Source organism: Triturus cristatus, chromosome 2_1 (genome assembly GCF_964204655.1).
Source record: "Triturus cristatus chromosome 2_1, aTriCri1.1, whole genome shotgun sequence".
In the NCBI taxonomy this organism is placed as follows: Eukaryota; Metazoa; Chordata; class Amphibia; order Caudata; family Salamandridae; genus Triturus; species Triturus cristatus.
The window spans coordinates 372980765-373052853 of NC_140581.1; positions in this window are offsets into that span (position 1 = coordinate 372980765).

Here is a 72089-nt window from a genome sequence, read left to right on the forward strand (position 1 = left end):
TGTTTTAAACAACAAACATCACGTGGTTTACAAATTCATTGAAAGTGAAAAAATACTAGATGGTGGTTTACGGCATCACTCTGTTTTTCAACAAAAACTTTAAATTTACCAAATAATAACCGAAAAATGTGCTGCTTTGGCATACGAATAATTCACCGCAATTGGCGCATTTACGTTGAATAACAGAACTGACAGTCTGCCTGATGGCAAGTTTGATTAATACATACACTCAGACTGCCTCAGTCTTTTTTATGTGGAGTGCAAGCATCAAAGACACATGTAAAGTGCTTACTACGAAAATAAAGCTATAGTTATTTGAACTTGAAGACCTTGAAAAAATGATCCCTGAGATTAAATGATTCTTCCCCTAATGTAAGATAATTTTGTGCACTGGATCCCAAATTGTTCTATGATATGCTGGAGTCTGTATAGCATATTTAGCTCAGTCTCATTGTTGAAATCACTTTTCTCCAGTGTCTCCTTGTATGGCCCTTTTGTGGACCACATTTGTGCTGGTGCTAATGTATAGAATGCTCAATAGCAGCGCGCCCCCACATGAATTACTATGCGTAAGAAGTCTCCACTGGCACAAAATCTTTTTAAAATGAAGGTCATCAGCTCATCAATTCAGAATTTCCAACACAGCACAACTCTTAAACACTTTTAAATTTCAAATCTCATTCCCCATGAATTAAGGACAAAACGTTAACCCTTGAAGTCCGAAATATGTGCCCATCTAGTCATTCCGGCTGAATTGCATAGTGCAAAACAGTAGAATCATTCTGGGGATGAATCCCAGCTTTCCTGCTAAACCGAATTGTGTGATCTTAGGCAAAGAGAGAGACCATTGTCGGCGCTGGGTTCTTGCTGCTTATTTTTGTGCATGTGCTTGCGATAGACGTGGGTGAGATGCTGAAAGTCTGAGGAGCTTGCACGTGAGGCGAAGGCAAAGGAGAGACATACGGAAGCAGGTTCGAATCCATGGGCTCAGCTTTGAATTCTGGCAAATCTGGATGTGCCTGGTAAAAAAAGTGTTACGCAAACTGCGTCTGCCTGTTGTGAAGTGCTCCTTTGTCTGTCCATGTCAGGGTTCGCACCATGTAAACCTGCAAAAAATAAAATGTGGTTCGGCTTGTTCCCCCTGCGCTAATTGTATGTCCCCATAGATTAAGGACAAAGTGTTAACCTTTGATGTCAATGCAAAATACACATCTAATTATAATTGGTGAATTGCAGAGGTTGAAAGTGGAGAATCTGGCTTTAATGCTTGACCAAATGTAGTAACCATAGGCAAATACTTTACTTCATGGAGCAAAACACCTTTTTGTTCAGTTTCACTTTGAGCGCTCCTTCAAAAAACATGAGTTCAGGATGTGCGCTGCACAAACATTTCTCTTACCTTTGACTTGCCCTTATTAGCCTATGTTGCTCCATCAGTCAATATCTAGGCCACATTATGGGGTACATATCACTGGAGCCAATGGTGGAAGTGGGTGGAGCCAATGGTGGAAGTAGGTGGAGCCAATGGTGGATATGGGTGGAGCCCAGAAAGTGGGTGTTGGCCTCCTACGAAAACATTTGAGCACCTGCACTTCTTATTTGACAAATTAAGCACTGGACCTACCCCTCCCCATACTCCAATGCAGATCTCTCTATTCAACCTAGGTCTGAGTCAGCCTGCCCTGTCCCTCCAAAACCAGACAGCCAATACACATAACAGCAGAGCACACTGGAAGGCTTTGGCAAGAAAATACCTACTTTCTAAAAGTGGTATTTTCAAACACAGAATACAAAAATAAACTTCACTAAGAGATGTATTTTAATATTCTGAGCTCAGGCATACTAAATTCGTTTTTCTACCATGTTCTGTAGGTCAGTTAGGACTATAGAATATAATAGCCAAACCTCCCATTCTGGCCTATGGAGAACAGGTAGCGTTACAGTAGTGAAACACGAAATTGGGTGTAATTCACTACCAGGACATGCTACACACATCAGAGCATGTCCTACCTTACACACACAATGCACCCTACCATAGGGGTGGCTTACATGATGCCAAGGGAAGGTTCAGGTGATGGGAAGTGGGTGCACTTCACAGCCAAGATGGCAGTTCTAGACTGCACGCAGACACTGCAGTGGCAGGTCTGAGACACACTTTACAAGCTGCTTCTGTGGGTGGCGCAAACCAGCGCTGCAGGCCCACCAGCAGCATTTGGTTTACCAGCCCTGGGCACACACAGGCCACACTACTGGGGACTAACAGGTAAACTAAATAAGCCAATCATGGATATACCAATTCACATGTCATCTTTACACAGGGAGCATTCCCGCTGTGGCACTGAATAGCAGTGGCACATCGAACAGAGCATCTATCACCAGCAAAAACAGAGGAGACAACAGCAAAAAATGGAAGGGAGACCCACGTCAATGGTGCCAGGTCTAATATATATATATATATATATATATATATATATATATATATATATATATATATATGATAATGGCTCCAACTGCACCTGAGACCAGCGCACTCATGGACGGGTGCTTTGTAGCGCCGAGGTGCAACCGCGCTAAAATATTCGCTCACTCCTTTTTCACCATCCGGATTAAGGAAAGCACTCGCAGGGGTTATCTTTCGTATTCTTTATTTGGACTGCTTTAAAACATGACGCGTTTCGGCTTGCGCCTTAATCTGATGTTTTTAGATTTCGCGCCGAGAAACGAACAACTTTTTTAACAAAACGTAAAGGGTCACGTGATACATCCACGTATGGAGAGCAAAAAAGTACCACCATAAGTCCATAAACAAGCGCCATATTGGAGTAGATCGACCCCCATTGGAACATCATAAAGCAACAATACCGCTGAATAATTAACAGCATACAGTATATATGTTTACCACAAATGTGTGAACAATAGCAACAAGTTACAGTTGATGTTATTTTATACATAATATTGTTCACACACCGTGCGCACATTGAACGAACTGCGTTAACTGGCCGCGCACGCCACGAATGGCGTAAAGTAACTTAGCATTTAAAAAACCGTACAAATTCACTGAAAAAACCATAGGTTTCACACACGTTATAGTTAGGAATTAGCATTTAAAAAACCTTGCAAATTCACTGAAAAAACCATAGGTTTCACACAAGTTATAGTTAGTGCAGGCAACTATAACTCACGCGACCGCAATCCTCTGCTGATGACATATGTGTCTTTATGAAAAAAAAATATTTGTAATATATGTATAGCTAAAATTTAATGGAAGAAGACATGGGCAAATACGTGTCTAAATATAGTATTAGCATCAGCAGAGGATTGCGGTCGCGTGAGTTATAGTTGCCTGCACTAACTATAACGGGGGAATTTCATTGGTTTTTTACGAGTGAAATGTACAGCTAACTATAACTTGTGTGAAACCTATGGTTTTTTCAGTGAATATATATATATATATATATATATATTCAAGTTCCCAATTGCCCAAGCATAGGATGCACTCGTCCAACAGCAATAATATCAGGGTGCAGCACAAACGCAAACTCAGTGTTCAATCATTAATGCCTGACGCGTTTCAGACTTCCATCGTCCTTGTTCACAGGCAGAGTTCTCGCTAAAAAATGAAGCCAAACCACTGATTAGTAACACCTCTGTATTTATTGCCCCAGTGGGCCTCCTGATGAAGCACTATGCATTCTGGGATCGGTGGTTCAAAAATCGTTTCACAGTTCATAGTAAATACTGCTTACAATTCAAAATATCCAGTGCGATGCCTCTCACATATTTGAAATAATCCAGCCATTAGTGGGCTAACACTGAACTGTTGTTTGCGTGCAAATTCAATCTTACGCCATGCTGCTGGTCCGGAAAGAGCCTCGTACTCACAAGGCAGCCGGCCCACTGTTCAATCAAGCGATGGTGCAACCTCACGGCTGGACTGCCGTGTATAGATTCAAGTTCCCAATTGCCCAAGCATAGGATGCACTTGTCCAACAGCAATAATATCAGGCTGCAGCACAAACGCAAACTCAGTGTTCAATCATTAATGCCTGACGCGTTTCAGACTTCCATCGTCCTTGTTCACAGGCAGAGTTCTCGCTAAAAAACTGAAGCCAAACCACTGATTAGTAACACCTCTGTATTTATTGCCCCAGTGGGCCTCCTGATAAAGCACTATGCATTCTGGGATCGGTGGTTCAAAAATCGTTTCACAGTTCATAGTAAATACTGCTTACAATTCAAAATATCCAGTGCGATGCCTCTCACATATTTGAAATAATCCAGCCATTAGTGGGCTAACACTGAACTGTTGTTTGCGTGCAAATTCAATCTTACGCCATGCTGCTGGTCCGGAAAGAGCCTCGTACTCACAAGGCAGCCAGCCCGCTGTTCAATCAAGCGATGGTGCAACCTCACGGCTGGACTGCCGTGTATAGATTCAAGTTCCCAATTGCCCAAGAATAGGATGCACTCGTCCAACAGCAATAATATCAGGCTGCAGCACAAACGCAAACTCAGTGTTCAATCATTAATGCCTGACGCGTTTCAGACTTCCATCGTCCTTGTTCACAGGCAGAGTTCTCGCTCAAAAATGAAGCCAAACCACTGATTAGTAACACCTCTGTATTTATTGCCCCAGTGGGCCTCCTGATAAAGCACTATGCATTCTGGGATCGGTGGTTCAAAAATCGTTTCACAGTTCATAGTAAATACTGCTTACAATTCAAAATATCCAGTGCGATACCTCTCACATATTTGAAATAATCCAGCCATTAGTGGGCTAACACTGAACTGTTGTTTGCGTGCAAATTCAATCTTACGCCATGCTGCTGGTCCGGAAAGAGCCTCGTACTCACAAGGCAGCCAGCCCGCTGTTCAATCAAGCGATGGTGCAACCTCACGGCTGGACTGCCGTGTATAGATTCAAGTTCCCAATTGCCCAAGCATAGGATGCACTCGTCCAACAGCAATAATATCAGGCTGCAGCACAAACGCAAACTCAGTGTTCAATCATTAATGCCTGACGCGTTTCAGACTTCCATCGTCCTTGTTCACAGGCAGAGTTCTCGCTAAAAAATGAAGCCAAACCACTGATTAGTAACACCTCTATATTTATTGCCCCAGTGGGCCTCCTGATAAAGCACTATGCATTCTGGGATCGGTGGTTCAAAAATCGTTTCACAGTTCATAGTAAATACTGCTTACAATTCAAAATATCCAATGCGATGCCTCTCACATATTTGAAATAATCCAGCCATTAGTGGGCTAACACTGAACTGTTGTTTGCGTGCAAATTCAATCTTACGCCATGCTGCTGGTCCGGAAAGAGCCTCGTACTCACAAGGCAGCCGGCCCGCTGTTCAATCAAGCGATGGTGCAACCTCATGGCTGGACTGACGTGTATAGATTCAAGTTCCCAATTGCCCAAGCATAGGATGCACTCGTCCAACAGCAATAATATCAGGCTGCAGCACAAACGCAAACTCAGTGTTCAATCATTAATGCCTGACGCGTTTCAGACTTCCATCGTCCTTGTTCACAGGCAGAGTTCTCGCTAAAAAATGAAGCCAAACCACTGATTAGTAACACCTCTGTATTTATTGCCCCAGTGGGCCTCCTGATAAAGCACTATGCATTCTGGGATCGGTGGTTCAAAAATCGTTTCACAGTTCATAGTAAATACTGCTTACAATTCAAAATATCCAGTGCGATGCCTCTCACATATTTGAAATAATCCAGCCATTAGTGGGCTAACACTGAACTGTTGTTTGCGTGCAAATTCAATCTTACGCCATGCTGCTGGTCCGGAAAGAGCCTCGTACTCACAAGGCAGCCGGCCCACTGTTCAATCAAGCGATGGTGCAACCTCACGGCTGGACTGCCGTGTATAGATTCAAGTTCCCAATTGCCCAAGCATAGGATGCACTTGTCCACAGCAATAATATCAGGCTGCAGCACAAACGCAAACTCATTGTTCAATCATTAATGCCTGACGCGTTTCAGACTTCCATCGTCCTTGTTCACAGGCAGAGTTCTCGCTAAAAAACTGAAGCCAAACCACTGATTAGTAACACCTCTGTATTTATTGCCCCAGTGGGCCTCCTGATAAAGCACTATGCATTCTGGGATCGGTGGTTCAAAAATCGTTTCACAGTTCATAGTAAATACTGCTTACAATTCAAAATATCCAGTGCGATGCCTCTCACATATTTGAAATAATCCAGCCATTAGTGGGCTAACACTGAACTGTTGTTTGCGTGCAAATTCAATCTTACGCCATGCTGCTGGTCCGGAAAGAGCCTCGTACTCACAAGGCAGCCAGCCCGCTGTTCAATCAAGCGATGGTGCAACCTCACGGCTGGACTGCCGTGTATAGATTCAAGTTCCCAATTGCCCAAGAATAGGATGCACTCGTCCAACAGCAATAATATCAGGCTGCAGCACAAACGCAAACTCAGTGTTCAATCATTAATGCCTGACGCGTTTCAGACTTCCATCGTCCTTGTTCACAGGCAGAGTTCTCGCTAAAAAATGAAGCCAAACCACTGATTAGTAACACCTCTGTATTTATTGCCCCAGTGGGCCTCCTGATAAAGCACTATGCATTCTGGGATCGGTGGTTCAAAAATCGTTTCACAGTTCATAGTAAATTCTGCTTACAATTCAAAATATCCAGTGCGATGCCTCTCACATATTTGAAATAATCCAGCCATTAGTGGGCTAACACTGAACTGTTGTTTGCGTGCAAATTCAATCTTACGCCATGCTGCTGGTCCGGAAAGAGCCTCGTACTCACAAGGCAGCCAGCCCGCTGTTCAATCAAGCGATGGTGCAACCTCACGGCTGGACTGCCGTGTATAGATTCAAGTTCCCAATTGCCCAAGCATAGGATGCACTCGTCCAACAGCAATAATATCAGGCTGCAGCATAAACGCAAACTCAGTGTTCAATCATTAATGCCTGACGCGTTTCAGACTTCCATCGTCCTTGTTCACAGGCAGAGTTCTCGCTAAAAAATGAAGCCAAACCACTGATTAGTAACACCTCTGTATTTATTGCCCCAGTGGGCCTCCTGATAAAGCACTATGCATTCTGGGATCGGTGGTTCAAAAATCGTTTCACAGTTCATAGTAAATACTGCTTACAATTCAAAATATCCAATGCGATGCCTCTCACATATTTGAAATAATCCAGCCATTAGTGGGCTAACACTGAACTGTTGTTTGCGTGCAAATTCAATCTTACGCCATGCTGCTGGTCCGGAAAGAGCCTCGTACTCACAAGGCAGCCGGCCCGCTGTTCAATCAAGCGATGGTGCAACCTCACGGCTGGACTGACGTGTATAGATTCAAGTTCCCAATTGCCCAAGCATAGGATGCACTCGTCCAACAGCAATAATATCAGGCTGCAGCACAAACGCAAACTCAGTGTTCAATAATTAATGCCTGACGCGTTTCAGACTTCCATCGTCCTTGTTCACAGGCAGAGTTCTCGCTAAAAAATGAAGCCAAACCACTGATTAGTAACACCTCTGTATTTATTGCCCCAGTGGGCCTCCTGATAAAGCACTATGCATTCTGGGATCGGTGGTTCAAAAATCGTTTCACAGTTCATAGTAAATACTGCTTACAATTCAAAATATCCAATGCGATGCCTCTCACATATTTGAAATAATCCAGCCATTAGTGGGCTAACACTGAACTGTTGTTTGCGTGCAAATTCAATCTTACGCCATGCTGCTGGTCCGGAAAGAGCCTCGTACTCACAAGGCAGCCGGCCCGCTGTTCAATCAAGCGATGGTGCAACCTCACGGCTGGACTGACGTGTATAGATTCAAGTTCCCAATTGCCCAAGCATAGGATGCACTCGTCCAACAGCAATAATATCAGGCTGCAGCACAAACGCAAACTCAGTGTTCAATCATTAATGCCTGACGCGTTTCAGACTTCCATCGTCCTTGTTCACAGGCAGAGTTCTCGCTAAAAAATGAAGCCAAACCACTGATTAGTAACACCTCTGTATTTATTGCCCCAGTGGGCCTCCTGATAAAGCACTATGCATTCTGGGATCGGTGGTTCAAAAATCGTTTCACAGTTCATAGTAAATACTGCTTACAATTCAAAATATCCAGTGCGATGCCTCTCACATATTTGAAATAATCCAGCCATTAGTGGGCTAACACTGAACTGTTGTTTGCGTGCAAATTTAATCTTACGCCATGCTGCTGGTCCGGAAAGAGCCTCGTACTCACAAGGCAGCCAGCCCGCTGTTCAATCAAGCGATGGTGCAACCTCACGGCTGGACTGCCGTGTATAGATTCAAGTTCCCAATTGCCCAAGCATAGGATGCACTCGTCCAACAGCAATAATATCAGGCTGCAGCACAAACGCAAACTCAGTGTTCAATCATTAATGCCTGACGCGTTTCAGACTTCCATCGTCCTTGTTCACAGGCAGAGTTCTCGCTAAAAAATGAAGCCAAACCACTGATTAGTAACACCTCTGTATTTATTGCCCCAGTGGGCCTCCTGATAAAGCACTATGCATTCTGGGATCGGTGGTTCAAAAATCGTTTCACAGTTCATAGTAAATACTGCTTACAATTCAAAATATCCAGTGCGATGCCTCTCACATATTTGAAATAATCCAGCCATTAGTGGGCTAACACTGAACTGTTGTTTGCGTGCAAATTTAATCTTACGCCATGCTGCTGGTCCGGAAAGAGCCTCGTACTCACAAGGCAGCCAGCCCGCTGTTCAATCAAGCGATGGTGCAACCTCATGGCTGGACTGCCGTGTATAGATTCAAGTTCCCAATTGCCCAAGCATAGGATGCACTCGTCCAACAGCAATAATATCAGGCTGCAGCACAAACGCAAACTCAGTGTTCAATCATTAATGCCTGACGCGTTTCAGACTTCCATCGTCCTTGTTCACAGGCAGAGTTCTCGCTAAAAAATGAAGCCAAACCACTGATTAGTAACACCTCTGTATTTATTGCCCCAGTGGGCCTCCTGATAAAGCACTATGCATTCTGGGATCGGTGGTTCAAAAATCGTTTCACAGTTCATAGTAAATACTGCTTACAATTCAAAATATCCAGGGCGATGCCTCTCACATATTTGAAATAATCCAGCCATTAGTGGGCTAACACTGAACTGTTGTTTGCGTGCAAATTGAATCTTACGCCATGCTGCTGGTCCGGAAAGAGCCTCGTACTCACAAGGCAGCCGGCCCGCTGTTCAATCAAGCGGTGGTGCAACCTCACGGCTGGACTGCCGTGTATAGATTCAAGTTCCCAATTGCCCAAGCATAGGATGCACTCGTCCAACAGCAATAATATCAGGCTGCAGCACAAACGCAAACTCAGTGTTCAATCATTAATGCCTGACGCGTTTCAGACTTCCATCGTCCTTGTTCACAGGCAGAGTTCTCGCTAAAAAATGAAGCCAAACCACTGATTAGTAAGACCTCTGCATTTATTGCCCCAGTGGGCCTCCTGATAAAGCACTATGCATTCTGGGATCGGTGGTTCAAAAATTGTTTCACAGTTCATAGTAAATACTGCTTACAATTCAAAATATCCAGTGCGATGCCTCTCACATATTTGAAATAATCCAGCCATTAGTGGGCTAACACTGAACTGTTGTTTGCGTGCAAATTCAATCTTACGCCATGCTGCTGGTCCGGAAAGAGCCTCGTACTCACAAGGCAGCCGGCCCGCTGTTCAATCAAGCGATGGTGCAACCTCACGGCTGGACTGACGTGTATATATTCAAGTTCCCAATTGCCCAAGCATAGGATGCACTCGTCCAACAGCAATAATATCAGGCTGCAGCACAAACGCAAACTCAGTGTTCAATCATTAATGCCTGACGCGTTTCAGACTTCCATCGTCCTTGTTCACAGGCAGAGTTCTCGCTAAAAAATGAAGCCAAACCACTGATTAGTAACACCTCTGTATTTATTGCCCCAGTGGGCCTCCTGATAAAGCACTATGCATTCTGGGATCGGTGGTTCAAAAATTGTTTCACAGTTCATAGTAAATACTGCTTACAATTCAAAATATCCAGTGCGATGCCCCTCACATATTTGAAATAATCCAGCCATTAGTGGGCTAACACTGAACTGTTGTTTGCGTGCAAATTCAATCTTACGCCATGCTGCTGGTCCGGAAAGAGCCTCGTACTCACAAGGCAGCCGGCCCGCTGTTCAATCAAGCGATGGTGCAACCTCACGGCTGGACTGCCGTGTATAGATTCAAGTTCCCAATTACCCAAGCATAGGATGCACTCGTCCAACAGCAATAATATCAGGCTGCAGCACAAACGCAAACTCAGTGTTCAATCATTAATGCCTGACGCGTTTCAGACTTCCATCTTCCTTGTTCACAGGCAGAGTTCTCGCTAAAAAATGAAGCCAAACAACTGATTAGTAACACCTCTGTATTTATTGCCCCAGTGGGCCTCCTGATAAAGCACTATGCATTCTGGGATCGGTGGTTCAAAAATTGTTTCACAGTTCATAGTAAATACTGCTTACAATTCAAAATATCCAGTGCGATGCCTCTCACATATTTGAAATAATCCAGCCATTAGTGGGCTAACACTGAACTGTTGTTTGCGTGCAAATTCAATCTTACGCCATGCTGCTGGTCCGGAAAGAGCCTCGTACTCACAAGGCAGCCGGCCCGCTGTTCAATCAAGCGATGGTGCAACCTCACGGCTGGACTGCCGTGTATAGATTCAAGTTCCCAATTGCCCAAGCATAGGATGCACTCGTCCAACAGCAATAATATCAGGCTGCAGCACAAACGCAAACTCAGTGTTCAATCATTAATGCCTGACGCGTTTCAGACTTCCATCGTCCTTGTTCACAGGCAGAGTTCTCGCTAAAAAATGAAGCCAAACCACTGATTAGTAACACCTCTGTATTTATTGCCTCAGTGGGCCTCCTGATAAAGCACTATGCATTCTGGGATCGGTGGTTCAAAAATCGTTTCACAGTTCATAGTAAATACTGCTTACAATTCAAAATATCCAGTGCGATGCCTCTCACATATTTGAAATAACCCAGCCATTAGTGGGCTAACACTGAACTGTTGTTTGCGTGCAAATTCAATCTTACGCCATGCTGCTGGTCCAGAAAGAGCCTCGTACTCACAAGGCAGCCGGCCCGCTGTTCAATCAAGCGATGGTGCAACCTGACATGTGAGGTTGCTCTGCCTATGAATAAGGACGATTGATGTCTGAAACGCGTAAGGCAATTTATTTATCCAGGGAGCTGCAGATGGTGTTGTTGCCTTATTTTGACGATGGAAAGTGTGTCCTAAAAGCTTTGGCAAATGTGAAACTTTATGTAATGCACGGCAGCCTTGCCGTGGGGACTGCACTACCGCAAGAAAAGCGGGCCGACGGCTCTGTATGCATGGAGCCGATCCCGGTCCATCGTGTCGGCATATCATTGCTTGCAACACTGTCTGCTTTCTTTTGGATAGCCCACTAATGGCTGAATTTATGAGAAATATATTTGAGTGACTTTGTTGTTTATCATGAACTACGAGGCTAATCACAGAACTGCTGTTCCCAGAATGCTATTCTACTTTGATTGCAAGGCTCCACCTGTGGCTAATAAAAGGTATTTGTTTTACTCAACAGCATTCTGTGCCTGACATGTGAGGTTGCTCTGCCTATGAATAAGGACGATTGATGTCTGAAACGCGTAAGGCAATTTATTTATCCAGGGAGCTGCCGATGGTGTTGTTGCCTTATTTTGACGATGGAAAGTGCGTCCTAAAAGCTTTGGCAAATGTGAAACTTTATGTAATGCACGGCAGCCTTGCCGTGGGGACTGCACTACTGCAAGAAAAGCGGGCCGACGGCTCTGGATGCATGGAGCCGATCCCGGTCCATCGTGTCGGCATATCATTGTTTGCAACACTGTCTGCTTTCTTTTGGATAGCCCACTAATGGCTGGATTTATGAGAAATATATTTGAGTGACTTTGTTGTTTATCATGAACTACGAGGCTAATCACAGAACTGCTGTTCCCACAATGCTATTCTACTTTGATTGCAAGGCTCCACCTGTGGTAATAAAAGGTATTTGTTTTACTCAACAGCATTCTGTGCCTGACATGTGAGGTTGCTCTGCCTATGAATAAGGACGATTGATGTCTGAAACGCGTAAGGCAATTTATTTATACAGGGAGCTGCAGATGGTGTTGTTGCCTTATTTTGACGATGGAAAGTGCGTCCTAAAAGCTTTGGCAAATGTGAAACTTTATGTAATGCACGGCAGCCTTGCCGTGGGGACTGCACTACCGCAAGAAAAGCGGGCCGACGGCTCTGGATGCATGGAGCCGATCCCGGTCCATCGTGTCGGCATATCATTGTTTGCAACACTGTCTGCTTTCTTTTGGATAGCCCACTAATGGCTGGATTTATGAGAAATATATTTGAGTGACTTTGTTGTTTATCATGAACTACGAGGCTAATCACAGAACTGCTGTTCCCAGAATGCTATTCTACTTTGATTGCAAGGCTCCACCTGTGGCTAATAAAAGGTATTTGTTTTACTCAACAGCATTCTGTGCCTGACATGTGAGGTTGCTCTACCTATGAATAAGGACGATTGATGTCTGAAACGCGTAAGGCAATTTATTTATCCAGGGAGCTGCAGATGGTGTTGTTGCCTTATTTTGACGATGGAAAGTGCGTCCTAAAAGCTTTGGCAAATGTGAAACTTTATATATATATATATATATATATATATATATATATCTATATTCACTGAAAAAACCATAGGTTTCAGGCAGTGCTTAATTTGTGCTGGTGCTTGCCGGTGCTTAGCACCGGCACTTAATTATCAGGGCCGGGTCTACAGACGGTTGGTGCACGTAATTGATTTTATAGTAATTACTTGGCACAGAGTGAGTGCTGCACTGCTGCTCTACCGTAAGTTGCTGTTACTGTTAGTGTTACGTTTGTTACGTACTGCTTCACGACTCAGTCACATCACACGAGTTACACGTTCAACTTAGTTTTTCTCACTTACTTCGTATTTCTAGTATGATCTCATTGATCTGAATCTCTTGACGTGTTGAATGCAGCAGCTGCGGCTCTGTGTTGCCGGCCCAGTGGGCAGGACACTGAGTTGGGCAGGGCTTTGGTGACGGTCTTCTGCGGGGGTTGGGACTGTGTGCGGCAGCAGGCAGCGTGCGCAGATAGTTTTTAGGATGGAATGCGCGCAAATTCGCTGCTTTTTGCCACCACGCCCCAGCATACCCGCACGGCCGCACCTCATCGAGTCATCGTGGACTGGGTTCTTCAACCGGCCGCTCTGTCTAGTGAGAGACGAGCGTGATCTGGACGACTTTGGTTACCACTACCTAGTTACTTATAACAGGCAGCACAGCACGAGGTGAGGCACGGCCTGGTTGTAGGACTAATCATCAGTTAAAATAAATAAAGGTGCGCAGCGCAGTGCAGCCTAAGCAGCACGCACCAGTGTGAGGGCGAGGCAGGCCAGGGCCTGGTCAGTTAATGAATCTGCGCAGCAGCCTGCCTAACAGTAACAGAGTTGAGTGATTATTATCTGCATGCTCAGAGAAAATTATTTTATCAATGCTGTCTGATTGACCAATGACAGAGATTTTTCAATCAATGTGTCGGATATTTTAGTTAATGTTTTGCTTATTGCTGCAAGAACTGGTAAGTTGGAGGCACGTCAATATGTACATTATTTGGTGTAGACGCATCGTGTTAGCAAAACTACTCTCGGTTTAGATGCCAGGGGCTGTGTCAAGCTAGAATCTTATGCCTGCGTCTGAAACTGAGTCTAACTCTTCATCTGGACTGGGTCAGTAATCGAATCCAAGTCACAACCATAGCCTTTAATTCATTGATTAAATCGAGGTTGCATAATAGTTGCCTGTGTCTATGTGGGTGCTTGTGGTGGTAGTGGAGGTTAGGTTGTATTCCAAAATTTCTTCCCTACAGGAAACTGGTTCATTAACTGAAACTGAACTGAACTGAACTTATTTGAGTTGTTATTAACATGGAATTCTTCAGCTGTGGTGTCACTTTTATACTAAGCACTAGAAGACGAAATACGGGGAGGTGTAGGCAAACTTATCTGCTGGTGAAGAGCAAAGCAGGATGTTATTTTTTGTTGCTTCATCTTACTTTCTTCTGGAGCTGGTTGGCGTATGTGAACAGCCTTCCCATGCCTCCCATTACTCTCATTACTTAAATTGGTATCCATTAAGTCCTGCACCAGGGCCATTTTCTGTGCTCTAGTCTTCAGGCTTTTTTATGTGGAGTGCAAGCATCAAAGACACATGTAAAGTGCTTACTACGAAAATAAAGCTATAGTTATTTGAACTTGAAGACCTTGAAAAAATGATCCCTGAGATTAAATGATTGTTCCCCTAATGTAAGATAATTTTGTGCACTGGATCCCAAATTGTTCTAGGATATGCTGGAGTCTGTATAGCATATTTAGCTCAGTCTCATTGTTGAAATCACTTTTCTCCAGTGTCTCCTTGTATGGCCCTTTTGTGGACCTCATTTGTGCTGGTGCTAATGTATAGAATGCTCAATAGCAGCGAGCCCCCACATGAATTACTATGCGTAAGAAGTCTCTACTGGCACAAAATCTTTTTAAAATGAAGGTCATCAGCTCATCAATTCAGAATTTCCAACACAGCACAACTCTTAAACACTTTTAAATTTCAAATCTCATTCCCCATGAATTAAGGACAAAACGTTAACCCTTGAAGTCCGAAATATGTGCCCATCTAGTCATTCCGGCTGAATTGCATAGTGCAAAACAGTAGAATCATTCTGGGGATGAATCCCAGCTTTCCTGCTAAACCGAATCGTGTGATCTTAGGCAAAGAGAGAGACCCTTGTCGGCGCTGGGTTCTTGCTGCTTATTTTTGTGCATGTGCTTGCGATAGACGTGGGTGAGATGCTGAAAGTCTGAGGAGCATGCACGTGAGGCGAAGGCAAAGGAGAGACATACGGAAGCAGGTTCGAATCCATGGGCTCAGCTTTGAATTCTGGCAAATCTGGATGTGCCTGGTAAAAAAAGTGTTACGCAAACTGCGTCTGCCTGTTGTGAAGTGCTCCTTTGTCTGTCCATGTCAGGGTTCGCACCATGTAAACCTGCAAAAAATAAAATGTGGTTCGGCTTGTTCCCCCTGCGCTAATTGTATGTCCCCATAGATTAAGGACAAAGTGTTAACCTTTGATGTCAATGCAAAATACACATCTAATTATAATTGGTGAATTGCAGAGGTTGAAAGTGGAGAATCTGGCTTTAATGCTTGACCAAATGTAGTAACCATAGGCAAATACTTTACTTCATGGAGCAAAACACCTTTTTGTTCAGTTTCACTTTGAGCGCTCCTTCAAAAAACATGAGTTCAGGATGTGCGCTGCACAAACATTTCTCTTACCTTTGACTTGCCCTTATTAGCCTATGTTGCTCCATCAGTCAATATCTAGGCCACATTATGGGGTACATATCACTGGAGCCAATGGTGGAAGTGGGTGGAGCCAATGGTGGAAGTGGGTGGAGCCAATGGTGGATATGGGTGGAGCCAGGAAAGTGGGTGTTGGCCTCCTACGAAAACATTTGAGCACCTGTACTTCTTATTTGACAAATTAAGCACTAGTTTCAGGCCTGATATAGTTAGGAATTAGCATTTAACAACCCTTAGAAATTCACTGAAAAAGCAATAGGTTTTAGGGGTGTTATAGTTAGCTGGACATTTCACTCAAACAAAACCATTGAAATTCCTCCGATATAGTTAGTTGTACTAACTACATCTCGCGCGCCCGCAATCCACTGCTGATGATGTCACATAATACATCATTCATGACATGGTCAGTGACATCACTGATGACATCTCAAATGGCATCACTGATGACATCACTGATGACATCATCCACGTGACAACCAGATACACCTCATCATACACTAGTATAACCTTTCATCACTCACTGTAAAATAGAGAGTGCCAGATTTAAAACCATTGACACACCAATACAAGTTTCTAAACACCCACTCAGTGATTCCTAGATCTATACACACATCTAATCACTTACCTATAGATTCACTCATACATGCTGTCAATGATCAATAGAACACTTTCAAATATACTTTTACACCTATATCGACATTACATACCAGCACACATCCTAATCACTTATGAAGTCATCCTATTCACTTATGCAAACAATGGATCATACTTACTTTTACTTAGCTGTACACTTATAAAAACACCACTTCATCTATTCATATAGATAATAGCTCATACTTAGTGTGTTTTAAAATCACTATTACAACTATACAGTTATCCATACAGTCACTCATACAATCACTGAGTCTTATGTATACTTATTTGTTTTCGTATCAACAAAAACCAAAACATTTTTACTGTTATTTTATAAAAATAAAAATCTTTTTAATCATTTTAATATTGTTTTAGTTTAATTTGACATTGTACATGTTCTAACATATGGGCTATAGTTTATATTTGCCATAATTAGTATGGTGTCTTTTTAAGTTTTTCGCCAGGGAATTTCTCTTTATACTTTATACTTATTTATATACAACAACTGACATATACACTGACTTTTATTTTTCTAGTTTGTTGGACATGTACCATTGAGACATATATTTGCTCATCGCCACACCCATAAAGCTGTTTGGGGATTAACAAACCAAAGCAAATTGGTATTTGCGTTGGTTTGTATGGAAAAGTAACACAAAGCTTCAAGGGGGCGTTACATGGGTGGTACATGGGTGTTTCCATGCAACAACCCATGCTTTTTGACGTAAAACCCTATTTACTAACATTAGTAGGCAGGGTTTAGTGCCAAAAATTAATGATGCTGAAAAGCAGGTGTTAAAATGAAATGTTTTCATTTCTCCTTGCTTTTCCGACTTAGCAAGTGTGCTACACTGTGCAGCATACATACAAAGTAGGAAAAGGTTATAGACTCTTCTAGCTACAGTATTTTGTACCAAAAGGGTACCCTTCCCGTATCAAGCCCATGATCGAATCAGGCACGCAACCTAGCACTATGGCGCTAAAGTGTGTGCCTAGCACACGGCAGCACAAATCAGCACCGGCGATAGGGAGAGGGGAGAACAGTGCCATATCTCTGTGGACATGGCGCTCTCCTGCTCTCTCCCTGTAACACAACGCAGCGCATCCTCTGTGGGTGCTGCACTGTGTTGCGTGACACCTTTATAAATCTGGGCCATAGACAGTCCTTTAGGTGCAAAGCTTGTCTTTCAGCCATTTGCTTAATCTTCTTACGATCAATCTGTTGTTGCACTCAGCAGACTTCATCTATGAACAATGAGATTACTTGCGAAGAGGGAATAATAGGCTGGGTCACATATTCTCTATCTCCTGGATATCATTTGAACAGAGCATCCACAACTTTATTTTGAATTACAAAAATATAGTACACAAATATATAAACACCAGCAGTGTGGGCTATAATGGCGCACTAGTGTATTGTTAATCCAGTATACAATTCAAGTACGCTCTACTTTACGTGGCCACACTGCCTAGAAGACACAATCAACATACAACAATTTCTGCAACTGAAAAGGAGCGTACAATTACAGAGCAGGAGTATCACTCTGTTAATCAACAGATTTGGACTGTTCCAACCACATCCTATATCGATATTCAGCCCAGCCAATGCGTTTTGCCCCTTTAGGACTTCATCATATATAGGCGTTTTTTCTGTGGCATTTCGTTTTGGAAGTATGAATGAGAAAGATAGAACGGCAGTAATACACCACCCATACCCATGATGTTTTTTATGTAGAATACCAGATTTAGGAGAAGATCAAACACCATTCAGGATCTTGATACTGATGCAAATACATAATCCCTGATAAAATCCTATACGAACATAGGGGCATATTATCAAGGACGGCGTTAAACATTATCGTCGATTTAGCGGCAGAAAACTGCCGCTAAAGCTGTGATAATGGGCTTGATAAAATGCCCTTGAGAATTCCAATAGAAGCCCATGTTCTGGTGTGAACATGGGCTTCTATTGGAATTCTCAAGGGCATATTATCAAGGCCATTATCGCCACTTTAGCAGCAGTTTTCTGCTGGGGCATATTATCAAGGACGGCGTTAAAATTATCGCCGCTTTTTAACATGGGCTTCTATTGGAATTCTCTGCGGCATATTATCAAGCCCATTATCGCCACTTTAGCGGCAGTTTTCTGCCGCTAAAGCGGCGATAATTTTAACGCCGTGCATGATAATATGCCCCTAAAGGTGTTGACTGGGCTGAATGGACAACTCCTTTATACTGAAACATTGAATAAAGTTGGGGGCATATCAACAAGCAGGCGTTAGAAAATTATCGCCGCTTTTGCATCCGTTTTTGGACGAAAAACGGCGATAATTTTATCGCCTTATCTGCAAGGTCACGCTATCGTGTGAAACCTTGCCTTATCTCCATTTCCCTTAACTCCCATCTTTGCATCTCTAACGAGATGCAAAGTGGGCGTTCCTCCCCAGGATAACGGGAGAAATGTCGCTAAGCGATATTTCTCCTATTACCAAGCCTCACGCAAAGCAGCATAGGGACAGGAAAAGTAGCGATAACCTCTGTTATCGCTACTTTCCTTACGCCTGCTTTGAAACTGACATAGCCATGATATCCTATGGAAGGTGGATATCATGGCTAAGTATGTGAGGCCCTATCAGCAAGCTATCGCCAAACTTCGTGGGATTATCGCTGGGTTTCCAGCGATAATCACACATTTGGCAGTTAGCGCTAGGATCTTTATCGCTTTTGAGATAAGCGTTGCTAATAACACGCTATCCCAGCGACAAAAATCCACGCTAGCCGGCGATTATTATCCTAGCGCTAAGTGCGCTTAGCGATAATTATCGCCGGTTGTTGCTAATATGCCCCTGTGATTTTAAATGGATACACAAGACTCTCAAATGATTACGTCGTGTTGAATTATCGATATAGGATATAATTGGAACAGTCCAATTCTGTTGATTAACAGAGTGATACTCCTGTTATGTCATTTAACGCTCCTTTGCAGTTGCTGAATTTACAAAAATATAGGTTCTAGGTAAATCATGTTGAGAAAGGAAGTAAGCCCAATAAGCTTGTTGACGATTCCTATACTGCTCTTAATGCTAGTTTTATTCAGCTGAAGAAAGTCTGAGAGAAAAATAAAAGATAGGGAGTTCTTTATTGTCATTATTTTACTCTAGTAACAGTACAATCCCCAAGGCAAATTCTCGGCATGTGTTTCTACCAAATAGCAGAATTGGTGGACTAGTACATTTGGTCTTTAGTGCCATAACAACAATTTCCTCTCAGGAATCCCAGTAGAATCTGTTCAGTAAGTGTTTCTTTTTAAGAATTCTTATTATTGCACTGGTTTACATGAACAAACTCTTCACAAATTGTCGATACAATTTTTCAAATCAAAGCTAGCATAGAGCTTTTTTGACGGTAGATGGAAATGGCCACACTAGCACTGCCATATAGCCAATAGCCAATAACATCTTCAGATCCATTGCAGGCCCTCTGAGGGGCATATTTACAAGGTCTGGCGCATCTCTGCAAATCAGCAGGGATGCGCCAGAACACTTGCGACAGGCAAAACCACTCGTGCGCCACCACTGATGCGCCGCATTTACAATGCGGCCTGCTGTGGCGCACGGTTGGGCAGATGCGTGTCGCGTCCCCCGTCGTAAAGGAGGCGCATTGCTGGAGTCACGTCACAAGTGCGACGCGGCTCCAGCAATGCTCGGGGGAGCCTTATTCCTAACATGCTGCATCACTCCTTGCGCCTGCTTCAAGCAGGGGCAGGGTTTTGACGCAGCATGGCCGTAAAAGTGACTCCGTGAAATCTTGTAGATTTCACTGCGTCACGTTTACGAGGCGTACCTGCGAGGGAACGCGCCACCCTGCGCCGTAATGCCCACATGAAACCTGCCTCAGGTTTCATGTGGTGCAGGGCTTTACAACGTGACGCATCTCCCTAGATGCGTCACATTGTAAATAGGGCGCAACGTGGCGCAAGGATTACGTGCCGCTGCATCACAGCAGTGATGCAACGACGGCGCAAATGAGGCGCAAGGGGCTTGTAAATCTGCCCCCCAGTGTTTTAGAATATAACCTAATAAAATTCTGTCCATGATTCTCTTCAGGAGTGAGGGAGCATTGCTGAATCCAAAAGGCATGACCGCGTTTTAGTAGTGCCCAAAGAGTTTTCAGAAATCTGTTTTCCATTCATTACCATCACTTATCTACAACAGATAATAGGCTCTTTTAGATCTAACTTCGTTAAAATCTAACATTGTCTGATTGCCTCTAAAATATAATTATTCAAAGGAAGAAAGTACAGATCCTTGACTGTAATGCTATTAAGACCCCTGTAATCAAAGCAAGGACTTAATTAGTACAAAATATCAATGCCCCAGTAGGATAGGTGGAAGAAATGATTTTCCCTATTCGAGATTTACATTAAAGTATTGCCTAATCACCTTCTTCTTCGTTCCAGATAAGGAATACATCATGTTATACAGAACCTCTGTTCCCAGATTAAGGCACAATCACAGAGGCAATGAGAAGGTAAGGGGTTGGTTTTGGGCTTTGTGAATACATCCATAAATGATTGATATTGTTTCGAGATTAGACATAGTAAAAGTACTGTAGGAAAATATGCCTTGGTTTCAACTGAACTTCTTTGCCTCTCAGTTCCTCAGACCTTGGTCAATTATGATTACAGTATACTGAACTAAGAGATATAGGGGCATATTTACAAGGGAAGTGACGAAGTGAGGAGTTGGCTTCACTCCCCCCACTTCAGAAACGCAGAGCTGCACCATATTTAAAAGAATATGGTGCAGCCCTGCGTTTCCCCCCTGCGCTGGTGCTACACTTAGCAGCCTAGCGCCAATGCAGGCACCCTTGCACCGTAGTGCAAGTGCAGGGGAAGATTGTTTATATGCTGAAAGTTTCCTCTTCCTGCACATAAACAATCTTTAAATGCCGTTTTGTAACTTCCATGTGTGTTGCTTAAGGCAGCACACATAGAAGCTGCAAAAAGGCATTTTTTTTTAAATGAAACCATCATTGGCCTTTTGCTGTTTTCATGTGTGCTGCACAACGCAGCACACATGACAACAGCAAAAACAAGGAGAAATTGAACATTTCTCCTGGTTGCGACAGGTTAATACCAGGTTTCCCTGGTGTTAATTCTGGTGCTGCCTCCTACTTACGCCTCCTTTGTAAGAGTCACTTCCCTGCATCTGCAACTTAGCTGACTGGTCTGCGGACCCTGGGCTCCCACGGACTCCGAAAGGCTCAGCAACACAGGTTGTGGTTCTTCACATCCCTTATACTTTGGTGAAACAAGCTGCTTTAAACTCCTTCTGGACTAGCCTGAAGGCTGCTCTCCACAGCTACCATTTAGAGAGCTTTCTAAGGTTGGCTAAGGCCATTAAAATCACCATAAGGGCCGTCTGGATTGGTGCAGGGTGCCCACTTACATAAGTGTGCACCATATAATAAGCCAGCTTCTCACTCTTCTGCTTCCAATTTATGAAGTAAGCAGATGACAAAAGATGGGCAGCTGACTGGATGATTATCTGTAGGTGATGAGGTCTGCTTTTAAATTTGTCAAAACTGCCAGCTGGACGATGCATAATGGTTTCAAGCTAAATACGGACAAAACAGAAATCCTAATCTTAAGAGCTCACAATTCAATCTGGTCTGACACTCGGTGGCCTGCTAACCTTGGACCATCCTCTACTCCTAAGAAGAGAGTGAAGGATTTAGAAGTCTTTTTGGACAACAATTTATCATTTTAATGTAAAATCAATAGGGTAACTTCCAGTTGCTTTTTTCATCTTAGTCTCCTTAAGAAAATCTTTCATTTTCTACAACTCCAAGACAGGTACATAGTTGCCTAAGCACTGATCCTATCATGACTGGACTACTGTGATAGTCTCCCTCTTGGTCTGCCAAGAGCCACTATAAAAAACTCCAGTACATATAGAATCTGGCTCTCCACTTGATATTTGATCTAAAGAGGCATATGCATATTTAACACTATAGACAGCAACTCCATTGGTTTCCTGTAGACAAAAGGGTTCTGTTTAAGCTCTTATGTCTGGTATTCCAGGCAGTGCATGAACAAGGACCACTTTATATCCAAACTAAATTCCCTTTGTATATACCGTTCTGCTCACTGCGGTCACCTTCAGACAGATGCATCAGGCCCCCAAGGTTTTTGGGGGTAAGATGTGGTGGTTGAGCCTTTAGCTATGAGGCTGCAAAACATTAAAATGTACTTCTGGACTCTCTGAAGGAAAACCAAAATTATCTCTTTTTTAAGGAATCATTGAAGGCCTTCTGTTTGCATGAGTCCAAACGATGTTGAGGTTGCTGGTTTCAGATGGTTAGGATAGTAGTAGCACACCCCATTTTTGGTAGCTAATGTGCTTACCAAAATATTAACATAACATAACAAAACATAACATAACCTTTAAAGTGGGTGTAGATATTTTAAACTACTGACCCTGAGGTCAATGGAGTTCCATCCCTCTATGTACAAGCACTTTTCTTAATCGTCTTGGAATTCCATGATTGTGCGCCCAACAAGAGGTCCAAGAATATTCCCGTTGTCCTAGAGTCAATAAGGTCATGACCAGAACCTTGATCATATTCTGTAAGTGCAACAAAACAGGAAGCAGAAAGAATTGATATACTTCCTCCAAACTAAAGTTGCAGGATGCAACTTGAGGGTGATTCTTATCTCATAATCTGTTCTTCCTTGATAGAGTTGGGCTGAGGTGTTTCCCAACGTCTTGTAAATACTCATAGGACACTGGCGAATGAAATGCCCATCTTTGCTACAGTAAAAACATAGGGGCAGATTTACATGCCCCTTGCGCCTCTTTTATGCCGCCGTTCCGTCACTTTTGTGATGCAGCGGCGGCGCAAAACCAGCGCCATGCTGCGGGGTATTTACAATGTGACGCATCTGGGAGATGCGTCACATTGTAAAGCCCTGCTCCAGAAGTAGGCGTTCCTGTACAGGGGGACGTTCCGTCGCAGGAACGCCTGCTAAAAGTGGCTGAGTGAAATCTACAAGATTTCACTCAGTTACTTTTGAGCCCATGCTGCGTCAAAACCCTGCGCCTGCTTGAAGCAGGCGTAAGGATTGACGCAGCATTGTGAAGATAGGGCACCCCAGAGCCTTGCTGGAGCTGCGTCGCGCTTGCGACGTAACTCCAGCAAAGCGCTGCCTCTACGGCACAGACGCATCACGCATCTGTCCGTTTTTGCCCCCATTGTGCGCCGCATTGTAAATGCGGCGCATCCATGGTGGCGGAGCCGTGGCGCACAATAACTAGCGCATCCCTGCTGATATGCAGGGATGCGCCAGTTATTGTAAATATGCCCCATAGACTTTTCAGCCAGCATCTGAATCTTTCACTTTCAGGTAATGGGCCTCTGACCACTCCTATTTGCATGTGGTCTTCACGTGGTTCGGAGACCTTCACACCTTCTGGTTTATGAGAAAAAAAAAGAGTCTAGGTACCACAGTTGCCTGACTGGAGTGTCCCACCCTATTTTTTCACTTAGCCTGTACTCAGTATGCAGAGTGGTCTTGATAGTCTCATTAAGGATGGCGGGGCTGGGTATATGCACTAACTCTTCTTTAATCTTGTCATTCTTGACCTTGCTGAAATAGGATCAAGAATGTGCACTTCATCCACTTAGTCTCTGTGACGTGTCATCTGAATCTAATCACAGAAGTCATCATTTCCTGTGGCCCTTGCTTGGTATCAGAGAGGGCTTTCTCAGTAGAGTATTCCACATCTGTTCTTTAAAACATTCACCGAAAATGGTTTGCTTAGAAAGTTAGGGGCATATTATCAAGACAGAAAACTGCCGCTAAAACGGCTATAATGGGCTTGATAATATGCTCTATAGAATTCCAATTGAAGCCCATTTTAGATGTGAAGGACATCTATCATGGGCTTCAATTGGAATTCCATAGAGCATATTATCAAGAGCATTATAGCCGTTTTAGCGGCAGTTTTCTGCCGCTAAAGCGGCGATAATTTTATCGCCTGGCTTGATAATATGCCCCATAGTCTCCAGAAAGATAGCTAATCAGGAAGCCAATCTTGGTTCAGTCCAATAAAGGGTTAAATGGACAGTTAGAACATGTAATAATTCCTTTACTTTGTCAGGATTTCCATCATACCAGAGTACTCCTGCAGGTACAGCCAATAGGCCAGGAAAATCACAAGATGTCATAAATTAATAAAGAGCAGCATTTTCATTTCTTAACCTGTTGACTGCTATGGCTTCCCCTTAGTGCTAAGTCCTTTTTTGGATGCTCACATCTAAATCTTCATAACTTTTTTCCCACAGGAGGTATCCATGCCAAATTTGCCTTCTTTTTCCGAACATTGTGAGAATTCTAAAGGTACCCAGGGGCTCATTTATGAGCCCCTTCGTCACTTTTGTGCCACCGGTGCGTCACTTTTTGTGAAGCCCCAGTGGCGTATACCATGCGCCATGTTGCGGCATTTTTACAAAGTGACGCATCTAGGTAGATGCGTCACTTCGTAAACACCTGCGCTACATTATACCTGCGCCAGGTATAATGTATGCAGGGTGGGCGTTCCCTCGCAAGAAAGGGTCGTAGGAGTGGCGCAGCGAAATCTATGAGATTTTGCTGCGTCACTTCTAGGACGCCAATGTGTCAAAACCTTACGCCTTCCTCATGGCAGGCGTAAGGGTGACGCAGGCCCTTTCACATGGGGCTTGCCCCATGTGAAAGGAACATTGCTGGAGTTGCGTCAGGCTTCCGACACAACTCCGGCAATGCACCACTTTTTGCGCCGACAGATACGTCAGTTATACTGACGTATCTGTCCTTCCTTGCGACATGATGCATCATAATATAAATATGACGCATCATTGGTGTCTCAAGGAGGGCACACTGAGAAGTCACGCATCGCTGCTTTCACGCAGCGATGCGTCACTTCTCATAAATGAGGCCCCCAGGGTTTATAGATTCCCATAGTGAGAAGCGAGAAAATAGGCCAAATATGGCTGGATTTTATTTGTGGTAAAAATAAAGCGTTTGTTTTTTGTTCTAAAAATGGCATTCCCAAAGGTTTTGCTGTTGTAGGAGCTCCATCTTTCCTGCTTACAAGAAAAAATAAAGGCATCAAAAACATTTTTTGCCACAGTTTTTGCATTTTTCTGAGAGGTAATCAATCTTTCACAATTTTTGTGGCTTCAGCCTGCTTGCAATTTGTGGTGGAAACAACTGTGAAACTCATGGATGGTCCCAGAAAGGTACAAAGTTATGAAAAGTAGATACAGTTTTGAATTGAGCAAGGGGTGATTTGTGTAGATCACTCATGGTTCTCTCAATTAAACTAACAGTTAAAATAAAAAATATGGGATATGGGTAGGAAAAAACAACAATTTCTAACAACGTTCTGATTTGCAACTTCTTGCACCATAGCAATATACCATTAAATCTGACATACCGATCTGGTTACACTGATATATAGGGTTTGTTGGTTCTCCAAAAACACGCAATACCCAGAGTACTAACTATACAACAATGTATGTGGCAAAATATAAAGAATTAAAAATGGGTATGAAGGAAATCTATGAATTTTTTAAATGTACACAAGATACTGAATTTTGGAACAGTGGTTATTAGTGACCCTCTGAATTTGTGGCTACTAATACTACCATGTGATACAGAGGGTATTTGCTAACCGCCTTCTTTCTTCCCCACTGGCTAACATTTAGAATCCACAAACGCAGAGTAATTCAACTGGTCTAAAAATGTTCAACTTTTCTGTGTTTCCACGTCTCTTCTGATAAAATCAGTACCCACTTTTGTGGCCTGGGCTAGCCCCTGGGACTAAAATGCCAAAAAATGCGACCTGGAGACATCACATTTTAGACAGCAAAACGGACCCTTTTTTACAATGTGAGCAGCTGAGGATTTTGGGCCCTCGCTTAGCTGAAACCCGGAGAAACTTACCACACAAAGGGCCATATGTAGGTAACATACTATTAACAGATTCATAAATACCGAATTTTACCGATTCGGTATTTATGAATCGGTAAATAGTATGTAGGTAAATAATCGGTAATTATTACCGATTCGGTAAATATCGGTATTTATGAATCGGTATTTACCGAATCGGTAATAATGCATCCCTTCTCATTCATTCCTATGGGCCTGGAGGCCCATAGGAATGAATGGGAAGCCAGTTACTATTACCGATTCGGTAAATACCGAATCGGTAATAGGGGAGGCATTATCATGGGTGGCAGGGTGTCACATTGACACCCTGTTGCACCCCTGATTCGTGCATGTGTGCACATGTGGCACACATACATGCCCTAAGGGCATGTATGTCTGCCACATGGCACTTTACAAATAGCACAAAAATGCTTTTTGAAAGGTATTCGTCATTTACCATCAACTTGTACTTGGTGGTAAATAACGTATCCAGACACCAATAATGCACTCACTTGAGTGCCCCCTACATAGCATTTCTGGATTCGGTAATTTACCGAATCAGTATTTTACCGATTTCTTAAAATTCCGATTCGGTAAATACCGAATCCAAAAATCAGCCACCTACATCTCAAGTGCCTCAATACCGGTCGGTAATGGGATATTTACCGATTTTTGGCCGTTACCGACCGGTATTGAGGTACCTACATATGGCCCAAAGAGATTTATGAAAACTAGACACCCAGGGGGGTCCACGGTGGTGTGACTTGTGTGAATCTCACAGGTTTTTTTTAAAACTCAGAAGCCATTTAAACCTCAAACTTTGGCTAAAAACAAACATTTTCCTCACATATCTATGATAGAAAGTTTTGTAACATGCATCATCCACCGATGTCTTACCACCTAGAATTCCCACACATCTCTTGATAAAAATGGTACCCCACTTGTATGGGTGGGCCTAGGACTCAGGATACGAAAGTTCCTAACACGCAACATGGATACATCAAATGTTCTACTCAATATTAACCCTTTTTTGCAATTTTGGTAGCTGTGGGTTTTGGGCCCTTGCTCAGCAGGCCCCAAGAAAAACCTACCAAACTTAGAGATTTTTTTAAACTAGACATCCCAGGGAGTCTATGGTGGTGTGACTTGCATGAATCTCATGAGGTTTTCTTAATCCAGAAGCCCTTGCAGACCTCTGGCCTCATTTACAAGAGGACTGGTCTGCCAAAGCATCACTTTTTTATGACCCTCCTGTTTCACAGGCCTCTCAATCATATCTATGAGGCAAGGCAAAGCCACCCTCAGTGGCTTTGCATGGCCTCATAGATATGGAGTAAGACAAGGCAGCGGAAAGGGCTGCCTTGCCTTACTCTATGCAAAGGAGGTTTTCCATGGGCGCCGTGGTGGGTTTTCCCACCACACCCATGGGTTTTGACACATTCCCAGATTTACAAGGATCTGTAAACCTGGGAAAGCATCAAAACTATGCGCTTCCCCACGGGAGGCGTAACGAGGAGAAACAACTTTATTTCTCCTTGTTTTTTCCTCCTTTTCTATATGTTCTATATTCTTCAGCAGACATAGAAAGAGGAAAACACCTCAATTGATTGTTTTTGTGCAGGAAGAATTCCTCGTCCTGCACAAAAACAATCGTGCCAACAATGCAGACACCATTACACCATGGTGTAGGGGTGAATGTGTTGGCACTAGGCACTAATTTTTGTGCTGGAGCAGGTCGAAAGGACAGGAACATGCTGTCTTTCATTAATACGGCGCATTACTGCCCTTTCCATTTGATGCAGGGCAGCTCAGTAAGAAGCTTTGCTGTGCTGCCCAGTGCTAAAAAGTTGTAAATGAGGCCCCTCAAACTTTGACTAAATCAAACATTTTCCAGGTTCTTCTGTGAAAAAAATTCTGGAATCTGCAGGGATCCACCAATTTTCTACCACACAACATTCCCACACATCATCCGATCAAAATAGTACCACCACTTCTATGGGTGGGCATAGTGCTCGTGATTTGAAAAGGCCAAAACACAACATATTTATATTTGAATATTTTGGTTATGGGGGAAGAGCAAACTCTTGAATAGTTATGTACCATGACCTCTCAGCCTCCAGCCGGGGTTTTCTCGATGTGGGATTATTTGTCTTGATCTGTTATTATGAATGTGACAAGCAGCAGCACCTGCCTTGTCTGCTGTCTTGTCTGCTGAGAACAGCAGACAAGAAAGGTGCTGCTGCTTGTCACATTCTTAATCGAAAACAAATGAAGCCACGATTGGGCCAAGAGGACTACAATTGAAGGAGGATAACTGATCAAGACAAATGATCTCCATATCAAGTGAGCCCCAGCTGGGGGCTGAGATGTCATGGTACATAACTAACGGATATCGTTCTGGACACCTCATATGTGTTTTTCTTTGAATACATTTAAGGCTGTCCTTTGGTCTGTTTTCGTCCTGACGAAGACCCACCATGAGGTATAGTCAACAATACTTGAACAAAGGGTCAAAACATCGACAACATTAAGTCATGTCCGATGTCCGCTGTCCTTGGAATATGTAATGATGAAATAAGGATACACTGAACGAAAGTGTTTTGGTCATTTTGATTATATGTGGTTCCAAGGTCTCATGTTTAAGTATGTGATCACTGGGAGATTTTCGATTTTCACTATGTATATGCTAATGTGATGTATTTTTCTTGATGTTTTCTGGACAGCCTTAGAAAAGAAAAATAGTAAATTTAAAACATAGTTTGATGTTTGTATTGTGTCAGTGGTTTCAAGATATTATTTTCTAGAAAGATTTGTGTTATTTGAGTCAGGAGAAGATTTCCACATGTTGAAGGGATCACTTATAGGCCCTTCGAGTATTTAATGTTTAATGAAAGGCATTATTTACGATTCCCTTCGAGGAGATTTCTTTAACCCGACAGAACTGTTTGTAGCTCATAAGCATAACACTACATGGGCACATCACATTATTTCACTCAAAATCAACTCTTTTTTGCAATGTGGGAAACTGTGGATAAAATCAACTCTTTTTTGCAATGTGGGTAACTGTGGATATTTGGCCCTAGCTCTGCACCCAGGGAAACCTACCAGACCAAGACATTTCTGAAAACTAAACACCCAGGGGAGTCCAGGGTGGTGTGACTTGCATGGATTGCATGAGATTTTCCTACCCAGAATCCCTTGCAAACCCCAAAGTTTGGCTAAAAACACACATTTTTCTTGCAATTCTGTTATGGATTTCCAGAATCTTTAGGATCCATAAATTCCCTACCATCCTGTGTTCCTACATGTCTCTTGTTAAAAAAAGGCACCCTACTTGTGTGGGTGGGCCCTGCGCCTGCAACACAAAAGGCCACAAAAAGCAATGTGGAGACATCCACAATAGGGTTAGCTGATGTAATTGGGCCTGGCTAAGCCACCATCTAGGGAAACCTCCCAAACCCAGACATTTCTGGAAAGAAGATATCTGGGGGACTCCAGGGTGGTGTTCCTGGCATCTATAGTAATCATTGGTAGGAGTAGTTCCTCGTTGGCCCGATGGTCACCAGGGTTCGAACCATGTAGCCAGTGCTTCTGCTGCTGGGAGATTCGAAACTCAGATCTAAGTGCCCTCACACATCTGTTAGGGTGTCATGCTTCCTCATTGGGTGCTCCTCATCTGGCCGGTGCTGCAATGCCTGAGGCGCATCTTTATCAGAGATCTTTTGATCTGGTAACGCCGTGAAGGAGGGCTATATAAATAAAGTATTAGGTGTAAAGTGAAGGGTATCTAAAATAGCCTCTATTGATCCTAGAACAAGTTTTATACTGGAAGGGTAACTGGCTAAGTAAAAACAGTGATGCTATCATGAGGTCACAATGTACCAAGATATCAGTTAAAAGGGTGAGGTCAACATGTTTCGTGCCCAAAGAGCCCAGGGATCGGGCTCTTTGGGCCAAAAAATAGTGACTAAACGCCCCAGGTCGGGGGAGGCGAGTAGGTTGCCGGCAGTGTCACTTCAACTCATCAAGTGTCCGTTCAACCGCACGGGACCCTACGCTGTGCATAAGGAGCACTGTTCCACCCACCTTGGAGTGGTTATATTGTGCTGCAACCTGAGACGCAATTGGCTATATTAGAGCTGATCAGTTCCCTATCCAACATCATTAGCAACAAAAATGGGAAGAAACAAATATGGGTGTTGTTTTTAGCCCTAGATAAATGCACATTACTGTCAGATATTGTGAAAGTACTGCAGCAGGGCCATGGGAACGTACACACTAAGGGGCATATTATCAAGGGCAGTATCGCCGCTTTGGCGGCACTTTTTGCCGCTAAAGAGACGATATTCTAATCGCCCTATTAGGAAGGCAGCGCTAACATGCATTAGCGCATGTAAGCAGCCGAAATCCATCGCTAATGAGATGCAAGGTAGGCGTTCCCTCCTAGGACAGCATGTGTAATGTTGGCTAAACCAACATTGCGCTATTACCAAGGTTGCCCCTGAACAGCGAAGCGAAGAGAAAAGGCGCACTAAGCTCCCATTATCGTCAGATCCTAACGCCATAATAAAACCTGACTTGTCATTAAAGCCTATGGGAGGTGGATTGTATGGTTAAGTCCACACTCCCCTATTACTAAGCTTGACATTAGCGCTGTGAAATCATCGCAGGATTTCACACGCTAATGTTTGTTATTGCAGGATTTCACATCGCCTGTCAGCTAAGCGTTGCTAATACGCCGCTGACATGGCGATTAAATCCAGCGATAGCCAGCGATAATTAAAATCGCGCTAAGCGCGCTTAGCGATATTTATCGCAGACTGTAGATAATATGCCCCTAAGAATGACCGAGTGGTCCACCATTATGAACATCTGAAACTTGTGTCTCTTCCTCCATTAAAATACCTGTAGGACAATGCCTGAGAGCTTGTGAAGTGAAAATCATCCTTTCACATTGTTCCCAATTCATAAAAAACTTAGGGGCATATTTACAAGCTGGCGATAAAAAATTCTCGCAGCTTTTGCGGCCGTTTTCGGCCGAAAAGCGACGATAATTTTATTGCCTAATTAGCAAGGCCACGCTAACGCGTGAAACCTTGCTTTAGCGTCGGGATTCCTAACGCCCAGCTTTGCATCTCTAATGAGATGCAAAGTGGGCGTTCCTGACCTAACATGACAGGAGAAATGTCGCTAAGCGACATTTCTCCTATCATCAAGCCCCACGCTATGAAGCATAGCGTCAGGAAAAGTAGCGATAACCCCTGTTATCGCTACTCTCCTTACGCCTGCTTCAGGACTGATTTAGCCATGAGATCCTATGGAAGGTGGATATTATAGCTAAGTTTGTGAGTCCCTATCAGCAAGCTAACGCCACACTACTTGAGATTATCGCTGGGGTTCCAGCGATAATCTCACGTTAGGCAGTTAGCGTGAGGATTTTTATCGCTGAGGAGATAAGCGTTGCTAATAGCACGCTATCTCAGCGATAAAAATCCACGTTACCCGGCGATAATTATCCTCATGCTAAGAGCGCTGGGCGATAATTATCCCCGGTTGTTGCTGATATGCCCCTTAGAGGCATATTATCAAGCCAGGCGATAAAATTATTGCCGCTTTAGCGGCAGAAAACTGCCGCTAAAACGGCGATAATGGGCTTGATAATATGCTCTATGGAATTCCAATTGAAGCCCATATTAGACGTCCTTCACATTTAACATGGGCTTCAATTGGAATTCCATAGAGCATATTATCCCCTTTTCCCCTGTACATATTTTAATCACATTGTATATAATATGCACTGTATCTTACCACTGGGCACAAATGTCACTTGATCACACGTCACCCTAAGGTCCACCTATTGTTGACAGCCATGCTTACAAATGTATTAGTATATCTAAATAAATAAATATATATACAAAACATAATACTCATCAATTTGCGTTGGTATTGTTGCTTTTTGTTTTGTGTTCCATATGTCATAACAGTATAGAAATGAATGTTTGAGGATTATTAATTATTGATCTAAGAAATAGTTGAGACACCCGACAGAACCATTGTTCCATTGTTTTTGCTTATATCCATACCCAGGTTCTGAGGGGCACAGGGTTGCCCCATTATTGTTTAACTTGGATATTTTTATTAGCAGACACTCTTTGGACATCAAATTGCCTCTGTGTGGTAGGTTCTTTGTACTTATTTCATACAGAATTGTTGGTTCTGCTTAGGCCAATTTAAAAAAGAAAGAAATAGAGTATCATGGTGTTAGAGTGGTCTTCACAGAAGCACAGGAGGCAGAGGTAGACGTTTAGGGAGCATATCAACAAGCAGGCGATAAAAAATTATCGCCGCTTTTGCATCCGTTTTCAGACGAAAAGCGGCGATAATTTTATCGCCTTATCAGGAAGGTCACGCTATCGCGTGAAACCTTGCGTGATCGCCATTTCCCTTAACGCCCATCTTTGCATCTTAAATGAGATGCAAAGTGGGCGTTCCTCTCCAGGATAACGGGAGAAATGTCGCTAAGCGACATTTCTCCTATTATCAAGCCCCACTCAAAGCAGTATAGCGACAAGAAAAGTAGCGATAACCTCTGTTATCGCTACTTTCCTTACGCCTGCTTTGAAACTGACTTAGCCATGATATCCTATGAAAGGTGGATATCATGGCTAAGTATGTGAGGCTCTATCAGCAAGCTATCGCCAAAAGTTGTGTGATTATCGCTGGATTTCCAGCGATAATCTCACTTTTGGCTGTTAGCGCTCTGAATTTTATCGCTTTGGAGATAAGCTGAGTTGGCCGGCGATAATTATCCTCACGCTAAGAGTGCTGAGCGATAATTATCGCCGGCCCTTGCTGATATGCCCCTAAGTGTCTTTATTAGGTCTAGGACATCAGAGACCCCATCCAACACCGAAGACTGGTAACTGCCAACTGACCAGTTACTCAGCCTTCCTTAGCAACCTAGAAGTTCCACATTCCATGCAGAGTCAAAGGACAACATATACATAAATTGAGACACTACATCACCTTCCCCCTAATACAAACCATATGACATTCCAACACTGTAAGAAGCTGTACAAAATAAATGCAAAAATCCAAGTAGAACGATAATCAAATCAGAATGTAACATGAAGTTTCACACAAAATCTTGCAACCTGGCTGGACGCCTGACTGAACTGTGAGGTCTCAATCTACCTTCCACAGGTGATATGGATGAGGTTGAAACAGAGGTTGAAACAGAGGAATTGGACACCTCCTTGGGAAGACATTTAGATACTCTATTGAGATTCCATACTCTGTGGTCGCTGGTCTTAACGGCATTCCCAAAAACCTTAATCACTTTAAATGGTTTACTAAATTTGGAACTGCCTGTACCTAGGCGGGGTGACTTAATTTTGATCCAGTCCCCCACAGACACAACTGTTTCTTTTACAGCTTTGCGATCATCAAACCATATTTTACGCTTTTCCAACACTTGTCTCTCCTTCTCTTTCCATCCTTCAATACATCCACCATTCTCATCAACAACCGTTCTTTTTGCTAAAACCCAAGAAGGATAAAATTCAATGTTAGGTACTCTTCCTTTGAACAGTCGAAAAGGCGACACCCCTGTGGAAGAATGTGGAGTAAACCTATATTCTCTTACTTTCTTTTTCATAGCAAGTTCCCAGTTGGTTCCTGACACAATCGCTTGCTGCAAGCATTCTTTCAAGACCTTCGCAAACCGCTCAATACAATTTCTAACAACCCTTTCGACATGAGCATCCATTCCAGGCCACCAATAGGCTTCTCTTATTATCTCTTTGGTCTTGACAATCCCCATGTGGCTAGAATGGGCACATTCAAGCAAACGATCCCAGAGGTCACGAGGGGGAATTAATTTACTGCCTCTCAAGAGAATACCATCAACCACGGACAACTCCTCCTTGACTTGCCAGAAACCTTTGACTTCTTCACAGTAGTCTTTCTTATCACACCAACGACTCAAGACAATAGAGATGACTTTCTGCAACACCTCATCTTTAGTTAATGACTCCCTCCAATCTTTCTCAGAAAATATACCCTCACTGATGAGACAGACATCAACTTCTTCATCCATTTCCTCACTTCCAAACCATTCACCTTCACCCTGAACTGCAACTTCTTCATCACACACACTGCCTAATCTAGACAAACAATCAGCTAACGTGTTGCTGGCGCCGGGAAGATAAGTAACCAGAAAGTTAAATTCTTGTAGAGCTACAACCCATTTTCTAATGCGGTGGGAGACTAAATCTATACCTTTCTTTGAAAACACTTCTTTCAACGGTTTGTGATCAGTTAAAACCGAAAACTGATAGCCCCACAGAAATTTACGCAACTTATGTATGGCCCAAAATATAGCCAGTGCCTCCCTCTCGATGACTGAATAATTGAACTCAGCAGCAAAATAGCTTTGTCTTCATCGTCAACGTTTTGAAGCAGTACAGCTCCAAGACCCTTTGAACTAGCGTCAGTCATTAAGTAGGATGCTTTCTTAGGATCAGAGACAAACTCATACCCTTTCTTTAAAAGATTTCTTAAATGTTCAGTAACACCTGCAAAATTAGGAATGAACTCGTGATAAAATTCAGTCATCCCTAAAAATTTCACAAGTTCATCCTTGTCTTGAGGCTTCCTTAGATTGGTAATCGTATTAATCAGAGCAGACTTGGGTTTAATACCATTAGACGACAAACAATGTCCAAGATATTCAATTTCCGCAACATCAAAGCGACACTTGTCAGCTCTTTAGGTGAGACCAGCATTGCATAATCTTCTTAAGACATCCCTCATCCTACAATCATGCTCTTTTGTATCAGTTCCAAACACAAGCACATCATCCTGGTAAATCTTCACTCCATCCAGACCCTTTAAAATACGCTCCATAACTCTCTGAAAAACTGAGGCAGCAGAAATGAGGCCAAAAGGCATTCTAAGAAATTTGAAAGTCCCAAAGGGCGTCACAAAGGCCGTGAGGTTTTGAGATAAGGGATGTAACTTGACCTGGTGGTAAGCGGAAGTGAAATCAAGGGAGAAGTGCTTTAGCGAGCATAACATTTCACTGATATTGGGTAGAGGGTAATGATCAACTACTACAGCCTTATTTAACTCCCTCATGTCCACACAGAGTCTGGCCTCGCCATTAGCCTTGCGGGCCATAACTATGGGAGAAAGCCACTCTGTGGCTTCCACTTCTTTTATGATGCCGTTGGGTACCAACTTGTCAAGTTCCACTTTCATGCTTTCTTTTGCTAAGAGCGGTACACTCCGAACTTTGGCAACTTTCGGTACTGCATTATGCCTAATTTTTATGTAATGTAAGTAATTCTTGAGACACCCAAGTTTGTTATCAAAATGTTTGGGAAACTCCTTGGCCCACAACTTCCATCCGTCACCAACTTGGCTAACAGAGGGCATTTCTTTCAAGCTCACCGAAGGATTCGTATTGGAGTCCAAGATTACATGTAAGTCACGTTGATGGAACCAGCTAATGAGTGAATCTCCCTTCATGGAAACGAACACCTTTCCAGGAACAATTCTACCCTTAAAATCGATTGTTCCCCAAAACCAACCTAAAAGATCGATAATTTCCCTGCCATACCCTCTTGGTCTGATATCAGGTTTGAATAATTGAACTTTCTTTGCTAAATGTTGTTCAAAGAATGACTTAGGAATCAATGTCACCTAAGCCCCTGAGTCAAACAGCATCTTTACTGGTGCGTCATTAATTAGAACAACCTCCATCGGACCATTCCCACCAGAACCTTTGACTTGTCAAATGTTTATTACCTCTGAATCAGAATCATTCTCATAAAGATCTACTTCCCTTACTTTCTTCAAGTCTTTACCCGATCTTCAAAATTTGTTTAGACGACCTTTGCGCCCACACATATTACATGAGGCTTTCGAACTAGGACAACCTTTAAAATTGGCCATGTGCCCAGGATTGCCACACCTGAAACACTTGCCAGAGAATGTTTTGGAAACGACAGGTTTGCTCTCGACTTTAACAGATGTTTTAGGTCTATTTGTTTTTTCCTTATCAATGACTAAAACACTATTATCATTAGCTTTTTTAACAGTATCATTTTTACGGATAATATCAACACATGCCTTTGAGTGTTCATAGGTTTTAGCAATAGTAAGAACCTTGTGTAGAGACGGATTGTCCTTCTGCCACAAGGTATCCCTGGCTTTGTCAATACTACAGCCCAAAATGAATTGATCCCGTAGACGTTCATCATAGAATGCTGCAAAATTGCAAGTGGTGGCAAGTTTGCGCAAATCAGTAATGTATTGTTCCACCAACTCTTCTTGCCTCGGCATTCTCCTTCCAAAATGGTACCTTTCCAGGACAGTACTGATCTTCGGAAGATAGTGTAAATCAATTTTTTTTATAGAAATCTCAAATTCGTTCAGACCTGTGGCGTCTCCATCTGAAAAAACAGGAAGATGCTCGAAAACTTACTGACCCTCAGAACCCAAACAATGCATCAATAGAGAAGTTTTCCTTTCAGCACTGAGAGATGTACAGCAGACTCTAGCATAATGACTAAAAACCTTCTTCCATTCGAGCCATGGAAAAGCGGACTCAACGGGAAAAGGTAGGAAAAAGGGAGGTGCAAGTACGTTTTGCATAATTAATTAGTTAACACACCTTACAGATAGTGTATTAAACTAAAAGAATAATATGACACAAAGATAAAGACATGAGAACTTGCAATATAATAAGAATTAAGTATACTTGTAAGATATTTAGAACTGTACTTATAATTGTGTTTACACCATGAGGAGAAATTAGTACCTCCTTTATTGCAGTACAAGTAAGCTGTGCGTGTCAGCGTGAGATTGTGCACCAAACTAACAGAATGAAGGGCTGTGCGTGTCAGCATTGAAGCGCCATGACACGCATGAATCTAAAGACGAATAAAACAAAGCTGTGCGTGCCAAGGACCGAACTTGTACAAATAAGTGCTGTGCGTGTCAGCGGTGAGTTGAATCCACACGTTAAGCGATACACAATAGTCTCCAAAGGAAAGCTGTGCGTGTCAGCGAACGTGTTTGTTAGTGCACACACTCGCCAAAGTAAACAAACTCAAATCAAAATGGCGGGACCAACGTAATGACGCGGCACGCAGAGTGCACACACTCGGCAAGGAAAATAAACCCAACTCAAAATGGCGGGACCAACGTAATTATGCGGCACGCAGAAATGATGTGACGCTGTGCGTGTCAGCGTAGAATATCGGAGACACGATTGAAGATCCAAATACGCGCACGAGAAATAATCACGGCGGGGCAGATGAAAGAACGTGAAGTGACCTGGCAACCAGTCTTCCACATGACGGTAAGGCAGTTTGACATTCACTTTTAAACCATGCAGCAGCAGCGCTCCTTATTAACTATTACGACCTGAACCACCGCCAGTTTTTTTGAACTTGCCAAAAAAGTCACACAGTGGATCACACCCAGGCTCTTGATCGATGTACACACGTAGCAGGGTCGGGGTCTTAGATACGTGCAAATAAGAGTTTGTTGCTTACTTTATAAGTCTCAATAGCAGCGCTCTTTTACAACTTTCACAAAGTGAATCACGACCAAGCACATCGACGTAGCAAGAGATCACAAAGTGAAACACGAACAAGTCATTGGGTGTTACACTAGCGCAGCAGTATCGAGGCCTTACACTCGTGCAAATGTAAGAGACATACACCTACACCTCACCAGCAGCTGAATTGAAAAATCAGGAATTAGAAGTGCGGGATGGAAGGCACAGGATAGTAGGTGTCAGTCTTCTCCTCAGGGATGAGGAGTGCAGGTTGTTGCCCTTGAAGTGTCTTCTTTAAAATGGTGTGTTGAGGTCTCCGAGGATAAGCGTAGGTGTCCTACAATTTCCAGTTGTCGTCAAATGTAAGAGCGGTCTTCACAGGATCACAGGAGGCAGTGGTAGAGGTTTAAGTGTCTTTATTAGGTCGAAGACATCAGAGACCCCATCCTACACTGAAGACTGGTAAATGCCAACTGACCAGTTACTCAGCCTTCCTTAGCAACCTAGAAGTTCCACATTCCATGCAGAGTCAAAGGACAACATATACTTAACGTTAGACACTAAACATGGCAAGTGTTCAGCAAGTCGTACAGCTAACAACATTTTTACTATCACCTGGGAAACCTAAAGTACGCTGGAAAATTTTGAATCGCTCGTTTGAAAAATTTGTGGTTGCAATTGATGCGGAGAAATATCCGCCAAAGAAAAAAATGGCACTACATTCAGTTATCTGGGCAGTGAGGGGGAGCAAATATTTGACAATTTACCGCCTTTGAATCCACCCTCTGGTGATGCTGATAGCTGGAATGTTTATAGTGTGGCAGTTGATTGAATGAGAAATATTTAGAACAGCCTATTTGAAACAGCCTAGTATCATGTTGGAACACTTTAATTTCATGAAGAGTAAGCAGAAGTTGAAGAAAGTGTGGAAGAACACATTTCCGCTCTCAGATATTTGGCATCTAATTGCAATTTTGGTCCAGCACTGGATACATATATTAGGGATCAATTTGTTTATAGTTGTTCCTCTAATAAAATTCAAGAGCGAATCTTGAGTTGCAGAGATTCTTCACTCACCGAAGTGATAGATATGGAAAAAAGATTGACCATGCTATTGTTTCATCCAAGTGTATTTCTAATGATGTACTCAGTAACTATAGTTAATTTAGTCCAAGATGTGGATTCTGTTAATGCTATCTCCTTCAAAAACAGGGTAATCAAACCTTTTCAAAGGAAATCTGGTACAGCATGTTTCAAATGTGGTTTTCGTTCACACTTGAGTAATAGTCCCATGTGCCCAGCTTTGGGAAATAAATGTCTCATGTGTCGCAAAATCGATCATTTCCAGTCTGTGTTCATAGGAAAGACTGTGGTACAAGTAAGCAATGTACAAGTGAGCGATGCACAGCTTAATGATGAATGCTTGCAGTATGAGTTTCACAAGATGGATTTAGCTATTGATACTGATGATGTTTCTCAAACGGAGTCACAACTAAGGGCCTGTTCTGTCAGGTATTCATAGGTGATTTTTCACTGAATATGACGGCGGACTCTGGTGCATCTCTTACCATAATTTCAAATCATCTTTTTACACAGCACTGGTCTGCCAAGGTTCAGTAACAACAAACAGATATTTTACCTAAAACTTATAGAGATGATGACATTGACATCTTAGACTATTTACAGAGAATCTGTCATGTTTGAGTAGACACATCAAAATTAAGGTGTTTGTTGTGGTAAAGGGGAAAATATTGTGGTCTGGCAGGATTTATCACAAATGGATTTGAAACTCCTTCCTGGTTCAGAGAATCCTGTACAACTAAATGACACACAACATGATATTGTCACTAATGTATGCGATAATGAGGGTGATGTCTTAGAAAAGCCCGTTGTAGTAGTCCACACAAAGGGTGGCAATATTTGTTTATGTGCTGACTGAACTAGATTATTGTTGTTGACTGCCATACACTCCCAAAAATCCAGGATTTACTTGCTAATATTGGGGTTCCAAGGTCTTTAGCTTTTTGGACTTACAGTCTCATACCATCAGATCCCTTAGCACCAGCATCATGTGACTTGACCACCTTTGTGACTCCTTTGGTTTGGATTCAGCTGCAAGTGTTTTGCAGAAATCTATGGAGCACATTTTGGGCGGGATTGATGGTGTACAGGCCTATCACGACTATGTCCTGATATTTCCAAAGACTGTGTCAGCGCAGAAGGTGATTTTAAGAAAGGTGTTAAACACCTTCAAAGCTATGGGAATCACCCTTGGGCATGACAAGTGCAAAATCCTAACAGACAACTTGGATTATTTGGGTCACACCATTACTCCCATGGGGATTAAACTCAAATTGTCTCACACTCAAGCGATTGCAGAGGTTCCGCCTCCAAAGGATAAAGACACATTAATGTAATTCCTAGGAATGAGTGAATATTACTCCAGGTTTGTAGATCGAATACCTCCACCGATCTGAGGCAAATATATCTGGTTATATACTTTATTCAGTTTTTAATGCTATAGCACGTGGGGGAGGGGCATCCCAGGGACCTGGAAGGGTGCTGAAATTATCCCTATATTCAAGAAAGGGGAAAAAGACGATCCTTCCAATTATAGGCCAATTAAGCTTATAGACCATGCACAGAAAGTCTTTTGCAAACTGATCTTGACTCACCTACACTCTTGGATTGAGGGAAATATTATCCTGTCTCACCTGCAAGCAGGCTTTAGGGCATCCAAAAGCACTCTGGATCAAGTGTTCCGTTTCCTACTGCTCACATGGAAGGAAGTAACCATCAGGAAGGGACACCTGTATGTTGTGTTTGTGGATTTCAAATCAGCATTTGATTCCATCAATTGCACCAAACTATAGGCTGCCTTGAGGGATTTTGGGTTGCCCAGTGGCCTGTTACAACTTATAGTTCGACTGCACCAAGACAACTATGCCCAAGTCAGGTGGAGCACAGGTAGAGATATCACCAAAAATATAAGTGTCTTGAAGGGGGTTTGCGAAGGTTGTGTTTTGGCTCCAACTTTGTTTACTTTATACATGAATGGGCAAATTAATGCATTATTTCATTGTGAGGGTGACCCCCCTAAATTAGCAGGTAGCCAAATCCCTTCTCTCCTCTTTTCAGACTATACGTTGCTAATTTCGAAAACCCCAATGGGGATGCAGAACGTTTTGAATAGGTTTGCAACAGTCTGTATTGATTTCGATCTTGAGATTAACTTCTCCAAGACTAAGTTCATGGCTTTTAATCCTCATAAATCTTTTAATGGGAAGCTGAGGCTGGGCTCTAATACTCTAGATCAGGTTAAGGTTTTTGACTATCCTGGGGTCAGATAAACGCAACGCATACCATTACAACACATAATACTTTTAGGGTAACAGTGGGGTGAGTTTTGGATAGTGTAGGGGTAAAATTACTATTCCCACTCCAGTGAGTGCAACAGTAGGGTAAGTGTTGGATAGTGTAGTGGTAATAAATATTATTCCCATGTACTCCCAAGCCCATGCCCACCCTAAAACTAAAGAAACTCCATTACTTACCTTATAATGCATTGTAATAGTATGTGTTGTAATGGTATGCATAATAATATGTGTTGTAATACCTGCGTTGTAATGGCATGCGATGTAAATGCAGTTGCGTTGTAGCACCCGAGTTGTAAAGGTAGTGTGTTGTAATGACTGCGTTGTAATGGTTGTTTCCCAACCGCAATGGCCAAGAAATTAAATCAATCTGTCTTTCGCCTAATTTATCCTGATATAGAAATCCATCGCACAAGAGGGTTGGGCGCTGCTCTTTATGGTGCTGAATTGTGGGGTTTGGAACAGATGGAGAGCCTTGAGGTGGTGGAAGGTAAATATATAAGATTACTTTTAAATCTTCGAATAAATACTCCCCTGCTCCCGGTCGCATTAGACCTTGCGCTAAAGAGCATCACATATATTGCGGTATTAAAGGTTTTAGTGTTTTGGGTTAGACTTTAGTCTAGCACCACACAGATCCGCCACCAAGGTAGCAGTAGCTGAACTACAAAACCAGGACAAATGGGCCGGGCGAGTGGTGTGGTTTAGGGAGGTCAAGCTGTGGCTGGTTATATTTGGGATGGGGGACTTATGGGAGAATCCAAAAACTATATCGAAAGAAGTGTTACCCCTTTAAAAAAATTGTGTTTGGAATTATATTCAGGTACTATAATTTAATGCTGCAGCACCAGGCACTTTAACTGACAGGTTCTTGGATCTTAAAAACTGCTTCCAGTTTGAAATTTTCATGGATTAAATCGAACCCGCACAGGCACTTTGTTTACAATTGAGGTTTGGGATTTTGCCTTTTAATGTTATCAAAATTAAATGGAACCCCGCTGTGTCTAGTGTGTAACCTCAGCATTGAATCTTTAAAACAGTTTGGGGCATGGTCTTAAGGAGCTATCGCGGAGTTACCGGCACTCAAGCACAGCCAAAGTCGCGATAAATCTATTGCCCCATTCACAAGCCGGTGCAAACAGCCTTGTATCATTTTTACGGCGATAGCATCCTCAAAAAACATTGCCACGGATGACCCCGGCAACTATCGCTAATGAGATGCAGAGCAAAAAGCTGCGACAACACCACACTACAACATTCTCAACGACCAGCCAGATCAGCGATAAGATCCCAAAACAGGCGATAAGGTGCGTTAGTAGCAGGAAACTAACACCTGCTCTGACTTGGTGTAAAGTCGGACGACAACCGGCAGTAGCCAAGGGAGCACAGCCCATAGCCAAACATGAAGAACAACAGATGCCCCCGCGCAACTGAACATTCTGCCCGAAAGTCCCAATAGGGCAACAACCCACACCGCCACCCCCTCCCACGGACCCCACCCCCTGACCCCCCCCTCGCTTTGGACATAGAAAATGCACATCAGCTCCACTAAACCATGAACCAAACAAATCGCTTGAAGTCGCACAATCACAACACCTAACATACAGGTGTGGCCAGGAATATTGAAACACACATTCATATCATATAATCAAAATAAAACCTTAATTACAGATCAAACAGAAAACAACAATCATGAAGAGGCACGGCTGGTCGTCTCTGGGCATTCCGTAAGTCACAGCCTGCAAGACAGAAAGACAGATTAGAAGGTGTGTCATGTGCCCATCAATGGACAGAGAGAGAGAGCGACAGAGAGAGAGAGAGAGAGAGAGAGAGAGAGAGAGAGAGGGGGGGAGAGAGAAAGAGAGGGATAGAGAAAGAGAGGGAGAGAGAAAGAGAAAGAGAGAAATAGAGAAGGAGAGAGAAAGAGGGGGAGATAGAGGGAGAGAGAAAAAGTGATAGAGAGGAAGAGTGAAAAAGAGAGGGAGAGAGAAAGAGAGGGAGAGAGAGTGCCGACACTGCGGACCCAGGCTCCACTGCTCACCTGCAGCCACCGGTGTGTCTCCAACCACGTGCTGGTACACACTGCAGTCCCCCAGGTCACTCATCTGAAACAGTTGCCAGAGACATGAATGGCAGAGTCCATACAGTAGCACACGCCATCATCGCTTGCCCGCCCCTGCGCTCACAGGCTGCTGCACCCCAGCCCCTCCCGCCGCCCAGCGGAGACTGCCCGCCCCGCGCGACCAGGCCTCACTGCTCACCTTCCGCCATCGGCGTGTCTCCAAGAGGGCCCACCACATGCGGGTGGGAGCTCCAAACCCCGGACCCGCGACCATGGCACCCTCCACATCATGCAGCCCCGCACCGCGGGCCACCAGGTCACACACGTGATTCTGGGTCTTGATTTCGCAATGGCAGAGAACCTATCAGTGCACACGGCATCATCACAGGCTGCACACCCACTCAGCCCTAGAGGTGCTTCTAACTCTGTGAACCGTGAGGCTACGCCATGTGTCAGCCCACACTGCCCGATGGCTCTGGCCTACACTGCAGTTCAGCAGGGCTCACACTAATGCCACCATTCCGGACCGCCTGCACGGCGCATCATCGCAGGCTACACACCCGCTCAGCGGTTCAGGTCCCCTTACCTCAATGCACCGAAAGACAACATCCCGTGGCGGTGTGCCTGTGCCTGCCGCAGTGTATCCAGTGCCACCTAGTCTGTGGACCGCTAGCCATGGACCCTTTATGATTGAGTCCAGTGGTGCCGACGCCATCATGTCACCACCGGCACTGTGCAATGTGAGGTGGCAGGGCCTTAGGCCCTCATGCCTAAATGATACCCACACGGAGACACCCAGTTGGAGAGTGGAAATGGCATCCAGCACATGCGCCAGGCCCTTTTTATTGGCAGGGTCACATGTCCTGTGATGCTGAATGGGTGTGGTGTGGGTGTGAACCAGCCGTAAGGGAGTGGCTGTGGCATGCCGACAACTAGACCTGTGAGCGGCAGATCCCTACAGGGAGGACCTGGGACATGTAACATTGTCCCCCCCCCCCCTGTGAGCGTAAGCGGAGTGGGCTGGCCTGGCGTATGCCAGTTCAGTGAAAGGGTGTGAACAATGACCCCGGACTCTGGGCGTGCTTCCGTTCTGGGTTGGACAAAGAAGTAACTAATGCATGTGTCTCCGTTCTAGTGTTGGTGCCACCCGGCACGCAATCAGCAATGTATCACCCTGTGACCCAAGTCCCACAACATGAGCAACATGGACGTAAGGTGAAATCATTGGCCCTACATGCATCCATACCTCCACACTTGCAAGATCATAATCATGACACATCGTTGTGAAAATGAATGTTTAATGCACATTTAATGGAGTGTTGTAGCTGTAGCTGGACAGGGCCATGCAAACCCCACCTTGCAGCGTTGGCTCGTGGAGGGCCAGCCAGAGTCCTTCAGGGAATGTCAAGTACATCAGTAGAGGAGGAGTTCAGTCCACAGTCTGATAACTGTGTCATTGGTGACCAAGCAGAATAAGGCAGTCCATGTCGAGGTCCAAGGTGTGTGTCGCAGAGTACATCACGGGACAGTGGAAGGTGATGATGCAGAAGGAAGATCAAAGCAGAAACAGGCCATATGGCGGACATGAATGCTACTGCTTCCTTCTGACCACGAGGGCAGATTCATCCGCATCTTCGTCCTCTGCTGTTTCAGGTGTCCTCACATGTGGGTGGTGGTGTTCTGTCTCCAGCACTGTGTTGCAGTGGCACCTCAGGGGCTGGAGGTGGAATGTTCGCCGCACTGTGTGGGTCTGACACATCGGGGGCCGGAGATGTGGATGGAGTGGTAGCAGCAGCATGCAGCACCAGGCCTTGTGGCAGCAATGCCATGAGGATGGTCTTTATGGAATTGACGGACCCAGCTACCTCTCGCTGGTGTGCAGCCATGACAGCTGCTGTTTCCGCCCGTGTACACTCCCTGTCCTCCATGAGCCTCTGCATGAGTCCCAACTCCTGGGCGAGCTTGCTGGAGCCACTATAAGTGGACAACATCCCGTGGCGGTGTGCCTGTGCCTGCCGCAGTGTATCCAGTGCCACCTAGTCTGTGGACCGCTAGCCATGGACCCTTTATGATTGAGTCCAGTGGTGCCGACGCCATCATGTCACCACCGGCACTGGGCAATGTGAGGTGGCAGGGCCTTAGGCCCTCATGCCTAAATGATACCCACACGGAGACACCCAGTTGGAGAGTGGAAATGGCATCCAGCACATGCGCCAGGCCCTTTTTATTGGCAGGGTCATATGTCCTGTGATGCCGAATGGGTGTGGTGTGGGTGTGAACCAGCCGTAAGGGAGTGGCTGTGGCATGCCGACAACTAGACCTGTGAGCGGCAGATCCCTACAGGGAGGACCTGGGACATGTAACATTGTCCCCCCCCCCCCTGTGAGCGTAAGCGGAGTGGGCTGGCCTGGCGTATGCCAGTTCAGTGAAAGGGTGTGAACAATGACCCCGGACTCTGGGCGTGCTTCCGTTCTGGGTTGGACAAAGAAGTAACTAATGCATGTGTCTCCGTTCTAGTGTTGGTGCCACCCGGCACGCAATCAGCAATGTATCACCCTGTGACCCAAGTCCCACAACATGAGCAACATGGACGTAAGGTGAAATCATTGGCCCTACATGCATCCATACCTCCACACTTGCAAGATCATAATCATGACACATCGTTGTGAAAATGAATGTTTAATGCACATTTAATGGAGTGTTGTAGCTGTAGCTGGACAGGGCCATGCAAACCCCACCTTGCAGCGTTGGCTCGTGGAGGGCCAGCCAGAGTCCTTCAGGGAATGTCAAGTACATCAGTAGAGGAGGAGTTCAGTCCACAGTCTGATAACTGTGTCATTGGTGACCAAGCAGAATAAGGCAGTCCATGTCGAGGTCCAAGGTGTGTGTCGCAGAGTACATCACGGGACAGTGGAAGGTGATGATGCAGAAGGAAGATCAAAGCAGAAACAGGCCATATGGCGGACATGAATACTACTGCTTCCTTCTGACCACGAGGGCAGATTCATCCGCATCTTCGTCCTCTGCTGTTTCAGGTGTCCTCACATGTGGGTGGTGGTGTTCTGTCTCCAGCACTGTGTTGCAGTGGCACCTCAGGGGCTGGAGGTGGAATGTTCGCCGCACTGTGTGGGTCTGACACATCGGGGGCCGGAGATGTGGATGGAGTGGTAGCAGCAGCATGCAGCACCAGGCCTTGTGGCAGCAATGCCATGAGGATGGTCTTTATGGAATTGACGGACCCAGCTACCTCTCGCTGGTGTGCAGCCATGACAGCTGCTGTTTCCTCCCGTGTACACTCCCTGTTCTCCATGAGCCTCTGCATGAGTCCCAACTCCCGGGCGAGCTTGCTGGAGCCACTATAAGTGGACAGTCATTCTTGTCTCTGAGTCAGGACTCTGGCGATGTCAGCCATGGTTCATTGGAGGGCATGGAGGGGACTGTGGGTGTCCGTTAGGGACTGTGAGTGGTCCCTGATGGGACTCAGACACCCGCATATGGCGTCTAGTTTGTCTGCCATGCGGTCGAACCCCACCTGCACCTGTTCAGCCAGCTTCTCCTGGCACCCCAACACACGAAGTTGGAAGGCCATGTGTTCGTTGTGGGGGTCCTGGGAGGCAGCCGTGGTGGTGGGTGCTGCCTGCTGTGTGTACTGTGCAGGGGGTGGGTTCTCCTCATAGCAGCTGGGCTGCCCTGCTCCTGGAAGTGGGCTGTGGAGGCTCTCCATGAGCTGTTGGAGGGTGTCTGAGTTGAAGGTGCTGTGGTCCTCCTATCGCATGGTGCCGCCGGTTTGGGAATACGACGTTAACAAGGAGTTATTTTCCCGCGATAGACTGCGATGTGAAGAGTTGCGTTATGGTAATTATGTGGTAGTTATGACACGTTCTTGAGAATATCAGGGCATATTATCAAGAAACGGCGTTAAAATTATCGCCGCTTTAGCGGCAGAAAACTGCCGCTAAAGCGGCAATAATGGGCTTGATAATATGCCCTCGAGAATTCCCATAGAAGCCCATGTTCTGGTGTCAACATGGGCTTCTATTGGAATTCTCTGCGGCATATTATCAAGCCCATTATCACCGCGTTAGCGGCAGTTTTCTGCCGCTAAAGCAGCGATAATTTTAACGCCATGCTTGATAATATGCCCCATCCCCCTTTATGTTTACCTGCCCCTGTTATGTACAAATCAGAAAAAGGTGGATAATACCAGCATGTCGACTTTTGGCATTTACACGATCAGTAGACGCTCTACGTGTGTTTAGATCTGACACTACCAAATGGTTGGTAGTGCTGGTGGACCAAATGTCAGGGCTTCCTGCCTTTCCAGAATGCCTTTGCAAGGCACTGTACAAGATAACACACATGATGATGTAGAATGCGTTGTGGCAAGCATATGGGATATGTTGGGGTCAGTAGGACCGGTAGATTATAAACGACTGGCTGGATGCCACACAAAATGATGAGGTTTTACAAATGGCGATGGATGTGGTAGGTAAAGGGTGGCCCAAGGAGCACTCTCTTCCATCACCCCTCAAACCTTTTGCACAAATAGCCATAGAATTGTGTATAGTTAGGAGAGTCCTTATGCATGCTAATTCAAGTGCCCCTCCCATGTCACTGCGAAGTAAACCCATTGAAGCCGCACATGAAGGTCATCTAGAGGTAGGTGGAACCTGTAGAATTCTATAACAGCACTTTCAGTGGCCTTCAATGGATATGGATGTAACACAATGGATTGATAAATGTCAAACCTGCTTGTTGTCTGATAAACACTGAGGACAGGTGTGTCTGCAGATTTCAGGCTGTGTTAAAACCTGTGTAGTGGCGTTATGTATATCCCTGCGTAGATTTTGTTGCAGTAGTCCAGTCTGCTGGGAATGAGTGCGTTTGTGCCAATTTCAATGCATCCTGGGGTTATCCGTTGTGATGGATTAGGCTCGGTATGTAGACAGCTGTAGCATGCAATGGAGTACATCTGTTTGGGCAGGATGATGGTGTACTTGGGATGATGCTAAACTTGCGTGCATGCTCTGTCAGTGAGGGCAGGCTCACAAGGGCAGACCACCACCAGAGGTTGTCCCATGCGGATGTGGATGAAGCGGAGATGAGGAGGTCAGTCTTCTCACAGTTGATCTTTATGCCGAGGTGTGACATCCAATCTGCTAGTTCTGACGTTCATTCCTGGGAGCTGGCTTTTGTGTCTTCTGCGTTGTTCGTGAGGGGGAGGATGAGCTGTGTGTTGTCTGTGTGGGATGATATGCTTACCCCGTGCTGTCTAGCAATGGCAGTGAGTGGGGACATGGGCATATGGCTAAACGTGTGTCTTAGTGACGCTCCATGTTGTACTCCAGGAGAGGGCTTTTCCTTGTGTCCCCTTGTGGTGGTGTCTGGCATGTGGTGTGTGGTGTTGAAGAACCGAGACCTTATGGGTCTGGCGGCGCAGGGTACGCCTTAATCTCCTGAGTTCACCTGCTTTGTCGAACAGAGACACGGGACACTCCGTTAGGCGTAGAAGGTTTCGTTTATTAGCTGCAGCTAAGTACAGTTGTCCCAGAAGTACATTCAGTATGTTCTTAGGAGACTGCCACTTTACTTCGTGGCGCACAATCTTTTATAACACGCATATTCACAAAGAACACTCCCAATGCATACAGGGTTGACCAATGAGAAGAATGTGAAAACAAGATATTAAGTAACTCAAATAAGCCTCCCTTCCAACTGTGTTTGTCACCCTTCCTCACAACTTAATCAGTGGTAGTGTTTATAAGTTGACTTGCAGGTGACAGGACACATTTGTATGCCCCGCAGGACAGTTGTGAAATGAGAGAATACGAGTAAAGAATAGCGAAGGCCAGAGGATAAGATAAAGTCAGGAAAGAATGGTGCGAACCAACCGATAGTCGAGACAGGGATCAGTCAAACCAGACGAGGATTAGTGGAGTCGGCCAGACCCTGACACCAGCTATAAACAGAGGCAGGAGGTTATTTGACACGTTGCAGTAGGATGAGGGAAAACAACACCTCGTTCACCGTACTGCCTGGGTGAGGGCAACACAAAATGGCAGAAAGACACAAAATGGTGGCTAAATACGAAAACTGAATTACCTCAGACCCTCCTTTTGCCATTACTCAGGCAAGACACACAGACTCATTTTAATCTGAGTCGACGTCAATGGCCATGAGGTCATCAAGCTGTTGCTGCAACATCATTTTAATGCTCTCCGTCTTCCGTGGCACAGGTCTTGGGACACACATAGTGGCACAAAGACCACAGATGGCGGGGCCACACTGCATACAGAGACTACAGGAAAAAATTATGGCCAAAACCACTCCAAGGAATGTTAATACCTTCCATCCCCATTTGGACAGTAATCCCCAAAACCATTCCAATAAAGACCAATCTCCTTCGTCCTGATGAATCGACTCGGAGATCACATGTAATTTGGAGATAGCCACGATCCGCAAGAATAACATCCAGAGCAATCCGGTTCTGCAATGTCATGAGAAGATCCGCTTGAAGTTCAGCTGTGAGATTACTCAAGGCTCCCACAGTGACATCTATGGTAGTCTCAACAACACGAACCAATTGTCTCATGTTTCTACTATTGGCCATTGGGCCCCAAAAAGGAAGAAATCCTTTAAGGAAATCACCCCCCTCTTGCCCTGCCGTGTCTTTAGAATCAATAATCCCTCTGCCGTATCTGTTTCTGTGATGTCCCGAAGGAGCAGTGTAGGTAGGAGGGAGAAGAAAGGCTATATAGCATGTTCCTGAAAAATCCGTCGGTAGCCACGTGTACGCTCTATCGTGGCAGACAAAATACGTGCCCTGGGATGGCACTAACGGTGGTGAATTCTGAGATGTGTGAATGTATGTATGGGAACAAACACTCTTTCCTTGTCCAGTGTCAGTAGTCTGGCCATTCATTTGTAAACAAAAGTTACCTCGATGAGGCACAGTCCAAATTGGTGGAGATTTTCCCTGTTTAAACTCTATCTGTAAGGCTAGTAACGTAACGAGTCACGTTCCAACCATCGTATGTGTAGTAAACTAGTTCTCCTCCCAACATGGCCACTACACCTGTCTCTATGTTTCCACCTACTAAGCCTCCCAGAATGCCTGTGTACATTCTATGTTGCTCGTGGAGGTTCCACACTTGTCACTTGGGGTCTGGTCAGCTGGCGAGGTGTGTTGCTCTGCTGTAACTGAATAAACTTAACATGTAACAACTAAGAAGTGTCCTGCTGTCTACCTGAACCTATTTACAACATTTTGGCGACGATCTTGGCTGACCAGACCAGACAAGCAGACCAAGAAGAACACCGCAGCACGAGCAGCACCTCGCACCAGGAACCCAAGAAGGCGTTTCATCTATTTCAGCAAGAAATAAGAAGTAAAGTAACCTGAAACCCGTGAAATGCCACCATATATTGAATCAGCCCATCTGCCTACAGTAACGTAAGAAGAAACGTGTAACCAGATTAACGCCAGAAAAGTAACTGGTAACCTGAGAAACTGGAAACGCAAGGAAATTGGAAAAGAAAACTGTACACCTTTGTTGCTGTAAATTTAAAGAAAGCTGCTTCGTGAATGAAGAGGAGTAATTAGAAATCTTTGAGGGGAAAAACGATTCTCAACCATCTGTTAGTTGCGGAGATAACAAGAAAGTGAAATCGGCCTCAAGTATTTCCAAAATAACAGAAAGAAGGAAGTAACTGACCTGCATGACTTCGACACTACTGATTGAGAGTTTGGCTGTCTGATGCCAAGAGACGTTTCCTCCGAGTCGCAGGTGAGCAATCCTGTTCTGCTCTGCTTGTCTTGTGCGCAAGGATTCACCCAGTCTGCCTTGCCATTGTTTGGCCGGAGCGATCCTTCAGCTGTGCTGTCTGCCCTGCTCTGATGACGTAGTAGAATCTTCAGTTGGTGCTAGCGGAGAGGCAGCCTGAATGTGTTCGTCATCTGTAGAATGTCCAGCATTGTTGGTGTTCTCCTCACTACCTCTCTATGGTCCTTTCAGCGCGACGTAGCTCTGCGTTTAACGTCACGAAGCCATTTTGTTTTGTTTGTTCCCATGGTGATGGGACTTACGGGACACTTCGTAACGAAGTTTTTTTTTATTATTATCTCGCCGAGGATCATAGAAAATCATCAGAACGTCAACAGGTGGGAGCGCAGGTTGTGTTATGTATTTTTTGAAGCACTGGCAGTTCCGTTTTGAAGTGTGTTTCATTTTTTTTTCTTGTGAAAGATGAGCTAAAGAAATATTAACTGCGAATTAATCACTTGGTGAGTGTCGATCCTTTGTTTGCTCATTAGCAGCTATGATCGCGTTTTGGAAAGTTTACACTTGTATCAGTGACATGACTGCCATCTAGTGGATTTCGGTAATAATATCAGTGAACCAAGCCAAGCGAGGTGTCAAAGAGCTTAGGAGAACTGTGTCTCTTGGTTTAAAAGGAAATATTCTGCTGCACTGCGTGGAAGGTATGCGTGAACAGGCGGAAGTGCTTATAGTTATGAGACACCAAAGGGGAGTACAGTCACAGTTATACAAGGTTCGAGCACTACAAGTTGGAAAAAAAAAGAAAACGCCAATGCAGTCAGGAGTATGAATAAGCCTGCCTCTGATTCAAAATTCTCAAAGCAAAATGTTTAGCACTTGTCAGTCAGCATTTTGGTAATAGTCTGTGTCATTGTGCGTATAATTGCTACATTTTGTCCATGCTTTGAGCATAGGAGTAAGAAGTAGAAGGAAATACTGCTCTTATAGAGGGAATTTATGATCTAAATAGCGAGTCCGTAAACGATTCGCTGGATCCAAACCAGTGACAAGATAATATTTCCAGAGCCAACTGAGGACTAAGGTACCAAAACTGGAGGAGGACATAAGAGTGGACAAAGGTCGTCCCAGAACATGGTGTGGACAAAAGGTCGTTCAAGCGGGGACAAAGGTTGTCCCAGAATAAGAAGGGGACAAAACTCGTCCAAGAGGGGACAAAGGTCGTCCCAGAACATGTAGTGGACAAAGGTCGTCCCAGAACATGGTGTGGATAAATGGTCGTTCAAGAGAGGACAAAGGTCATCCCTGAACATGGTGTGAACAAAAGGTCGTTCAAGAGGGGACAAAGGTTGTCCCAGAATAAGAAGTGGTCAAAACTCGTCCAAGAGGGGACAAAGGTCGTTCCAGAACACGTTGTGGTCAAAAGGTCGTTCAAGAGGGGACTAAGGTTGTCCCAGAACAAGAAGTGGACAAAACTCGTCCAATAGAGGACTAAGGTCGTCCAACATGGGACAAAGGTTGTCCCACAACGATGAATGGACATGGTTGTCTTAAGAGTAGGCAAGGTTTGGACAAAGATCATCCAAGAGAGCACAAAGTCTATGACTGGTATGGCGATCAGAAGTGGGTCAAAGGACTCGGAACAGGGTCTAACGTTCCATATCTGGAGGCTGGTCAGGGTGCTCTTAACCTTGTCTGTGAACTTGGAGGGGACAAACGTTCCAAAACTTAAGAGTTCAAAAATAATATCTAATGCTGAGGTCCTCGATTAGAGCAAAGGATCCAATATTTAAGAAAGAAGTCAAGAACTTGTTAGAGGGTTCCAGACCAGACGGGACTTTTAGTTAAAATTATATTTTCAAGTTAATTGTCATCTTCATATTCGAGCGCAAAACAGGTCGAAGAAAGTGAACTGTCTCTTTATGTTTCTTTTGCTGGTCAAAGACTGATAGGAGTAAGTGGACTGTTTTTCCTGTTTTGGTCTGTCTAAGGGGAATAGGTGGTGGTGATACCTATTAGTTGTTTTGGGTGGTGTGTTTCACCTCACATTTCACTCTCAACGCTCTTTGCCCTTTAACGCTCGTTTGTCTGTTCTATCATTATTTTAATTTCTATTATAAAGGAGGATGATGGGTGTGTAATGAATTTCTTGTTAAAGGAGGAGGTTGTGTAGTAAACAAATGCTCTTCCCTAACTTGGCCATCTGCGGTCATTTGTCTTTTCTAGATAAAGGAGGAAGATGTGTAGTAAACTAGTTCTCCTCCCAACATGGCCACTACACCTGTCTCTATGTTTCCACCTACTAAGCCTCCCAGAATGCCTGTGTACATTCTATGTTGCTCGTGGAGGTTCCACACTTGTCAGTTGGGGTCTGGTCAGCTGGCGAGGTGTGTTGCTCTGCTGTAACTGAATAAACTTAACATGTAACAACTAAGAAGTGTCCTGCTGTCTACCTGAACCTATTTACAACAGTATGCCCGTTTCTCATCAACAGGAGCCTTACTTTTCTCCACAATCTTAGCCATAGCCACTATTCCTTTTATCAGAGAACTATGACTAAAATCTTGCCCACTACCATATGAACCAATTGGACGTCTAAATCGGTTCTGATATGCATTTGAAAACATCACAAAATAGGCCCAAGCGGAACCTTCATAAGAAAATGGGAGGGCTAAATATGGCATCCCTTTGTCTGTGGTATGAGGCATAAGTCCACACACCCAACAGTCGGTTGTGTTGACTACCAATTGGTGTTGATGCAACAACTGGACAAATGAATTGTTAAAATATTCTGTTCTCCTGATTAGTTCATGTTGGGGAAGCGTATGTAATTGATGTGGGGAGATAGTAGAATGAAAAGGCAAGGAAATAGAAATAGGGACAGATTTGTGCTGCATAGCATGAACAATCCAACCTATACAAGCCAATAAGATACTAGAAAACATAAGAACACACAATGTTATGCCACATTGACTGTCCACTAATTTACAATATTTCTTTCTCATCTCTTCCTTCTTATTATTCTTGCGCAACCTCTTCCCTCCATATCGGAGGAACCTCTCTCATTGGGTAATGTTTAAATGTCTGCCGAACAGCAGGATCAGAATCAAGAAAAGTTTGTGAAGAAAATAACGACCTAAAAGTAACAAGTGTCCTTACGGCGTCCTCAACCTTAGAACCCACAATGAGTCCTTTATCGAAATTAGCCTGAACATCCAACAGACCCTGGGGAAGTAAGCCCAAATCCATATCCTCCCATCCTTTAGCAAGAGTGTCACACATAACATTAAATACATATCTCTGCGTGGGCGCATCTCACTGATGAAAGGTGATCATGATATCTTTCACACTATACTGGGGACCCTTCTCGATCCATTTGCGAGCGAGAGAGTCCAATACCACCCGTTCGTCGGAACCTGGAAGTTGACTACGAGACTGTCTTCGAGAGAAAGCCGGAGACATGTTCAAAGTCCCAAAGAAAGGGGACAAAAAGCCAGTGACAGTATCTGTTATTCGTTTGCGCACAATAGGAGAATTAGACATAAGGACCGGGGACAAGGTATTAGGCGATACAGGAGAGGAACTGGCAGTTATAAGGGGAGCCGAAGGCAAAGAAGATTGATGTTCAGGAGATGGAGATAAAGGAATCGGTGGCACGAGAGGTGGGAGTGGCAATACCGGAAGGGACAAATGTTTAAGAACCGGAACAGGTGGGGGGACAACAGGCAACTGAACAGGTTGTAACAACGGGGGTGCATTAGCACCTTGTACATAGGGCGGAGGCAATCTCAATAGGTGAGACATCAAAGGGTCTTCCTCCAGATCCTTTCTTTTATCAGAAGAGGAATTCGGCAACACCGGATAGCATCTATCTATTGCCATACGATGCTGTCTCTCTGAAATTTCCATTGCATTATCAATCTCATTATCTTTAAACTGCTGTGCAGCCTGTATAATCGTCATATTTTGTGCTTTCTTATCTCGTTTTGCCTGCTTAATTTCTTTCTGTTTGGCTTCCTTACGCTTGAGGCGGAAAGAGTCAAACATTGCCGGCCGGGCTTGTTTTTTTAACAATATCGCTTCCAAATTGTCTAATATGTCAGGCTCAAAACTACCATTTAGTGGCCACTGTAGAACGCCATAGTTCTTCGTGTATCGGATCCATGCCTTATTAAAGGCAATGGGGCCGACACCATGTTTTGAATAAAGCTCATAGGTGGGAGTTCCAACCGGAGGAATCGGACAAGAGTCCTCCAGCCGGGAATCCCTATTACAACCAAGGCAACAGAACTTCCTAAAAACTCATACCAGGCATCGCTATTTCACTGGACTGTTCACAAACATCAAGGGGTTAAATCAAATAATACAGCACAAACGTACTCACCCCTCGGCTTCGGCTTTTGCAATAGCCGAATCAAAGACCCAAATAAAAACAAAATAGTGGGAGCTACCCACCAATACTTAACTAAGTGTCTTCTTACGCCAACAGAGGCCCGTCTTATGTCTCGTGATACCAAACATCATCAAAGGGACCAAAGCAGGGCGGCAGTCAGGGCAGCAGTCGCCAGCAGCCGTCAGAAAGGAGAAACCGCGCTGCAAAAGACCATCGGACCACTTCGACATACAGGGGTCGCTTGACGTGGTTCGCGATTCCTCCAGAATTTTCTTGCAGGGCTCCTCACGATCCTCGGGCAGAACTGCTACCTCTGAAGCCGGCCCATGTTCGGGCGCCAAATTGAAGAACCGAGACCTTATGGGTCTGGCGGCGGAGGGTACGCCTTAATCTCCTGAGTTCACCTGCTTTGTCGAACAGAGACATGGGACACTCCGTTAGGCATAGAAGGTTTGGTTTATTAGCTGCAGCTAAGTACAGTTGTCCCAGAAGTACATTCAGTATGTTCTTAGGAGACTGCCACTTTACTTCGTGGCGCACAATCTTTTATAACACGCATATTCACAAAGAACACTCCCAATGCATACAGGGTTGACCAATGAGAAGAATGTGAAAACAAGATATTAAGTAACTCAAATAAGCCTCCCTTCCAACTGTGTTTGTCACCCTTCCCCACAAGTTAATCAGTGGTAGTGTTTATAAGTCGACTTGCAGGTGACAGGACACATTTGTATGCCCCGCAGGACAGTTGTGAAATGAGAGAATACGAGTAAAGAATAGCGAAGGCCAGAGGATAAGATAAAGTCAGGAAAGAATGGTGCGAACCAACCGATAGTCGAGACAGGGATCAGTCAAACCAGACGAGGATTAGTGGAGTCGGCCAGACCCTGACACCAGCTATAAACAGAGGCAGGAGGTTATTTGACACGTTGCAGTTGGATGAGGGAAAACAACACCTCGTTCACCGTGCTGCCTGAGTGAGGGCAACACAAAATGGCGGAAAGACACAAAATGGTGGCTAAATACGAAAACTGAATTACCTCAGTGTGTGAGAGGGTGTTTGTGGCTGCATAGACGTGTAGTAGGATGTGTTGTCCACAATGTGACACAGGTCAAGTGGCATGCATATTTAAGCATTGTCAGCATGTTGTACGTTCTTGGTCCTGTGCTTGATACCCAAACAAAACTGGGAGCTGGTCCATGATGGAGTTCTCTTCAATGTAGCCAGTCAGCTGGGTGTGTATGTGTCTCTCAGTGACTTTGTCCACCATGGGGTGCAGGGAGATGGTCAGATAGTTTGTCTTGTCTGTTGGGTCATACTGCCAATGAGCTGATTTGTTCAAAGTAGAGACCGGTCTTGACGGTCTTCCTGAAGGTGTCCAGAGATGGTGTGCATGTGAGCTCTGCTGGTGGCTCATTCAATGTCTTGGATGCATGCAGAGATATAGTTTCAGGATTGGCACCATTTCACACCCACATTTCACATTTGCACCCAATTTTGGACCCATATTTCCAAATTGAGCCCCATTCTACACCCACTTCTCATATTTGAGCAACATTCCACGCCCAATTTTCAGATTTGTCCTGAAAATTTCACAACAAATTAACCATGAAATTCATTATTTGGCACTTACAAACCCATACATTTCAATTTTTAATGATAAGTACACCCTGTGAATCATGATTTGCATGCTATTTGACACAACCATTGATGAATTATGTGCCACATTTAACTCCTTGTAAAGTCAAGTTGTGCAGGATTGACACCCTATTAACTGTCTGTGATGCTGAAACATACACACCAGGATTTTATTTTTGGACTCTTACTTGCAATTATTGTACTATGGTAACATTTCATAGTGATATACTGGGGTAGGAAAGTAACTTGCAGACAGGGTATGTGTGTTGAGTTTGTTTATTGTCACAAACAGTTCTTGAGGTAATTTTCCATATACATGTCTTTGTTTTTGTCAGTCACAATGTGATGTGCTCAAGTGAAACAATTGTTTATTATCCTGTCCCTTCGGGCAATTCCAGCAGCATTGGCAGTGGTGTGTGGGCCACCTCGTTGATCTTCGTCATCATCTTGGTCATCGGCCGGTGCTGCAGGCACTTCGATCCAGGGAGCATTTGTGCGGACACAAATGTTGTGCAATACACAACATGCGATTATTATTTTGTTGACCATTTCTGGGCTGTACAGCAGTTTGCCACCTGTAATGTCCAGGCAACGGAAACGTGACTTGAGCAAGCCAAATGTACGCTCCACGATCCCACGTGTGCGTCGATGTGCAGCATTGTACTGCCTCTGTGCCTGGGTGGTGGGGTTTCTAATTGGTGTCATCATCCACGGGCAGAGAGCATATCCTTGATCACCTATGAGATGTAAAAGGGAGATGTGTACATAATTCATTAGGCATACTATGTTGGCAGTGTTGACATATTTTGCGATTGGTCTTTTTGCTTTTTTTTTTTACTTAGGTTAGACATGTGTTGCTTCTGGCTATTTCGTTGCCTCAATGCTGAGTACATTGGCTCAGTGTTGATCCTCCAACCATCCTTTTTGCTTGTGTTTGCTGCACGGTTGCATAAGTGTCACTACAAGTGTCCAAAATGGGAATGATACCTGCACAAAAACCACAAACACCGACAGGCAGTCTGGCTCTCCTAACATCTAGCCATGGCACTGATCCACACTCGTTGCAGTCACCGCCATGTGAATGTTCAAATGACTTCGGCCACACATGGCACAGCTGACATTCAGACATGCATCTCATGCTGATGGCAGACCAGTGACACCACACAAGCCATGCAATTGTAAGTCCAGAGCTAAAACGGTGGATCAGGCCACAGCCACCTCACCTGCAGGGCCCACTGGGAACAGTGAAGGTTGGCACACACCATCAACAATAACTTGTGACACAACATAAACTTACTGGCCTGCGTCATCTGTCACTGGCAGAGCATTAGACTCACATGACACAACTTCTCACAATCATTTTCACTATGTGGTTTATTCGACAAGATCAGACTGTCCACACACTTTCCCAAGCTGATACACATGGCATGGCTCACCTTTGAACACTTCTTAGCATTTGTAATGGATTAGCATTTGAAAGTTCAATTACAACACACAAGTAGTGACCAAATACACTTCCACTTACTCATCAGGTAACCACATGACCATGTGACAGGGTTGAGACTGAGAAATATGTGTGGCAGAGTGGGTCACCCTAATAGGTCACCGGCAACAAGAACTGCAACATGATCATCTTCATCAACCATGCGCCAACACACCGGACTGGGATACCACTCCGGATGACTTTAATAAGGTAAATGGATAGCCAGGTCCTGGGGGTTACTCTACACCATGGGTACTCACATACTTTCTCTCTGGTCCCAAATTTGCTGTGTGGTTTGTGTCACTGTGCCACACGGGTGAGGGTGGGGTCAGTGGGGAAGGGGGCAGGGCTAGTGAGTAAGGGAACTGACCATGTGGTTGGACACAGGCCCCTGATGCGGACACCCTCAGTCACTGAGCCACCAGACCTGGCATACACACAGCTCTCTCTCTCTTTCTCTCTCTCTCTCTCTCTCTCTCTCTCTTTCTTTCTGCCTCCCTCTCTCTGTCTCCCTCCCCCTCTCTGTCTCTCCCTCCCTTGCTCTATCTCTCCCTCCCTCTGTCTCCCTCCCTTGGTCGCCCTTGGTCTCCCTCCCTCTGTAGCCCTCATCCCTCTGTCTCCATCCCTCTGTCTCTTTGTCTCTCTCTCCCTCTGTCACCTTCCCCCTGGCAATGTGGGCTGGGACAGCTTCCTGGGCACACACACACAGCCACACCCCAGTACTTCACAGGTCTTTCATGGACCATTTACTTGTTAACTAGTTTTTGTTATGTTTCACCTCTTGGTGCACATGCATATCCACTCTTACTATCGCTGGACTCGCTCATCCCCCATGGTGCAGAGTCTCTCTGAGTCCGCGCTGTTGCAGCAGTGTTTGGTGGCACTCTTATGAAATCGGCAGACATGGCACACAGGTACAACGTCTGCAAGGTCCACGGCCCTACAAAAAAGTCTTGCCAGGCCGCTGGCAGCACGTGGGCCATACTATGAGTAGCCGTGCTCTACCCAGTGGAGCCTGTATACATCATCCTCGTACACAATACATCAACATGTGCTCATGCATTTTGTGCCCCCCCCAATCTGTACCTAGGCAATGTATTTACACCCTCCCTCTAGATGGGTCAACATGATTGTGTTTTTTGTGCATGTGGTGTGTTCAGTTGGTACTTACCGACAAGCAATGCATTCCCATATATGCCATCCTGGAAGTGCTGGTTTATGATGCATTGTTGGAAGATGAATGCATCATGCACACTCCCTGGAAATTTTGCAACGACATTTGTGAACAGTCCGCGGTGGTCCACTATTGCCTGCACATTCATTGAATGGGTGTACTTCCTGTTGCGGTAGATGTGTTCGCTGTCCGCAGGGGGCACAAATGCTACATGTGTGCAGTCAATTGCACCGATCACCTGTGGTATGCCAGCAATGGCATGGAATCCTTGCTTGATGGCAATCTGCTCCTGCACAGTGTTGGGGAAGTGTAGGTGCTGAGGAATCAGGCTGTGTATGGCATCCAAGACAGTGGGGAGGAAGGTTGAGAAGGATGCCTGTGATACGCCACCAACTCTGGTTGTTGTTGGTTGGAATGTCCCAGAGGCCAAGAAGTGCAGCACAGAGAGCAGTTTTGTCTGCGGAGGGATATTGGTTTTCCGCTGTGTTGGTGGCGTCAGCCTGTGGGCAATGAGGGTCAGGATGTGCTGGATGGATGTCCTTTTGAGCCTGTAGTGAGCTATGACTTTCTCTGGCCTTAAGTCTGTGAGGTAGACACGTCTGCGCAGTGAGTGCTGTCTTCTTCGACGCTGCATGGGTGGTGGTGGTCCTGGTGGTGGTGGCATTGGCGGTGGTTGGTGTTGTTGCTGCATTGGTGAAACTCCAAGCTGCATGATGACTATCTCCATGGCTTCTGTGGCTGTTCTGGGAAGGCTCGGGCCAACTCTCCCTTATATACACCCACTTATCTCCAGTTTAAATCAGGTTTTTATCATGTGTTAAAAACTGGAGTTAGCGGGAGTTAGCGTGCGTTTTTTTTTAGCTAAGCGTTTTGGAGATAACCTTGTTAATATGGAGCAGCTGTGTTAGCGACTTTTTTCGTGAGATTTCAGTCAGGAACGCCTACTTTGCATGTCATTAGCGATAATTATCACTGGTTTGAACGGTGATAAAAATCGGGTTGCTATCGCCAAAAAAGTAACGCTAACAGGGGTTAGTGTCACCTTGTTGATAAGGCGATAAAATTATCGCCGCTTTATCGCCGCTAAAGCAGCGATAAAAAATTACCGCCGCCTTGTTGATATGCCCCCAAGTTTTTACAGTAGGAGATTAGGTTATGATCAAAAGCCCAGCCAAGGTGAAAAAAGAGGCATCTATTTTTTCGTCTACTGTTCAGATCTTGAAAGTGTCAAAAGGTTCTTTATTTCTGGCTAAAAGATGGTGGCGGAGTAGGAAGTGTTTACTCAAACTTTCCCCTGATCAGGCAAGTAGGATCTTGTCAAATAGAAATTTGCAAGGGAAAGATTTACATGACATTTCTCATTGATTTTGTGATGAGACATTAACCCAGGACATGAATGTACTTGCTATCTTACACTCACATTCTGGTATGCAAACGGCCAGCATGGTAGGTGTACAAGGAACTCAAGTGAATCAGTCTCAAAACACTGCAGGCGCTTCACATGACACAATTGATGCATGCTATTCGCGTGACAAAATGGATACAGTAACCAGGCTGTCACATAATGACTTTGGGGCTTATTTATGAGCCCCTGCATCACTTTTGTGCCGCCGTTGCATCACTTTTTGTGATGCAACAGCGGCGTAAAATATGTGTCACCTATCGCCCTATTTACAAAGTGACTCATCTAAGCAGATGCTTTGCTTTGTAATGCCCTGCACTACATTACAGTTGCGTCAGGTATAATGTATGCAGGGTGGGAGTTCCCACTTAAAAGCCTCGTAGAAGTGACGCAGTAAAATCCATCAGATTTCACTGCGCCACTTCTAGGACGCTACTGCGTCAATATCTTATGCCTGCCTCACAGCAGGTGTAAGACTGACGCAGGCCCTTTCACATGGGGCTTGCTCTATGTGAAAGGACACATTGCTGGAGTTGCTTCCGTTTTCAGACACACCCCAGAAATGCACCACTTTTGCGCCAACAGATACAACCGTAATGCGGATGTATCTGTAATTCCTTGCGACATGATGCGTCATACAGTAAATATGACGCATCCATCATCTTGCCAGGAAGGTGCAGTGAAAACTGTTGCATCTCTGTTTTCACACAACAATGCAACAGTTTTCATAAATGAGACCCTTTGTTCTTTATTAATTATTACTGTATAAGGTACTTCAGTTTTATACGGGTGAAAGATGATGCACAGATGCAAACATGAGATTAGTACTTCTTTTGTTAATGGCTATTAGCTTACTTGCACGTGTGATAGAATTGTTATGTTAGGGCTTTACAGTCATGCATGTGGCAAACTTGTTGTTTAACATATGGCCCGTGATTACTCAATTGAACTGTGGGGATTATTTACAAGCCCCTTGAGCCACCGGTATGTTATTTTGTGTGACGCACCATCGGCGCAAACTGCTACCCCATATTTACATGGACAAATAAAGCCACCATGCGTGGCTTTTCGTGTCCTTGTACATATGGCCCCTTTACACGCAACACTTTGCATGAAAGGGGCGTGCCATAGGTGTTGCTGTGGGTGTTCCCACGCAACTCCCAAGGTTTCTGCTGCATCTCCAGATTAATGAGAAATCCCCAGGGGGGGCGTAGGAAGGCACAATGAGGAGAAATGTATTCATTTCTCCTCGTTTTTTCCCTCTTTCTATATGTGCTGAATTCCGCAGCACACATAGGAAGAGGAAATTCCCTCTTGTGATGTTTTTTGTGCAGGAAGGTGTTCCTTCCTGCACAAAACCAATTGTGAGAAGTTGGCCTGGTATATGCTGTCCACTAGTTATAGTGGGCACCTTGCACCACTCCAAACAACCCCTTATTGATGATAGGTTAAAGACAACCTTTATTGAAAGCTATCCTAGTGGTAGCTATGGACAGCAGCCTTCAGGCGAAGTCTTGAAGGATTGTAAAGCAGCTTGTTTTGCCAGTCTATAATCTCTTGAATGGCTAAATGAAAGGAAACCACACCAGGTACATATATAAAATATATGTATTCATTACTAAACACACCCCTCTAGTCTCTTTATGAGGCTAGAGGCAAAAGCACATAAGTTACACTTCAAATAAACAGTAAAGTAGCACGAAATACACGTTAGGCCCTAGGGGTGAGCCATACCATATACTAAAATAGTGGTATAAGAACCATGACTTAACTAGACACAAGGCCTAGAGCCTGTAGAATTGCTGGGACCCCAAGGAACCTCCCAAGTTAGTGACCCAGGGGACCCAAGGGGCCGTGTGCAGTGTGAGAACACAGCTGCGAGCTCCCGTTAGCTTCTATGGGGAAAGTCGCGGTTAGATTTTAAAGATAAAGGACACTTAGAGATGGACTAGGACCAAACCCTCTTGGACTTAGACAGTTCTAGAGTCACCACCCAGGAAAGCCGGGTGCATAGGTGTCAAATGGTGTTGGGTCGCGTTGTCGTTTTCAATGGAAGCTGGCGAAGAAGTGCTGCTGCCGGGAAGATGCGAAGTGTCCGAAGAGATCCAAGCCTGGATCGAAGATGTGAAGAACCTGAAAGCAGAGGGGACAGAGTCTGGGTCACTTGCCATTGACCAGGGGCATGATAGACGAATGCCCACCGAAGTCGGGTGTTTCAGGTGAAGAAGGTGAAGCTTGAGTTTTCAGGCACGAGAATCAGGAGGTGTCAAGGACAACCAGGAGCTGGATTCGAGCTGTCCCACAAAGGATGTTGAGTGCTGTAGTGTCGGTGTCCGGATTGGACACACCAAGCCTTGGCAGCTCAACCCACACAGAAAGGAGAAAGATGCTTCGGTGCGGACCAGCAAGGTCCGAGGGACTCCCCCACCAAGGAGGAGTGAGGGCACATATAGAGCAACCAGGGAAGCCCAAAGAAAGTCAGAGTTACCTTCACAGGGACCCACCAGTCGACGGACCAGGGATCGCAAAGGGACCTCAAGAGGAATCACAAAATGGTGGCCCACAGTTCACTGGTGGTGACTAGGCCAACTATCTTCAGTGGATTCTCTGCTCGGGGTCTGGGCTACAATTAACCCAATGCACAGCCTCAGGAGACGTCGAGAAGCTGATGCACTTGCAAAGGTACACGGTGTCCAGGGGTTCCGGTTCCATGCTACCCACGAGGGCTACGGGTCTCAGCTTTGCTGGGGACTCGGTTCGGCCTTTGGGAGGTCTAGAAATCCACCTCTGGTGTTGCAAAGTCTTCGGCGTCCAGCGGGAGCTTCGGAGATTCAGACTGCACAGATGCATCTTTGGTGCCTGCCAAGCAGGGGAGCGACTCCTTTACTCCAAGGGAGATTCTTCAGTCATCTGGCATTGAACAGATCGTCGAAGGTCCAGGATTCAGTTGCAGAGTTTCGTCCAGGAATATCTAAAGTCCTGTTGATAGGGGTTCCTATCTTATACCCAAGGAAGGGGGTGGACTAACTCAGGGGACCAACCTATGGGAGGGTTTGAAAAGAGGGGTGGCTACACCCATTTTCTTTGTTCAGTTTCGCGCCAGAGCAGGGGCTGGTAGCCCCTGAACCAGTTTGAGCTGGACCATGCACAGGGACATGTTCCCCCAATGCAGGACATCAAAGCACCCTCAGAGTGCACCCACCCAGCCCCAATACACTAAAGCCTGTCTGGGAGGTGGTGACACCTCCCTGTGACAGGAAACCTATTGTCCAGGCCTCCCCTGCCGGAGTGTCGGTCAGCAGCAGGAGGCCAGACTCGTGTCTGTGGCTGCAGCATCCATTTTGTGATGCCAGGGCTCTTTTAAGTTGGTACCAGGTATACCGGTGCTGTCATGTCTCTCCCTCTAGAAGGGTGGGATCATACTCCTACACCAGTTACTGGTGTGGGGATATGATTCCAAGGTGTTGACACCAAACACGACATGTTTCCGTGCAGCCAGTCCAAAGTTAGCATTTACCGTTGGGTTATAATGCACTTAAGAGTATATGGTCAGTATATGGTCAGGCTGCGTCACAGACAACCCCGGAGAAGAGATTCCGAAGGCTGAAGAGGGGCTTGCACACCTTCTCACACAAAACCAAGCACCCTGCCTTCAGGATTGATAAGGCCTGCCATAGGGGTGACTGATAGGTTTATATGTGCAGTGATAGGTGAGATATAGTGAACCTATATCTCTGTAAGGAGTGGATGCACCACCCTACCCAGGCTGCAGTAGCAGACCTGTGGTGTCATTTTGAAGGGCTTCCCAGGGGTGGCATAATACATGCTTCAGCCCCTGGTAGGCCTCGAGGTACCTATGCCCTGGATACATAGTATACCATATACTAGGGACTTATAAGGGCACCTCAGAATCCAATCTGTTGTGTACCTAAGGTACTAGGTATCAATTTAGAGAGAAAGCAGCTAGGATAGGGTCCTGAATAGCAGGGCCCCAGCCAGACTAAAGACGAAAAACAGTGTTACAGCAGCAAAAAGTGGGGGTAACCATAAGAAGCAGATCCTACTCTCCTACACAACCCCCCCAAATGCAGGGACATTAAACTAACTTTGACCAGTTGAGTCTTCATGTTCTAAGTGGAAATATCTGGAGAGTTCATCTGCATTGGCATGGTTACTCCCAGGTCTATGTTCCACTGTATAGTCCATCCCCTGTAGGGAAATGGACCACCTTAAAAGTTTGGGGTTTTCACCCTTTATCTGTTTTAGCCATAAGAGGGGCTTATGGTCTGTCTGAAAAATGAAGTGAGTACCAAATAAGTATGGCCTCAACTTCTTCAGAGCCCAAACCACAGCAAAGGCCTCCCTCTCAATGGCTGACCAACGTTTCTCTCTGGGGGTCAGCCTTCTGCTTATGAAAGCTACTGGCTGATCCTGACTTTCATCATTCAACTGTGACAGTACAGCTCTGTTCTGCTCGATTTTCCCGGCCTTCTTGTGAGGAAAGGTGATTGAATGTGACTTCAGTCTCTTACCATTCAAGTCTAAGGGTTAGAGTAGTGAATGGAGCCTATTTACTAGGCACTTCGACATGATCCTGTGCTCTTCCCCATAGATCAGGGCTTGCACACATAGCCTAGGGGATAGATTCGTTAGTATTAGGGATAACCTGTCCTGTAGTGAGGGTATTTCATGGAGCCGTGCTGAATTCAGGCCTGGTAGGCCTCAAACGGGAGAGACTCCATCTTTCTTTCTGCTCCGGCAGCTTGGGATGCTTCTAGGTCAAATGTAATGTTTTAGTTATGAGGTGTTATTCGCTTGGAGAGAACCGGTTCAGGCCGGCCCTTATCGAAGGATTGTATTTTTCTTCATGCCGAAGACACTACATCAGGCCGGCCGGCTGGGAACGTGTCCTTGGTACGGGGAGGTACAAGAATTTGGTGGGCGGCAGGTTACGGGCCGGAATTTTCCATGAGGAAACGCACCTCTATATTAGTGAAAGTCTGAGGCAGTTACATGTTCAGTCCGTAGGCGGCATCTAGCCGTTAGCAGTAAAGCTACTACTTATTCCAGAGAAGACAGACGCCATCTTGAAGGCGGAGAAAAACCGAGAGACAGATACTCTCCTAGCAGAATAGCCGGAGAGGAGAGAGTAGCCGATAAGGAAGAGGTCCCAATGACTCGGAGAAGGGTGAAGGGAACAGCGCATAGTGGTGCAGACGTGTATCCGTGACTGCGGAGGTGTGACTTCCAGGCGAGCCGAGGCACAGACGAGAAGGGAACCTAGATGACCATTGAGTGCAGGCTACATACTACTAAGGTGATGTCGACCCTTTCTTATTAGAGTGCACAACTTAATCTTTCACTTTTCTTTGCAGGTTATGTGTTATATTGTAATGTTATGTGATTGCGTATATAATGAGTAATAAAGTACCCAGTTTGTAGTGGACCAACATGTGCTGCGTGTTCTTGTATGAGAGGGTAGCCTATTCTTCTAGTCAGCTGCGGCTACATGAACAGATGTTAACCCTGATCAGGTAAGTGGTAACTGAATAAGGGAGAGAGGAGCCCCTCGAACCGGAGAACAGGCTATGCTCGAACTGGCAGTCCTTGTGTGATCTGATGAATAGTGAGACTGATTCCCTTTTTGTATGTTATGGTGATCATAGGATGAACTGTCGTATGAACTGCCGTCTGGGTAGAGAGGTCTGGATCCGTATGGGATCGCGAGGCCGCCACTTGTGCTGAGACTGCCGTCTGGGTAGAGAGGTCTGGATTCGTATGGGATCGCGAGGCCGCCACTTGTGCTGAGACTGCCGTCTGGGTAGAGAGGTCTGGATTCGTATGGGATCGCGAGGCCGCCACTTGTGCTGAGACTGCCGTCTGGGTAGAGAGGTCTGGATTCGTATGGGATCGCGAGGCCGCCACTTGTGCTGAGACTGCCGTCTGGGTAGAGAGGTCTGGATTCGTATGGGATCGCGAGGCCGCCACTTGTGTTGAGACTGCCGTCTGGGTAGAGAGGTCTGGATTCGTATGGGATCGCGAGGCCGCCACTTGTGCTGAGACTGCCGTCTGGGTAGCGAGGTCTGGATTCGTATGGGATCGCGAGGCCGCCACTTGTGATACTGTCGTATGGGCAGAGAGGTCTGGATCCGTATGGGATCGCGAGGCCGCCACTTGTGATACTGTCGTATGGGCAGAGAGGTCTGGATCCGTATGGGATCGCGAGGCCGCCACTTGTGATACTGTCGTATGGGCAGAGAGGTCTGGATCCGTATGGGATCGCGAGGCCGCCGATTATAAGAGGTCTTGGTATGTATGAGTAGGAGTTCCCTGTCCTTAGGTGGTAGATTTATGTGGTTACCTATTGTAAATAGGCCCTAGGGAGGGGGAGGGGGTAACGTTCTGGCTGGGTTAGTGAGGCTCTGATGAGCGGGTTCTATCTGATCCGAAAACCCAAGCAGAACATTTGGCGTCACGAACCGTTTACGAAACCTGTGTGCGTTGTGGTTGTATCGTGTTTGCTTTCGGCGCGTGCGTGGTTTCCTTTGTATATTATTTGTATATAATTGTGTGTATAGTTTTTTTTCTCTTTCTTTTCCGAGATGTTTTCTAGAAAGTCGAAATCTACTTTTAAGTTGCCCGTTGATATTCCCGGCTGGGATTCAACGCCTTATGAAGCCTTAGCCCGTGAGTGGGCTGATTCTACTGGTTTGAGTGAGAATTGGAATTCTTTTTTGGAGCTGGCGGAGCCGGCTAATGTGATTACTTGTCTACAGAAGGCGCTGGTATCTAAGGGTGATGAGCTTCCCGTTTTGGGGCGCAGAGGTTGGATTGTTCTGTCTGCGTACAGGATTCTGCATGAGAGGTTGTTGAAGTTACAGAAATTGCATAAGGATGTGGAAGCGAACTTTGTTGAGATTCAGAATGCTCATACTTTGTTGCGGTGTCAAAATAAGTTGCTTGCTGACAAACTTGAGACGTACCAAACTATTGCCGAGAGGGCGGCTGTGCGAATTGCTCGTTATAAATACAAGAATCGGCGTGGTCGGGTTTCGACGCGAAAGGTGCGTCTGGTCGTGGCGAAAGCCGGACTGGATTGGAATCCTGATGAATGGGATGGTAATATCTGGAACTCGAGTGATTCTCGTTCCTCGGGTGAGGAGTCTGCCAAGCGCGAGTCCTCTCGCTCCGGCCGTGATTGTAAGTCTGCTTCTTGCGCCTCTGATGGTGCACCCCGTGATTGCGCTCGTCCTTCGAGTGGGGTCGATGCTTCTTACACTGATTGTTCCTCTACGTGTACTGATCGAGCTCCTTGTGCTGCTCGTCCCGCGGTCTCGGTGCATCCAGTTTTTCGGCGGAAGTTGCAGCAGGCTCCCGGTGCTCCGAATGGTATTGCTTTAGACTCTTTGGAGGATTTTACTCAACAAGAAATTAGTGATATTTTGCAGCGATTTCGGCAGCGAGCTGGTGAGACCTTACTCACATGGATGGTGCGCCTTTATGAACTGGGCGCTGCTGGCATTATGTTGGATGCTGGCGATTGTTTGAAGTTTTGTTCCTTGAGTTCGGATTCTACTATACAGGATCATTTTCGTAACTTTAATGGTGGTGGTCAAATTACTTTGCTTCAATTGGTGACTGAGGGTTGTAATCAAAAATATCCTACTGAGTCTGACTGGCCTGTGAATGACAAACCGTGGTATACTTTGCGCGATGCTACACAACGTCTCAAAGAGGAGGTGATGAAAACGGCAATTTTTCTGAATACTGCTGACAGGTTGCTTGATGTTTTGTTGACATCTTCTGTGCGGAATCGTATTATTCGTTCTTCCCCTGTTGCTTATAAGCAGGTCATGATGACTTTATTGATTAATCAGACTGGTAACATGTTATCTATGGTGCTGGAATCGGTACGCCAACTCGGTGAGTTGGGTGAGTGGTTTAAACCTGAACGGCAGTCCCGGCCTGACACTCGTACTCCTGGTGACAATAAACTTACTAGACGTGATATGTTTTTTGGTCTTGTGGCCGATGGTGTGCGGAAGGAGGACATTGACGGTGAGACTACTCCTCGTTTGTGGGAAATGTTTCGCAAACGTGGCTTGGATCGAAAGGAGGGTGCCCGGCGTGTTCGGACGACTGAGTGTGATCGTGGTTTTTCTGACGGTAGCGGTGATGACGACCGCCGTGGGCGCTCTGATCGTCGTGATGATCGACGTTATGTACGTGATTTGTCCCCCCGTCGTGAGAGAGACAGAGAGAGAGAGGGGGAAAGAGAAAGGGGGAGAGATTATTATGTTAACAGCAGACGTAGAGATGATAGGGATCAATCCACTGAGTTGAGAAGGAGAGAGGATCGACACAGATTGGCCGATCATAACCCGCAGTACAATGCAGAGGACAGGAATCCATTTCGTAATAGAGATGGATATGAACAGGAGGTATCGATACCTGAGAAACGTGAGAGTCTTTATCCTGATTTATCCTGGTACACAGAACGCAGTAAAAATGACTAGGAAATAGGTCAAGCTCCAGTACACAGATGGGCTCACAGAGATAATAGACCCTATGTAGATATTGATATTTATTGGAGACATCGTAATGTCCAAAGGGCCCGAGCATTGGTAGATACAGGAGCGGAGGCCACTCTTATTCATGGAAAATCAAAGAAGTTTAAAGGTCAGTCTTTTACAATTACCGGATTAGGTGGAAAGGAAACTCCCGCAGTTCAAACTTTACTTGAAATGAGAATAGGTAGAATTCCTAGGAAAGAATACTCTGTATTAGTGGTGCCACTCTTAGAATTCATAATTGGAATTGATATTTTGAAAGGAATGACTTTGCACTTAGATGATGGATGTTACCAATTTGGAACTAAACATTATATATCGTCCAGGCCTGTACGGGTTGGTCGTTTAAGAATGCCCCCCATAAAAGTTCCCCAGGCGACAAAAGTGGTTTGTCAGAAGCAGTATCGTATTCCAGGTGGTCATGAAGAGATTAGTACCACTATCCAGGAGTTGGTGGATGCAGGAGTCATAACCCCAGTTACTTCTGCTTGGAATAATCCTGTTTGGCCTGTACGTAAGAGTGATAATTCTTGGCGCATGACTGTTGATTATCGAGAATTGAATAGACACACACCCTCTTTGACTGTTGCAGTACCGGATGTTATTACCCTAATTGAAAGAATCCAAAAACATCCAGGTACATGGTATGCGTCCATTGATATTGCTAATGCTTTCTTTTCGATTCCGATTGCCCCTGAGTGTCAGGAACAATTCAGTTTTACGTGGAACGGGCGTCAGATGACGTTTAGAAGTCTTCCCCAGGGCTATGTGCATAGTCCTACGATATGTCACCGGCTGGTGGCAGAGCATTTGGCTGAGGTACCGGTTCATCCGCAAATTCAGATATGTCACTATATTGATGATATTTTGATCCAAGGCGAAACACAAGAGGAAGTCCAGACCCAATTGGACAGAGTCATTGAGTGCCTGCGTGAGAAAGGTTGGGAAATCAACCCGGATAAATTACAAGGTCCGTCCCGGGCTGTGAAATTTTTGGGTATTAATTGGCATGAGGGGCACCGAGAAGTGATCCCTCAGGTTAAACAGAAAATTCTTGATTTTGCAGTTCCGAGGAATAGAAAAGAAGCCCAAAGCTTCATTGGTTTGTTTGGTTTTTGGCGCCAGCATATTCCTCATTTGAGTCAAATATTGGCCCCTTTGTACCATGTCACTCGTAAAAAGAATGCATTTGAATGGGATAAACCACAGCAAGATGCGTTCAGTCTGGCAAAAGAAGCAATTCAGCATGCTCTGGATTTATGGCCTGTATGTGATGGTGATGTGGATTTGAATGTGTCTGTACAAGGCCTTTATGCGAATTGGAGTTTGTGGCAGAAACAAGGCAAGAGTAGAGTACCGTTAGGTTTCTGGACCAAAAAGTTACCTGATGCTGGTGAGCGTTATACACCTTTTGAGAAACAGTTACTTGCATGTTATTGGGCTCTGGTGGATACCGAGCAATTGACTTTGGGACATGATATAGTTTTGCGACCTGAAATTCCTATCATGCAGTGGGTTATGAGTTCGCCGAAAACTCACCGAATTGGACACGCTCAAGAGGCGAGTGTGATTAAATGGAAATGGTATATACAAGACAGGGCACGTGTGGGACAAAAAGGAGTTGCATCTTTGCATGAGCAGGTGGCGCGGGCGCCATCGACTGAGACTGAGAGTGAATGTTCCGTACCTTTAGTACAGGAGTCTCCTGTTAAGTGGGGTAGACCTTTTGATGATTTGTCCGCGGAGGACAGAAACCATGTCTGGTTTACGGATGGTTCAGCAAGGTTCATAGGGACGAAACGGCATTGGAAGGCGGTGTCCTATAATCCGATCACACAAAAATTGCTGAGTACAACTGGTGAGGGTAAGAGCAGTCAATTTGCTGAACTCTATGCTGTTTATCAAGTTCTGAAACAGGAGTTACCTGGCACATGTCATATTTTCACCGATTCTTGGTCTACTGCCAATGGACTGGCAGTTTGGTTACCGACTTGGCATTCCCATAGTTGGAAATTGCATTCAAAAGAACTGTGGGGAAAAGAATTATGGCAGGAGATTTGGGAAATGCTCCCACAGAGTACTGTTACAGTCTTCCATGTAGATGCTCATACCCCGATAGACTCTCTTGACAAATTCTTTCATAACATTGCAGATGAGAAATCTAAAATTGCTGAGGCAGTGGTGGACAGGCAAGATTCTGATATTGCGGGATTGGCGAAATGGGCCCACCAGAAAGCAGGACACTTGGAGAGAAAGCCACTAGCAGGTGGGCTGCTGATCGAGGAATTTATATTCCCCTAGATTTAATCAAAAATGTTATTCTACATTGTCCCATTTGTCAGCATATCAGGCAGCGCAAAGTGCCCCAAATTGTTAAAGGTCATTTACATCGCGGGAAATTGCCCGCTCAAATTTGGCAGATTGATTACATCGGCCCACTTCCTATGAGTAGGAATTGTCAATATGTTTGCACTATTGTTGATACATACAGTGGCCTGCTGGTGGCCCTTCCCTGTAAGCAAGCTACCCAATTGAATACTATTAAAACATTG